We start from the raw sequence: 72,089 nt of genomic DNA on the forward strand, positions 1-72,089 counted from the left end.
AAACAAGAAGTTGAAAAAGCAAATAAGACAGTATTGTCACTGGAATCAAGAAATGAAAGCGCTGCACAGAGGGAGGACCACACAATTTTGCTCACTTAATATTTTCCATCAAAAGAGACTTGGGCCCTGCCAGCATGGCTCAGTTCATAGGAACATCAACCTATGAACCAGGAAGTCAGGGTTCAATTCCTAGTCAGGGCACATGCCCAGGTTGTGGGCTCGATACCCAGTGTGGGGCATGCAGGAGGAAGCCAATCAATGATTCTCTCTCATCATTGATGTTTCTCTCTCCCTCTCCTTTCCTCTCTGAAATCAATAAAAATATTTATTTTTTAAAGAGTCTTGGGATAGGACCCAGTCCTTGATCTATTGTGTACTTCTTAACTTTTACACACAGCAAGAGCAAATCACCACTCTAAACCCAAGATTCTCCAGATATTAAAAAAAATGGATAAGACTAGTCAACTGCAAAGCACTGGACAAATATGAGGGGCTAGTCATTCAATAAATCTTTATTGTTATTTTTATTAATAATGTGAAAATACAACTTGACTGTTGAATGTAGGATTTAAATTTCTTAATATTGGAAAATCATGAATTTGAAAGGCCATAATTCAAGAGTCTCATTAGATCTAATAGCTAGCTCCTATGAATATCTACTGTGTATGGGCACTGTTCTAAATGCTCCACATACTCATTTGATCCTCAAAAAAAATCTTATGAAATAGGTTATTAGCCTTGTTTTACAGATGAGGAAGCTAAGGCTGTGAGAAGGAAACTAACTTGCCCCTGGTCACACAGCTAGTAAGCCTCTGAGCCAGAGCACAGACTATATCCTTCCTATGCCAGAGCCTGACCTCTTACTCACTACATCAAACTTCCTCTTTAAAATATGCCTTGGAAAATTAGATCACCATATTGCAACCCTAATGATTTATGAATCTAGGCACTAAGCATAAATGGCAGCTATCATCACAAAGAGAGACACACCCTAGCCGGTTTGGCTCAGTGGATAGAGCATCACCCTGCAGATGGAAGGGTCCTTGGTTTGATTCCAGTCAAGGGGTCAAGAGCACATACCTAGGTTTCAGGTTCCTCCCCAGCCTGTGCTCTGGTCAGGGCACGTGCAGGAGGCAACCAATCAATATCTCTCACATTGATATCTCTCTCTGTCTTTTCCTCTCTCTTCCACTCTCTCTAAAAATCAATGGAAAAATATCCTCTGGTGATGATTAGAAAAAATATATATATAGTCTCCTCAGGTGAGGATTAAAAAAAGAGAGACAGACACAAGGCTCCTGAAGGAAGCACCACATGCTACCATCTTTGAAGTAATTTTGTGCCTGCTCCCTACCAAAAAATAAATTGAAACTGAATCAAACAAAGCTTTTAGATTAGGGTTAAAATTGCCAGATAAAATTCATGATGCCCAGTTAAAATTTAATTTCAGATAAACAATTTCTTTTAGTGTAAGCATATCCCATGCAATATTTAGTGTGTCCTATGCATTATATTTGGGACATGCTTAAACTAACAAAGTATTTGTTGATTATCTGAAATTCAATTTTAACTGGGCACCCTGTATTTTTATTTGCTAAATCTGGCAACCCTAGAACAGAGAAACATATTAAAGAAAACAGGATGATGAGAGAAACCAAGATGGCAGCATAGATAAACACCTAAACTGCTGCCTCGCACAACAATTTCAAAACTACAACTAAAAGACAAAAACGGACATCATCCAGAACCACAGGAAGGCTGGCTGAGTGGAAATTCTACAACTAGAAGGAAAGAGGAAAGCATGCGGAGACTCAGAGGAACTGCGGAAGGCAGAAGTAGCGAGGCGCGCGCTCGCGGATAGGGCGGGCAACTGAGTGCGCGGCTGGCTTTCTCAAGCAAGAGGGAGACAAAAGCTCCTGACTGCTCTGAACTCCAGTTCCGGGCGAGACTCTGGGAACCCAGACTCATACGGGGAGAAACTGGACTGTCTGGCAGCAGGCAGAACTCGAGGGTGGCTTTCTCTCAGAGGTGCTTGCAGCGATTACCATGGGACACTGAGACCCAGGGGCCTATTAGGGCAGGGCTGGCGGGAAACCAATGCTGTCTGCTCTGCCCTGAGACTCCTCCCCATCCAAGCTGAGCACAGAGGCTTTTGCAAGTCTTGTCTCATAAGGGTATCTCCAGCACAGAAGTTCTCCCAGCGTAGACACAGCTGATCCTCACAGCTAATTGACCTGGAGGTCAATTCCTCCCAGTGATACCAACAACAATCAAGGCTTAACTACAACAAGACTGTGCACACAGCCCACAAAGGGGTGCACCAAGAGTGTCCACCTCAGGTAACTGGGGACGCTGAGCCACTAGGCCCTATAGGACACCTAGCACACAAAGCCACTCTATCAACTCAGGGAAGCAGCCAAAATGCAGACACAAAGAAACAGATCACAAATGAAAGACATGGAGGAAAGCAAACAACTGGATATAGAGTTCAAAACCATGGTTATAAGGTTTTTCAAGAATTTTCTAGGAAAGGCCGATAAATTTAGTGAGACCCTCGAGGATATGAAAAAGGACCAACTAGAAATTAAACATACACTGACTGAAATAAAAAATATTATACAGAGATCTAACAGCAGACTAGAGGATCGCAAGAATCAAGTAAAGATTTGAAATATGAAGAAGCAAAAAACACTCAACCGGGAAAGCAAAAAGAAAAAAGAATCAAAAAATATGAAGATAGTGTAGGGAGCCTCTGGGACAACTTCAAGTGTACCAACATCAGAATTATGGGGGTGCCAGAAGAAGAGAGAGAGCAAGATACTGAAAAACTATTTGAAGAAATAATGACTGAAAACTTCCCCCACCTGGTGAAAGAAATAGACTTACAAGTCCAGGAAGCCCACAGAACCCCAAACAAAAGGAATCCAAAGGGGACCACACCAAGACACATCATAATTAAAAGGCCAAGGGCATCCTGAAGATGCTTCACAATAACCTGGGAGGGAAGTGGAAGTGACAGAGACAAACAACATTGTCTTTGAATTTACGTTAAAGCTTCCCAAAAAGTACATGTGGTTTCATTATACTTTTCTCTCTATTCCTGTATATGTTTGTAATTTCCCATAATAAAGTTTTTAAAGGAAACAATACCTAGCATGGCGCCTGACCTACTGCAAACACATAATACATATTTGTTGGCAGGTAAACGGGTTTTTTTTAAAAAAAGGAAAGCTCTCAGACAGCCATCAAATGGAAAAACATTTTTGAAACGGGATTGTAAACATAACTATGTCTGAACACACAAATGAGATTCATTTAGGGACCAAACTATACTCAAATGGAAACAATAATGAATGTGCTCAGACAAGGGAATTTGTTTGTTAAAGAACTCTAGGCAGAATAGGTACATATACCACAGATACTTAATGTTGGTAAATACAGAAGACATTTTTAACTCTCCAAAAAGATGTTATGTAGAAAACAACCCAACTTAGATTTTCTTCAATATTTATTATTCCAGTGAACTGTTGTAGAAAGCCATGTTCATTTCCCAAAGGCCTTCCCAGTGGTTTTGAAAATTTGAGCGCTCATATGCAAGTGAGTTGCCAATTACTAGATATTAATCACTTCTCATGCTGAATAATGCATGTACTTGGCAGGAGGGCTTTACCAAAAATGCAGTGTTGTCAGTTTTGAATGCAATTCTGCTTTACCTACTGGGTACATAAAGGCAACCAAACTCAAAAGTAACCCTCCCCCACAAGGTGCAGATTAGTGTGTTTAGTGAATTGTTTAATGCAGGTTACTGAAATAAGATGTTTATTTTATGCTTACTATTCCACTACATGGATGCACCATAATTAATTCAACCATTCTCTTATTGATGGATATTCCCTACTTTTGCTATTATAACAATGCATTTGCCCTATACATTAAGCCTTACATTTCGGTGCTTTAATTTCTGGGGGAGAGATCACAAGAAGTGGGTTTGCTGGGCCAAAGAGTATAAATATTCTTAATTTTAACAGACATTAATTGCATGTTATTTTTCTGTCTTATATACAGTGCATAGACTGCTCATTAGGTTATCCCAAATTTTCTGTCCCCTGAATTACTTTTCTTCTAGTTAGTCTGTTGGTTTCTTTTTTTAATTTCTTTTTTAAATTTTCCAATTAGTATACATTCAACATTATTCTGTATTAATTTCAGATGCAAAGTGGTTAAAAAATCATGTACTTTACAGAGTGGCTCCCCCACTGCTTCAAGTACCATTTGGCCCCATACATAGTTATCACGATATTATTGACTCTAGTCCCTATGTTGTAATCTACATCTCTGTGGCTATTCTGTAACTACCAATTTGTACTGCTTAATTCCTTCACCTTTTCACCCAGGCCTCCAACCCTCTCCCTCTGACAGCTATCAGTCTGTTCTCTGTATCTATGAGTCTGCTCCTACTTTGTTTATTTTTTTTTCCATTAGATTTCACATATAAGTGTAATCATATGGTATTTGTCTTTCTCTGTCTGATTTACTTCACTTAGCATAATACCTTCCAGGTCCATCCATGCTGTCACAAAAAGTAAGATTTCATTATTTAAAGGGTATTTTTACTGGTTTCTTTTCCTCTTATCCATATTGTCCCTCAAATTTTAAAGATCCCTTTATTAGCTATTCTTCAAATTCAAAAATAACAAATGCTTATTATAACCAGTGGAACAACACAATACAAGAATGTACTAGTACCGTGGTCAGCAAACTGCGGCTCGCGAGCCACATGCGGCTCTTTGGCCCCTTGAGTGTGGCTCTTCCACAAAATACCACGGCCTGGGCAAGTCTATTTTGAAGAAGTGGCGTTAGAAGAAGTTTAAGTTTTAAAAATTTGGCTCTCAAAAGAAATTTCAATCGTTGTACTGTTGATATTTGGCTCTGTTGACTAATGAGTTTGCCGACCACTGTACTAGTATAAAGACAAAACTAGTCACCCACACCTGGACTTTCTGATGTAATAAATAGTAACAGCCTGCTGAGGAGCCTCCCACAACTCTCCTTGCTCATACAGATAAAAAATATGTGTACATATATAAAATTTTGTTTGCTTTCACCAAAGTATAATCATACTATACGCATTATTCTGCAACTCGTTTCACTTAACTATGTACATATGTATATATTTATATATATGATGTGAAAATAGACAATATACATTATTTAACAAAATATAGTGAAGATACTCTGCAGACTTACCAGTACTAAAATTGGTTTTTCTATTCCTTTAAAGAACGTAACATGCCCTGACCAGTTTGGCTCAGTGGATAGAGCGTCGGCCTGCGGACTGAAAGGTCCCAAATTCGATTCCAGTCAAGGGCATGTACCTTGGTTGCAGGCACATCCCCAGTGGGCGGTGTGCAGGAGGCAGCTGATTGATGTTTCTCTCTCATCGATGTTTCTAACACTATTCCTCTCCCTTCCTCTCTGTAAAAAATCAATAAAAGATATATTTTTAAAAAGAGCATAACACCATTATAACTGTTTGTAATGAATCGTTTGTCTTTCTTCCCTGCTAAGCTGAGATCTCAAAAAGGCGGGGGGGGGGGGGTGTTAATTTTGTTCACCACCCTAACTCCAGAATTTAGGGTAGTGCTACCAGGATAGTAAATGCCTAAAATCTATTTGTCCATTGTTTCAGTGTTTCTTGAAACCTTCCAACTACATTGGATCATTGCCAATACTCAAGTATATTGTCTTTAGAAACTCAGGCCTAAATCACCATTCAATGTTATTTGGATGGAATCTACTAACAGTACATTTTAAATATTTCTAAGACTTTTTGCCTATCTGCCACAAAAATTAATTTTAAAAAGGCAGATAACATGTTTAGTGAAGAGTTCTGCACTTTTAATTAGGTGACCTGGGTTCTAGTCCCACCATTGCCTTTAATTTCTCTGTAACCTTTAGGAAGTGCCTTATCCTAGTCCTGGTTCCTCTTCTGTAGCTCTAGCATTCATTAATTCCACAAATATATATTGTCTACTGCTGGCACTAGGCTAACTACTAGTGATGCAGGGGTGAAAATAATAGCCAACATTTAACGAATGCTTACTTTATGCTTGGTCTTTTGCTGATGGAGTCATATGCACTATCTCATTTAATCTCCTATGAGATAAGCACTACCGTGATATTTTCCGTAGTTTACAAAGAAGGGGCCTGAGGCATAGCAAGGTGAAGTAACTTTCCCAGCATACCACAGCCAGTGAAGACAGGCTTGGATTCCAGACTGAGGCTTCAGATGCCATTCCAATAACCATAGCGAATCCTTGCCCTCATAATTTGATAACTATTTCTGTGCCTTGCATTTTCGTCCCAGCCCCGTAGTACCGGCTTGAGCACCCTCTGTGAATTAGCGGGTGCAATGACGACGGCAAACGTTAGAGAAAACATTAACAAATCTGACACTAGCTAGAACTGCAAGAGCAACGCTCTCGCTAGTTATCCCAAGCTCTCGCAGCTTCCACGCTGGGAAAGTGAAGAGGAAGGAGGTGTAAGCGGATCAGACGCACGCAGGTCTCTCGAGAGGTCCCATTGGGTACAGACCTGCGTGCAGGTCACGCCAGCAAGATGCGCTTCTCTGACCTCCGCAGGGGGCGGGGCAAAGGGCGTGCTGCGTGCGCGCCGCCCTTCCCACTTCTCCGCGGGCCGGCCGCCCCGCTGCCCCGCCTTCCCGGCGTCCACTTCCTGGCCCTGCCCACTGTTAGCGAAACCAACGAGAGGACACCGCCTGCGTGTAGAGCAGCCCGGCCAAGAGCATAACCGAGGGGCACGCGAACGTGAGAGAAAAGCCTTGCGCAGCTGCTCTTTCCCACCCCTGAGTCTTTCTAGACGCGGGTGAGTGCCTGGGCATCAGCCCGCACCCAGAGCGACCCCCAGAGGGGCCCGCCCACGCCCCTCTTTTCGGGGTGGCCTGGGCCCTAGCCTACTCCCAGCATGCTCTAGGCGGGGGTTCCCGGGCAGGTGCAGTGGGAGGAATAGTTGGGGGTCAGGGGAGAGATACTTAGAGCCACTTTCCTGGAGGCACTTCTTGGCCCTTCAGTGGGGTCTTAAGGTGACCATGACTTCCCTCTCACTTCTTGTCTCCATTTAATCCTCCTCCCTTTTCCATATTCCACCCCCAACTATCTTCACCTAAAAAGATGCATTTCAAAAACCACTCTGGTAAAATTTGCTTCATTTGTGCCCTGCGCCGTCTTAAGTTTCCCTCTCCTCTGCACCAAATATCCCATCATGTTAATCTCCAGTGTAATTTTTTTCTCCCTTATTGGAAAAAATATCTATTCCTTGGTGCAAGTAATACATGAGTAGAATCCCCATAGGAAGAATTCTGACATACATATGCCATTATCAAGCTGGGAGACGTGTGAATTATCACATATTGGCCAGAAGATGAAATGCCAAAATCTTATCTAAACTATAGAGTGCATCTGACAATTGTAATATTAGGTAGAATTTGTTTCCTGTCAATTCTGTTTTCCTCCTTAGAGCTGTGTTTATTTAACAAGTTCTGTGGGTGACACAAGAAACCGTCCTTCCTCTTTCCCCACCTCCCACCCCCACTAAGGAATTACATCTGCCAAGCTATCCCACACCTGTCTTTCTAGTAGAAGTTAAAGTCCATTTCCTCTGGAAGAAAATCAAGGGATGGTTTGCTTATAGCTATATAGTAATGTGTGCAAATGTCAATTGTGGTTAACAAATCCAACATTTTTTTTTCATTTGTAGGAAAACAAGGTTATTCTGTAACTTGTTTATTAAGTTATCGATAATATGGGTAGAAGCATTGTTGAGATCATTATTCTGTAATAGAAAAGAACACATTAGACTGATGTCAAGAGATCTGATTTCTACTTCAATTCTACCATTGACTAATTATGTGACTTTGGGTCAGTTACTTGAACTCTTTCGACCCTCTGTTTCCCTATCTGTAAAATGAAAAATGACATTAAGTAGCTTCTAAGACCCCTTTCAACTTTAAGAGTCAAAGGGAAAAATCTCAGTAGCTAAATAGAACCATTTCTTGTGGAGATAGAGGGGAGATTGGGAAAATCTCAATAGTTGTAATTAATGTTGGCTTTTCTTTTAATTTCTAATTGAAATAAAAATGTAGACCTCGCCCCTTTTACTGCCCCCCACAATAAGAAAATGTCTTGAGAGGAAATAAAAATGGTCATCATTGGTTCCTAGATATGCCTATATTGACTGAGTTCTTATGCAAATAATTTAACTATTTTCATTATGGGCTTTTATTGCATCAGTTAGTTGGGATACTTACTGGAAACCATTTAGTCTTAGGAACAAAAGGGTAAATATTAACACATATGGTGTCAATCTCAAGAAACTTGTTTTAAATATACTCAAAACACCTAAGGACAGCAGCCATCAGTTAAATAAAGCACGAGGTTGAGAACAAAAAATGCCAACGCAGATACCATTGGTGATTTGTCCATTGTTGGTGGTATTATCTGTTCAATTGAAAGTTTTGATATAAAAGTCTATTTATTTATATCTGCAGAGGTATTTAAATAATATAATGCAAACTTATGAAACAAAATTCCTTTAAAGGGAATTATAAACAGGTAACCTATGTAAAATTGGTTTCTCGGGTTAATGCTTTGATTTAGTACTTTGTTAATTAAGTCCCCATAGATGAAGTACCAAAATAGCCTCCTAGAAAAATTCTACTGTCTAGAGGTGTTGCTGCAAAGTTCCAGTTTATACTGAACAGTATAAATTGGAAACTCATGATTTCTAGATTCCTTGGTACTATATGCAACTAACTTATTTCAAACTTGGGAACCTTCTTTTAATGTTGGGCAAAAGATATTTGTATAAGGAATACCAAATCAAATCAGTAGACTAATATTTTTTCTGTTAAGTATCCTAAGAATGTTTTTCTTCTTTATAGGAAAAATGCTTTCTGAAAGCAGTTCATTTTTGAAGGGTATGATGCTGGGAAGCATTTTCTGTGCCTTAATCACTATGCTAGGACATATTAAGATTGGTTATGGAAACAAAATGTACCACCATGAGCATCATCACCTACAAGCTCCTAATAAAGAAGATATCTTGAAAATTTCAGAGAATGAACGCATGGAGCTCAGTAAGAGCTTTCGGGTATACTGTATCATCCTTGTAAAACCTAAAGATGTGAGTCTTTGGGCTGCAGTGAAGGAGACTTGGACCAAACACTGTGACAAAGCAGAGTTCTTCAGTTCTGAAAAGGTTAAAGTGTTTGAGTCAATTAACATGGAAACAGATGACATGTGGTTAATGATGAGAAAAGCTTACAAATACGCCTTTGATAAATATAGAGACCAATACAACTGGTTCTTCCTTGCACGCCCCTCAACATTTGCTATTATTGAAAATTTAAAGTATTTTTTGTTAAGAAAGGATCCATCACAACCTTTCTATCTAGGCCACACTGTAAAATCTGGAGACCTTGATTATGTGAATGTGGAAGGAGGAATTGTCTTAAGTATCGAATCAATGAAAATACTTAACAGACTTCTCAGGTTCCCTGAAAAGTGTCCTGAACAGGGAGGGATGATTTGGAAGATATCTGAAGATAAGCAGCTAGCAGTCTGCCTGAAATATGCGGGAGTGTTTGCAGAAAATGCAGAAGATTCTGAAGGAAAAGATATATTTAATACCAAATCTGTTGGGCTTTTTATTAAAGAGGCAATGGCTAATCAACCCAACCAGGTAGTAGAAGGATGTTGTTCAGATATGGCTGTTACTTTTAATGGACTGACTCCTAATCAGATGCATGTGATGATGTATGGAGTATACCGTCTTAGGGCATTTGGGCATATTTTCAATGATGCATTGGTTTTCTTACCTCCAAATGTTTCTGACAATGACTGAGAAATAAAATAAGAGCATGTATATGATCACTGTATAGGACATATGTTGTCATTATTTGTAGTAACAACTACATATCCAATACAGCAGTATGTTTCTTTTTATTTCTCTTTCTCCGTTTGGTGACACTGGTTTAATCACACATTAAAATTTAAATAGGGAGAGTTTTTTCCTTAAAACATATATGAAAATTTCAAACATGTTGGAAAGAAGTGTTTTACGAATAATTTTGCAAATCAAGCATATATTTATAAATATATTTATGTGATAAATTCTAAATTATGAACATTAAAATCTGTGGCACATATTTTTGCTGACTGGTTAAAAATTTAACATGTCGTTTTAACTTTTTAAGATATGTAAATGAATCTCTAGTTGTTAATTTGTGATTAAAGTAAAACTTTTAGCTATGTTTCCATTACTTCTAATGTTGGTTTATGTTCTAAGCCTCTGAAAGTGCTAATGATTTTGCTTTCTCAGAATACACAGCCAACAAAAGAAACGTTCCCAACCAATGTAAAAGTGGAAGTTGACATCTATCCTTGAGAGAAAAATTGACAATTATAGAGTTTAATAATTTTCCTGGGAGCTAATCTAGTAGCATTCCTCAGCATCCACAATTTCAATGTAACTCTCTGTACTTATCTATGCAGATACTGAAATTCGAGTGGTGACTATGAGGAATGTAATGTCATTTAACTGTGTTGTTTCCCAGTTAATCAAGCTCTCAGCTGTCTCAGATAAAACTATATCAATTGAAATTTATTTACTTTTGGTGGGCAAATGAGTTCTCTGGAAGTCTCCTTTGAAAAACTTTTGGCAATCAGGCAGTTTCACTTAACCTGAGCTGAATCTCTCCTAGTTTTGTTTACCTGTTCAAATTTTGAATTTTTTCCCCATGTTCATGGTTGCACCATATTCCAACTGATTTTGGTGTGGAAGCCTTAACCTCACCATTCACCTTGGATTACCATACAAGTTGCCTAATTTCAGTGGCTACCCAGAAGTTTTATCCAGTGGTGAAGACAATAGCTCCTGTGCTTATAAATGTGTGAAATAGTTGGAGCTGATTTGTCTTATAATTGGGCCTGCACATGCTCTATTAAATTAGATCCATAAGGCCCCATAGCGTGTGAGACCATGACATTTTAGAGATCAGTATTTCCTGTAACTGGGCTCATGAAGTTAATCTCCCACTGCTTTTGCAAACCAGAAATTTCCTCAAGAGGGCCTTGGGCTTCAAATTATTGATCATCAGAGTAGTGTGTAAAAGACCTTTTGTTTTAAATTATCTGATTTTCCTTATTAGAGATTTTTGTTGTAATGAAGGGTTATTTTGAAAAATAAAACCCCTTTATCAAGCAACCTAATATGTGGTCTCAAATGCAATTACTACAAATCAAATCATGTTCGCTGTGAGTCCAAGGATAAACAGTATCTCACTGATTATAACACCCAGTTTATGGGTGCCACCTTGCCCCTAACACTAATATATTAAATGTCTACTATATCATGTTTGGTTACATTAGTGTATCAATGTATATTTGTAATAAGTATATCAGTGAATGCATTCCATTGTTCGATTTCCTAATAGGTGCTAAGGTAACAGTTGCTTTAAACCAAATTGATGCTCTTGATTATATTTTTATACATAAGTATTTCTTTATAAAATGTTGGTTGTCTTAACATGCTGTCTCTTCTAACTTATTTGTACCCGTTCTTATAGATAAAATCTGAATCTGTCACATAGAAAATAATAGTATTGAGGTCATGGTTACAGATTTGATCACCATGCATTCACTAGCCAAAAACTGTAACTCTAACCCCACCATTATTTGGGGGGTAGAGTTGGGAAGAATGAAGTCTAATGGAAACTGATCATGATTGTGAATATCCTATATAATAAAAGGCTAATATGCAAATTGGCTGAACCGCAGAGCGACCAATCACTATGATGCGCACTGACCACCAGGGAGCAGACGCTCAACGCAGGAGCTGCCCCCTGGTGGTCAGTGCGTTCCCATAGGGGGAGTGCCACTCAGCCAGAAGCCAGGCTCATGGCTGGCTAGCACAGCGGCAGTGGCAGCGCTAAGGATGTCCGACTACCTGCTTAGGGAATGGGCCTAAGCCATCAGTCAGACATCCCCCGAGTGCTCCCAGACTGAGAGGGCACAGGCCGGGCTGAGGGACCCCCCCCCTAAGTGCACAAGTTTTGTGCACTGGGCCTCTAGTATTTTGCATATGGCTAGTGGCTACCATATTGGACAACACGGGTGTAACAAATTCCAGAAGTGTGAGACCCATTGACTGAGATATGAACGAGAAAAATTTGAAAATTCTAAAAGTTGTATTTATCTTTCTGGTTGTCTTGAATACAGTGAAAACTGCAACCTGACTTAGCAGGCCTCAGGCCATCTCCTTACACAGGTTCAATGACTAGATCTTCCTTCTCAAAATTGAAACGTTGAATTTGGAGCAATTTACTTTTTTTTTTTAGCTAAAAGATTGCTTATGTGTCAAATCTGATTTATAATGCCCAGATTTTTCTGTAATACATTTATTTTTGGTAAAATTAAAGACTTTTATTTTTAGAATGTTTAAATTGTAGAATAGACACCAGGTGGTCAAAGGTAGGGTACTCTGATAAAGCAGGACATATGAGGATTGATACCTGAGATTCACCTGGCCTGGAATTGTCACAGGCTGTTTGAGTTAGAGCAGTGATTCAAACAGATTGCTGGGCCCCACCCCCAGTTTCTGATTCAGGTCTCCAGTGTCCCATGTCTAACAATTTCCCCAGTGATGTTTATGCTTTTGGTCCAGAGACCACACTTTCAGAACCATTGCAGGGAGGGATAAAATTCCTTAAGAGAAATGTGCCACATTTTAAGATACTGTGAAGAATGGAGGTAGAGTAAACCCTTACCATGACTGTTATATATGGAATGTACACCTAACCCAAATCCATGACCTTTGAGTAAATCACCAGGGGTACTTTGCACTAAGGTCAAAGTACTATCTATAATAATAAAAGCATAATATGCTAATTAGACCAGACAGCCAAACGACCTTCTGGACATCATTCCGGACGAAGCAGTGGTGGTGGGGCCTAGGCAGAGGTGGTTAGGAGTGATCAGGCAGGCAGGCGAACGGTTAGGGGCCTTTTCTCTATAATAGAAGTGTCAGAGATGAAAGGAAATTAGTAAAATGTATATGAAAATCTCCCTCCTGTCAGAGTCTGGGGCGCGCCGAGGGACCTAGAGTCAAGTCCCTGCCCACCACCCACACACGCTTTGAAAACGCAGGAGGCCCAGACCCGGCCAGCCCCACCCCCATTGGGTGAGACCCAGACTTGGCCGGCCCCACCCCCATCAAGCCCCTCTGGGCGGGGGGCGTAGCCTCAGGTCCCCCAGGCTGGCACTGGGGCGGGGTGGGGGGAGGGCACGGCCTGAGGTCCCCCGTCAAGCCCCGCTGGGCAGGGGGTGTGGCCTGAGGTCCCTGTCAAGCCCCACTGGGTGGGGGGTACAGCCTGAAGTCCCCCGGCCCAGCGCTGGGGCAGGGGGCACAGCATGAGGTCTCCTGTCAAGCCCCGCCAGGTGGGGGCCGTGGCCTGAGGTCCCCCATCAAGCCCTGCCAGGCAGGGGGTGCGGCCTGAGGTCCCCTGTCAAGCCTTGCAGGGTGGGGGCATGGCCTGAGGTCCCTCACCCCGGCCAGGCGCCATGCAGCCTCAGGGCCCTGCTGTTTGGTCTTGACGTTACAGCATCCTGGCTAATTTGCATATTCCTCTATTATATAGATAGATGGTGGTTCTTTTGCCTTGAAAGTCTTCAGTTTGGCCCTGGCCTGTGTGGCTTAATTGGTTGGAGCATTATCCTGTACACCAAAAGGTGTCCAGTTTGATTCCTGGTCAGGGCACATACCCATGTTGTAAGTGCCATCCCTGGTCGGGAGGTAGCCAATTGATGTTTCTCTCTCACATCAATGTTTTTCTTTCTCTCCCTTCCTCTCTCTAAAATCAGTAAAGGTTGCCCTAGCCTGTTTGGTTCAGTGGATAGAGTGTCAGCCTGTGGACTGGGGGGTCCCAGGTTCTATTCTGACCAAGGGCACGTACCTCGGTTGCAGGCCCTATCCCCAGCCTTGGTCGGGGCACGTGCAGGAGACAACCAATGGATGTTTCTCTCTCACATCATGTTTCTCTCTTTTTCTCTCTCCATCTTCTCTAAAAATCAATAGGAAAAAATATCCTCGAGTGAGGATTAACAAACAAAACAAGAAAACCTATCCTCGGGTGAGGATTTTATTTTTTATTATTATTTTTTAATCCTCACCCAAGGATATTTTTCCATTGATTTTTAGAGAGAGTGGAAGAGAGAGCAGGATAGACAGAAATATCAATGTGAGAGAAACACATTGATTGGTTGCCTCCACCATGGACCCTGACGAGGGCCCAGGCCGAGGAGGAGCCTACAACTGAGGTATGTGCCCTTGGTCAGAATCAAACCTCGGACCCTTCAGTGCACAGGCCGATGCTCTATCCACTGAAACAAACTGGCTAGGGCCCTCAGGTGAGGATTTTTTAAAAAAGAATAAACTCTGCCACCATTTAAAATTATAAATTAACTAGTGGCCTGGTGCACAGATTCGTGCACATTGAAAGGAAATTAATTTGAAGGTGGCTGGCGGGGCCAGACTGGGCAGGATGGGCCGGACACACTCTGGAGCCAACCTCCCGCAGTCCCTCCCCAGCCAGCCACACCTGGGGCAGCGCCGCGGCTCAAAAGGCATCTGCAGAGTGAGCGGGGTCCCTCTGGCAGGTGGAGTCCCTCAGCCTGGCCTGCAGGGATCAAGCTGAAACTGGCTCTCCGACATCCCCCGAGGGGTCCAGGAGTGTGAGAGGGCACTTTGTAAAGTTTCTGTTGCTCGGCAGCTCCCGCATTGAGCGTCTGCCCCTGGTGGTCAGTGCGCATCATACCTACTGGCTGGTCGGACAGTCGGTCATTCGGATGGTCGCTTAGCCTTTTATATATAGAGATGAATGAATGAATGGCACTTCAGGGAATACTGCCCATTCTCCATTCCAGTGTGGTCCAATAGAAATATAATGTGAGCCATGTGTGTAGTTTTAAATTTTCTAGTAGCCACATTAAAAAAAGTAAAAAGGCACACCTTAGCCAGTTTGTTCAGTAGGTAGAGTATAGGCCTGCAACCAAAGGTCCTGGGTTCGATTCCAGTCAAGGACACATACCATAGTTGCAGGCTCCTCCCCAGCCCAGGCCCTGGCCGGGGCTCATGCAGGAGGCAACCAATTGATGTGTTTCTCTCACATCAATATTTCAGTGTTTCCCTCTCTCTTCCACTGTCCCTAGAAATCAATGGAAAAATATCCTCGGATGAGGATTAACAAAACAAAACAAAAAGTAAAAAGGCAGAGGTGAAATTACTTTCAGCATTATATTTTATTTAACGTAATATATCCAAAATATTGTTTCAACATGTAATCAAAAGAAGAAAATATAGTTAAAAAGTTTTTTATTAAGTTTTTGAAATCCAGTATGTATTTTATAGTTACAGCACAGGTCTAAACAATTCCACAAATCCTGGCTGGGTGTCTTCCTGATATGCCAAGGTTTCAGGTTCGACCTCCAGTGAGAGCATATATAAGAAGCAACCAATGAATGCATAAATAAGTGGAACTACAAATAGATGTTTCTCTCTTTCCTCTCTCTCTCTAAATAAATAAATTTTTTTTAAAAAGAACACAAACAAAATAAATAAAACAAAACAAACAAAAAAAAAGAACACAAACAATTCCATAAGTGCAAGGACCCTACCTCCACCCCTGAATGAGAGAAAACTTGGTTTCTTCTTTTTAATTGAATTTATTGGGAAACTTGGTTTCTTCTAAAAGTCCTGTTTATTTTTCTGGTTGTCTTGAGTGCTATGGAAATTGCAACCTCGCTTTTAGTAGGCTCCAGGCCATCTCCTTGCATGAGTTCAATCACTGGCTCTTCTTTATCAAAATTAAATCATTAGATCAGGAGCAAAATAAAGATTAGGCCCCTCAGCTTTTTTTCTTAGGTTACATCTGAACCAAACTGCTCCTATCATTAATTTTAATACTCACTAATCCTCCCCATCTGTCTTTTAGATATATTGATAGTCACAAAGCAGCTGCTAGTACTGTCTTTGTATATTACACTCTACACTGTCACCTCCCCACTTCTATTTTTTAAATTAAAAAAAAAGTCAGGTGACTAATAACAGAAAAGGTTCAGACCTCAGGACTAAGTCCAATTTCAAAAGTTATACCCTGCTAATTAAGAGGGAAACAGAAAAACAATCCCTCAAAAGCACAAAGACAATGTGTAAGCAACACCCCACTCTTATGCAAACACATCCCACCCATATTTCCCACTGCGGAACAGAGGTTTGGCAAATTATATTTCTCTCCAGTAACCCATAAACAAAGATGGTGATGGGACTATGGGCCGAGGTTAACATTTAACAACGAATGAGGGGAGATTATCTGAAAAAACAGGCCTTGAAATCAGGCAGACCTAGGTTCAAATCCTAATTTTGCCATTTATTAGGTATTTTCAGGAAAGTTATATAACCCCTCTATGTCTTAGTATCTTCATTTGTAAAAAGAATTAAAATCTACCTCATGGAATCATCAAGAAAATTAAGTGCTCAGGGAATGTTATTTCCCTTTCCCTCTCACAAGTTTAACTAGCACTTTATACAGTTAAATGTGTACCAGTCCTTTCTATTAAATATCTTTATGGTAAAATATTAAAATATTGATGTGAATAACAGCTGGTATTGAATATTCAAATTTACAAGGGAACTCCTTAATTAATAGTTTAAGATAACATCTGTATACTTAATATGTGCCATGTAATAAAATAGCTCTTCCTCAAACATCTTTTTTATAAGGTAAATATTTTTAAGGTGAAATTCAGAAGTTGCTTTTAAGAACATTAAATTTAGAGCATATTCCCCTTCCATAATAAATTAGACATCATTGGAGCCAAAATTGCCCAGATCAGTATGGATTCTATCTCCTCACACTTTAATCAAGATGTTTCTCTTTATACTAATGGCCCGGGGGGGGGGGGGGGGAGGGGAAGGAGTGTCCCTCAGCCCAGCCTGCACCCTCTCACAATCTGGGACTACTGACTCCTAACCACTCACCTGCCTGCCTGCCTGATCACCCCTAACCACTCTGCCTGCCAGCCTACTTGCCCCCAACTGCCCCCCTGCCGGCCTGCTCGCCCCCAACTGCCCCCCCCTGCTGACCTGATCACCCCCAACTGGCCCCCCCTGCCAGCCTGATAACCCTCAACTTCCCTCCCCTCCTGGCCTGATCGCCCTAACTGCCTCTGCCCCGCCACCATAGCTTTGTCCGGAAGGTCTACGGGTCTAATTAGCATATTACCCTTTTATTACTATAGACTGGCAAAAACTATTGGTTAAGTGAGACTCCTGCATCCCTAGTAAATGTATCTGGGCATTTAGTACTTGAGAGAGCATTGGGTTTGACAACACCCAGAAGCAAATGAGGCCATGTGCCTTCTCTCAGACCTCTGCATTTGGAAACAAGAAAGTGGACTCCTTTTAAAAATTTTACAAAACATAAAATTTTTACCTTGTAAAACAACCTAAGTACAGTACTGTATAAGTATCCAAGTTTTTACTACATTTTAGACCTATTTTTTTTAATATATTTTTATTGACTTCAGAGAGAGGGTGAGATACAAACATCAATGATGAGAGAGAATCATTGATTGGCTGCCTCCTGCATGCCCCACACTGGGAATCAAGCCCAAAGCCCTGCCACGTGCCCTGACCGGGAATTCATAGGTCCACGCTCAACCACTGAGTGACACTGGCCTGGCGCCCCTATTTTTTAAACAGAACAAAGCATTGCAGTGAAAAATATTTCTCTAGTCACGTCCTTTTTGAAAGCTATTTAAAAGATAGATATTAATTTGATGGGTTAGAGATTGCTATTAGTCCACTAAATGAAGCTGTTTCTCTATATTCAAATACATCTCAGGTTGAATTTTTAAAATATAAAATGCTTACAGAAGCAAACATTAGAACAATCTTAGTCGTGCAAAAGCATACTTTTTCCTAATCTTGGATAAATCAACTCTAAGAAAGCTGTCCAGAGCTACAGGGAAAAAGGACACCTACCCCCCTACCCCCGCCCCAGTCTTCCTCGCCTTGCTCAATTTTGTCTAATGTTTAAGTGAACAGTGAATTTTGTCTTTAAACCTGAATGGGGAAACATTAGAACTGATGAAAACAGTATCCAGACTAAGAAGTATATATAAAATCTTTCAGAAAATTTGTTAAAATGACAATATGCAGAAAAAAAATTTCAAGCCCTGTTGATAGGGAAGCAAAACTAGAAGGAAGTGTATGCTGCAGCTTTTAAAAGTTGTCTCAAATTTAAGTTAATTCAAGGACTATTAATTGTGTCAATCTAACATGCAGTTTCTTTCTTTCTTTCTTTCTTTACTTCCACAGCGGGTATAAAATAGCAAATTTATTTCAGAGTAATAAGGTGTCACTTTGCCTATGGTCACAAGATGACAAAGACTCTCCACACCTTCTCCAGCAGCCCCCTCTATAATGAGCGCTATATCTAACATATTTACCATTTTTCCTTCTTCTTCAATTCAGTCATACTCTGTTTTGTTATTACTGGTCAGATATTACCAGTATTTTGGCATAAAATAGTATAATATCCAGAAACAAATTTACCACTAATCATTAGAAAATTCTATTCCATAAAGTATATACAGATTTTTCTACTAACTTATACTAAAAGGCAAAGGGTAATTCCAAACAGATGATTGTGAGATTATATATATATATATATATATATATATATATATATATATATATTTCATGTTCACCTTCTCCTTTTTTTTTTTTTTTTTTTTGTTTAATCTAACATGCAGTTTCATCACAAAATCATCTTATTGGTTTGCAAGTTCCCAGCCTCACGGCTTCATCATGCATCAGCATAGGACAACCCAGCATTTAGGGACAAAGATAGGAAGTGTCCCCTTTTGAAACAGAAGTTGGTAAGAATAAAAATAGATCACCTGACTGCAAAAGTCTCCCCAATATGGGAACTGAATTAGATTTGTTTTCAAGGCACATGTTTAGAGAAATGGCACTTTCTCCAATTAACTGCTTAGTTAAAACAACTGATTGATGCTTAAAATCCAGTCTTTTGCTCTTATGTTTATGAAAATCAGAAGAAATTACTAATTTCACCATAGATTAAAGTTAATAGCTATAGTTGATAATCAAGACTTATGATAAAAAGTCAAATAAAATTAGAAGGAAAGAAAAGTATATCTTTGTACCTTTTAAATTTATGAATATGGTACATTTCTGTGAACACTCACAATGAACTTGAAAAGAGTGGGGTAAATTATTATGCCTTAGAAGTCCACTATATTCACATACTTTCTGAAATTAAAGTATATTAGAATTGGCAAATGAAACAAGAAAAGCAACAAAATTATGACTTGGAAATTATAATTTGTTTTTCTTTTAAAATGCAATTTTTAAGTGTATAAGACATCTAAATAACATTGCACAATAGTGAAACATGTCATTCTCTGTAACAACTAGAGTTTTAAGTAGAAATTATTCACAAATTGATGTTTTATTTCTCAAAGTGTTTAAGGATAAAATATGGCATTTTTTTATTTTTTCACTAATTTAAAGTGAACTAATTTAATAATATTAATTAGCTTATATTTTTTAATCAATGTTTCTTCCCTATGACCTGTCCTAATGAACATATTAAAAGAAATTCCAGTGAGTCATCTCCCATATTTCTTTCCATACGTAAATTATATTCTCCAAGAGGGCCAGCCTCTTCAACCAACCAACCAGCCTACCTAGTAGTCTCAGCAGATTTAAAAACTGGTTCTCAATCTTGTTCATTCATTCCTGTTCTAATGGAGTTAATAGTCCTTTACAAGTCATTAATTAGATTAAATATAATAGCAAACAAATCAGTGTTATGGTTCATTATATCTACTCTTTTACCTGCCATAAAAAGTATAACAAAATATACATACAAAGTGTAAAAACATATAATACAAAGTATACATTTACATGTGTCAGTCTGCATGGTGACAGGCATGATTTCATTAGGAATTATTGTTGAGAGACTCAGATATTAAGAATACAATTTATTTAGTCTAATTTTTACTGCCTTAATACAATTACACACTAAACATTAAGTGTTCTGGAGGGCTTTCAAAATATATTTTAACTAGAGGCCTGGTGCATGACATTTGTGCACTGGGGAGGGGGTGGTCCCTCAGGCTGGCCTGCGCCCTCTCACAGTCTGAGACCCCTCGGGGGATGTCCCCCTGTGGGAGCACACTGACCACCAGGGGGCAGCTCCTGCATTGAGCGTCTGCCCCCTGGTAGTCACTGCACATCATAGCGACTGGTCATTCCGCCTTTCGGTCTATTTGCATATTAGCCTATTATTATATAGGATGACCTAATTCGTACAAGTTACCTAATAACTTAAATAAGTTTCTGATTGCTGAGATCTCAGAAGTGATGGTTATATTGACATAGGATGCATACACATTTTCCTCTTTCGTTATAAATCAGTTTCAATGGATACTCTTTTAGAAATTGGAACATTTAAATCCTCAACAAAATATTAGAAAACTGGATCCAACAATACATAAAAAAGATAAGTGGGATTTATTCCGGGGATGCATGGCTGGTACAATATCTGCAAATCAATAAACGGGATATACCACATAAACAAAATGAAGTATAAACTACATGATCATATCAATAGATGCAGAAATGGCACTTGATAAAATCCAGCACCCACTTATGATAAAACTCTCAGCAGAGTGGGAATAGAGGGAACATACCTCAATGTAATAAAAGCCATATATGGCAAACCCTCAGCCAACATCATACTCCATGGGCAAAAACTACAAGTGTTTCCCTTTAGATCAGGAACAAGACAGGGATATTGCTTTCACCACTCGTATTCTACAGAGTACTAGAAGTCCTAGCCACAGCAATCAGACAAGAAGAAATAAAAGTCCTCCAAATTGGAAAGAAAGAAGTAAAACTCATTATTTGCAGATGACATGATACTGTATACAGAGAACCCTAAAGTTTCCACCAGAGACTACTAAACTCATAAATTAATTCAGTAAAGTAGCAGGATACAAAATAAATATCCAGAAATCAGTTGCATTTTATACACCAATAATGAACAATCAGAAAGGAAAACTAAGAAAACAATCCCATTCATAATTGCTTCAAAAGAATAAAATACCGAGATTTATTGCAGCCAGCACCGCAGCCGGGGCCATGAGCTCGTGGGCGCCGCGGCAGCTGCTGTGGCGGCGACCGCGGACTTGGCGCAGCGGCTCTCGGTGAAGGAAGAGACCATCTTTCTGCAAGACGGGCTCACCCGTGTCACCGACCTGGCCCAGCTCCCCACTGAGATCCTCGGGGCCCCGGAGACCGCCAACACCGACTTAGAGGATTCTTAAGACTTCCTGTCTTACACTCAAGTCCTCTAGCCATTTTGAGAGAGGAGGACCAAGAAGGCAGCAGAATCAAACAAAGGAACTTCGCACACAGCAATTTCAAAGTTAAACAAAGGAACTTCGCCGCGCACAGAGCGCCTGCCACCCAGAACCACAGGAGAGCTGGCTGAATGATGGATTTACAGCTAAGAGAGAAGAGGAAAGAGCGAACTCTGGAGAAGCTGAGGTGCGGAGGCGCGTGGGTCGGGGGAAGGGACTTGTGGCTTTTGTTCCAACCCTAGGGGAGATTAGCTCCCCAGACGCCTGCGGGAAGAGGCTGGACTCTCGGCCTTCCTGTCGGAGAGTGGGAGTGACTTCCTTGTGGAGGTGCGCCCAGCAATCAGTGTTTGCTGCGCTGGAGTGCGGAATGAGGGGGCTTGGAAACGTGGAAAACAGAAAAAGCAGACTTACAGCCAGAGCGGTTCGCCTCGCCATGGCCTGGTGGCGCCCTGAGGCCCCGCCCCGCCCTGAGACCCGCCCCGCCCTGGGACCCGCCCCGCTCGTTTTGCAGACCCGCCCCGCACGTCTTGCAGGCACACCTGGGCTCCAAGCAACGGCTTTTGCATGTGGGTGGCCTGCCCTATGGCAGCTTGACCAGATAAACTGCGGTTCTAGTCGGACTGTTCTAGGGACGCTCAGACAGGAGGAGGAAACTGCAGTTTCTGCCGTAAGTCCTGCTGAGTGGTCTCAGGCAGTAGCTGACCTACACACCATTGGAGACCCAGAAACGAGGGCATCTAGTGGTCAGTGTGAGATGACACCAGACTTCAACCACTCGCATAAAGGACACATTCCAGAGGCAGAATCAATGAGCGCCAAAGCCTTGCTGCACCAAGACCCGGCCCATAAATCTGTCTCCTACACAGCAACTCTTCCTTTATAGACACAGAGGATCTGCACGGCCAATTGGCCTGGAGGACAATTCCTCCCAGCGACACCAACAACAATCAAGACTTAACTATACAAAGGAAAACCAAGATGGAGGCATAGGGCGGAAGCCTGATTGCTGCCCACCACAACAATTTTGAGTCTACGACAGGAGAGCGGAGCAGACACCATCCAGAACCACCGGAGGGCTGACTGAGCAGACGCTCTACAACTAGAATAAAAGAGAGGGGTACTCGGGATGATGCTGACGCCGGCGACCCAAAGATCACACTTTAAGAACTACGGCTCAGACGACACAGTGGCGGCCTGGAACGTGCTCGGCGCAGTTCCCCCAGCGGTCTCCGGCTGAGGGGAAGGCCCCACTCGCTGCCGAGCACGGACAGACGAGCCCCTAGGAGTCATGGGGTGGGAGACTCCGCGCTTGCTGACCTCCGAGTCCTTCAAGAATCTCAACGCCCCGGAAGCGGCCAGGTGCGCACGCTCGGTGACTGGCCACCGCTGCAGACCCAAGGGCCGACGCAGCCACCCCGGACCAGCCCGCTGCCGCGCACCGGGCACACCGGAGCTTCGCCGAGCCCGCCGCCCAACGAGTTCTGTGGCGGCTGCCCTGGAGCTCTGAGAAAATGGCCGAAGGAATTACTGAGATGGAATTGACCAACAGGAAATGGGATCAAGAAGACGAAACCCCGCTGGGTCCTGAATCCGGGTGAAGCCGCGTGCCCCTGGGTCTGGGTGAGGCTGGGAACTGGGTCAGGGTGAGGCTGGGCCCCGGGTCCGGGTGAGGCCACGTGCCCCTGGGTCCGGGCGAGGCCATGCGCCCCTGGGTCCGGGTGAGGCTGAATCCTGGGTCTGGGTGAGGCCGTGCGCCCCTGGGTCCGGGTGAGGCTGAATTTTGGGTCTGGGCGAGGCCGTGCGCCCCTGGATCCGGGTGAGCCCTGGGCCCTGGCCCCTGGAGCCGGGTGAGCCCTGGGCCCCGGGTCCGGGCGAGGCCGCGGGCCCCTGGAGCCGGGTGAGCCCTGGGCCCCGGGTCCGGGCGAGGCCGCGGGCCCCTGGAGCCGGGTGAGCCCTGGGCCCCGGGTCCGGGCGAGGCCGCGGGCCCCTGGAGCCGGGTGAGCCCTGGGCCCCGGGTCCGGGCGAGGCCGCGGGCCCCTGGAGCCGGGTGAGCCCTGGGCCCCGGGTCCGGGCGAGGCCGCGGGCCCCTGGAGCCGGGTGAGCCCTGGGCCCCGGGTCCGGGCGAGGCCGCGGGCCCCTGGAGCCGGGTGAGCCCTGGGCCCCGGGTCCGGGCGAGGCCGCGGGCCCCTGGATCCGGGTGAGCCTGGGCCCCGGGTCCGGGCGAGGCCGCGGGCCCCTGGATCCGGGTGAAGCAGTGCCCCTGGGTCCAGGTGAGGCCGTGGGCCCCTGGATCCGGGTGAAGCAGTGCCCCTGGGTCCAGCCGAGACCAAACCAGAGGGAGTCGGACCTTCATTACCACCATTTGTCCACCATCCAGAGCTGAGGGGTCAGTGCCGACATGTACTCATAGGGAACCGGTTGACATTGATATTGGGTCTCAAAAGAACTGTTGGTCCAGAAAGAAACTCACTACAGACTGATTCATTTGCCTGTCAGCATAACTATTATTGCTCGTCGCACATTCAATTCTTATAAGTATATCTATAGTGACACATGATTTCGCTCATCTAGGGGAAATGATGAACAACATAGACTGATGAACAAGAACAGAACCAGAAACAAGGAGGCATCGATCGGACTATCGGGCCTCAGAGGGAGGATAGGGGAGGGTGGGGGGAGGGGGGAGAGATCAACCAAAGGTCTTGTGTGCATGCATATGAGCCTAACCAATGCTTAAGTTCAACAGAGGGTTGGGGCATCCAAGGGGAGGGGTGTGGGATGGGAATGGGGGGATGAGGACAAATATGTGACACCTTAATCAATAAAGAAATTAAAAAAAAAAAAAGAATAAAATACCTAGGAATAAATTTAATCAAGGATGTAAAAAACCTGTAGTCAAAAATTATAAGACACTGAAGAAAGAAATTAAAAAATACAAATAAGTGGAAGTATATACCATCTTCATGGACAGGAAGAATTGACATCATTAAAATATCCATATTACCCAAAGCAATCTATAGATTCAATGCCAAGATACCAATGGCATATTTCAGAGAACTAGAACAAATATTCCAAAAATTTATATGGAACTACAAAAGACCCCAAATAGCCACAGGAATCTTGAAGGAAAAAAAAAAGAACAAAGTTGACCCTGGCTGGTTTGGCTCAGTAGATAGACCATCAGCCTGAGGACCAAAGGGTCCTGGACACAATTCTAGTAAAGGGCACGTACCTAGGTTGCAGGCTTCTCTCTGGCCTGAGCCTTGGTCGGGTCTCAGGCAAGAGGCAAACAATCAATGTGTTTCTCTCACATCGATCTTTCTCTCAGTCTTTCACTCTCTCTTCCACTCTCTGTAAAACAAAAAGTTAATGGAAAAATATCATCCTCAGCCCTAACTGGTTTGGCTCAGTGGATAGAGCGTCGGCCTGTGGACTGAAAGGTCCCAAGTTCGATTCTGGTCAAGGGCATGTACCTTGGTTGCGGGCACATCCCCAGTAGGGGGTGTGCAGGGGGCAGCTGATCGATGTTTCTCTCTCACTGATGTTTATACTTCTCTATTCCTCTCCCTTCCTCTCTGTAAAAAAATCAACAAAATATATTGTTTTTTAAAAAGAAAAATATCATCCTCCGGTGAGGAAATTAAATAAATAAATGGAAGGAATCACACTACCTGATATCAAACTGTACAATAAGGTCATAGTCATCAAAACAGCATGGTACTGACATAAAAGCATATATCTAGATCAATGGAGCAGAATAGAGAGCCCAGAAATAAATCCATGCCTTTATAGTCAATTAATATTTGACAAAGGAGGCAAAAACATACAATGGACTAAAGGTAGTCAGACTTGAAACCACAAAAATCCTAGTAGAAAACATAGGCAGTAAAATTTTGATATTTCTCCTGGCAATATATTTCCTAATATATCGCCTTGGGTGAGAGAAACTAAAGAAAAATTAAACAAATGGGATTATATCAAACTAAAAAGTGTTTTCACAGCAAAGGAAACCATGAAAAAAATTAAAAGACAACCTACTGAATGGCAGAACATATTTGCCAATGTTAACTCTGATAGGGGTTAATATCCAAAATTTATAAAGATCTTAAAAAAACCCTCAACACTTAAAAAAAATCTAATTAAGAAATTAGCACAAAACCTAAATACTGTAGATACTTCTCCAAAGAGGATATAGAGATGACCAATAGACTTATGAAAAGATGCTCAACATCACTAATCATCAGAGAAATGCAAATTAAAACCACAATGAGATATCACCTCACACCTGTCGGAATGGCTGTCATCAATAAATAAAAAAATAACAAGTGCTGATGAGGATGTGAAGAAAATGGATCACTAGTGCACTGTTGGTAGGAATGCAGATTGGTGCAGTCACTGTGGAAAGCAGTATGGAGTTACCTCCAAAAATTAAAATTGGTGCTGACTTTATGACCCAGTGATTTCACTTCTAGTACCGTATTTTCCGGCGTATAAGACGACGGGGCGTATAGAAAATTTACCTGGGTTAAAAAGTCGTCTTATACGCCGGAAAATATGGTAATTTATCCGAAGAAACCCAGAACACTAATTTGAAAGAATATATGCATCCATATGTTCATTGCAGCATATTTACAATAGCCAATATATGGAAGCAGCCCAAGTGTCCATCAGTAGTTGAGTGAATAAAAAAGGTGTGATAGCCCTAACCAGTTTGGCTCAGTGGACAGAGCGTTGTTGGCCTGCAGACTGAAAGGTCCCAGGTTCAATTCCGGTCAAGGGCATGTACCTTGGTTGTGGGCACATCCCCAGTAGGAGGTGTGCAGGAGGCAGCTGATCGATGTTTCTCTCTCATCAATGTTTCTAACTCTCTATCCCTCTCCCTTCCTCTCTGTAAAAAAAAATCAATAAAAATATATTTTAAAAAATAAAAAGGTGCCCTGACCGGTTTGGCTCAGTGGATAGAGCGTCGGCCTGCGGACTGAAGGGTCCCGGGTTCGATTCCGGTCAAGGGCATGTACCTTGGTTGCAGGCACATCCTCAGTAGGAGGTGTGCAGGAGGCAGCTGATCGATGATTCTCTCTCATCGATGTTTCTAACTCTCTATCCCTCTCTCTTCCTCTCTGTAAAAAATCAATAAAATATATTTAAAAAAATAAAAAAATAAAATAAATAAAAAATAAAAAGGTGTGATACATTTACAGAATGGAATACTGCTCAGCCCTTAAAAAAAAGGAAACCTTACCCTTTGCAACAGCATGGATGGGCCTGGAGAGCATTATGCTAAGTGAAATAAGTCAGTCAGAGAAAGACAAATATGTGACTTTACTCATATGTGAAATCTAATGAATAAAATGAACTAACAAGCAAAATAGAGACAGAGTCATAGAGAGTAGGCTGATAGCTGTTGGGGTGGGGGAGTGCTGGTTTGGGGCTGGGAGTGTGGAGGAATAGAGCAAAAAAGAAATAAAAGAGAAAACTCATGGACAGAAACAAGTGTGGTAATTGCTTGGGGGAGGGACTTGGGAGAAGGTGGAGGAGGGCATAGAGGTGATAAATGGTGATAGACAGAGACTTGACTTGGGGGGTGAACACACAATATAGTGTGCAGATGATATGTTGTGCACCTGAAACCTGTATAATTTTGTTAACCAGTGTCACCCCAATAAATTCAATATATAGGGGAAAAATTGGAACATTTTGAGTTTCCTGAAGAGCCTGGAGAAATATATTCTCAAAATTAAGGAACTTAGATAAAAAAGTTAAAACATTTACATTTTGTTTGGACATACATTCATTTCATATTCCCGTTAAAATTTTTATGAACAACAAAAAAGTAAAATATTTATTAAATACTACTGCAAATTTAGTTATTTGCCATTCTTATATAGTTTTTTGAAATACTATGCTTAGAAATACTATACCCTAAGTAGCTGATTTGTATACAGAGAGGGAAGTTGGCTGGATATCATTATTATTTGACAAATGCCATATGACCTTCTGTTTGGGGACTATCAAATACCTTGACCTGAAATGTTCATGACTACCCCTGGGATAAATCCAGCTGCTTGTTTTAGATCCAGAACATTAAAAAAAAAGTAGCTGCCAACAGAATACCACAAAACCAGTATAACAGTCTGCTAAACAAGGGTTGATCAGGCCTTTACATTACTGCACAATGGGACAGTTGGAATTGTGAATTGTCCAAACTCCAAGACATCTAAATTTCTTTAACCTTCTTACACTGGATACAATAGAAAGAATATTCTTAAATTTGGTTCATGTGTAATTTGCAAATTTTGATGGCTGAAATTGGAAAAGCATTAGTAACTTCCTACTGGCCTGTCACCATTGTGCAGATTTTTTTCAAATTTAAATTTACTCACTAAACTGGAAGATCCGTAAGTGCAAGGGCCACTTGTGTATTATTCAACTTTGTGCCACATCACCTAGAACCTAGGAGATATTCAATAAATGTCCATTGAGCTGAACTGTGACCTTGCCTGAGTAAACGTGTGTCAGATATACATAAATGTAGGCTAACTTGACAGAAAATTAATTTTGAAACTGAAGGTATTGCCTAAGAGAAAACAGGCTCTTCCAGTATTTCTACTCTCAGGAATGTGGGTAAACTAGGTTTCCTTTAAGCATAGTGCCTAAAGAAGCTGACATGTGTTAGTTTAACCTCTTTGAATTGGGTTCCCTGCATGACCTAATGTTTAGAAACTGATAAAGTTCCCTTGATTAACACCAACGACCTGAGGCCTCAGACCCAGGGGAAGCAGGAAACAATAGTATTCAGTCCACATCACCAAGGCAACGAAGTCAATGTACCTCAGCAGAGTAGAAAAACAAGCACAGATGCTGATGTTGAATATTTAAAAAGTATTCCCTATACCCACCGTAACAGTGGTTAGAAAAAAGGATAACTTATTTCAGAAACCAAGACAATAAAAGATTTTAATTTCTGTACTATGTGTGCTTTGTTTTTCATTACTAATATTCCATAGGCAATCTTGGTCAATTAACATTACCTTAGCATAAGGTGACCAGATTTTAACATTGGTAAAGCGGGACACCATTGACCTAAAAATTTGGTCTATATGGAGCAACAAAAATTTTCATAGAACGCAAAAATAGTATTGTAATATATTTTTTAAAATTTCAACATAAGTACAATTTACAAATATAATAAATAAAAAATTATGTATAGTATTATTTTATTCTTTGGCATATTTCTCATTTGAGTGAATTTTTTTTAGTAGATTGCTGTCGTTGTTTAAAAGGTCATGAATTTGCCATAACGTAAGTAGTAAGTGTCACTTTCAAGGCCGGCGCTAGACTTTTTGCCGCCACTATAAAATATAAATAATAGGAGTACTGTCTGCTAAATTCAAGAAAATTTATGTATTTATGAAATAAATAAATAAATTACTTACCTAAATTATCTGAATAGCTGATTTGTAATGACATCACTTGTTTAACTAGCTTACTAGCACGCAGTACGACGTGTATCATCTGAGAGACAGTTACAAAATGTTTTCGTCGTCGCCAATCCCAAAAAATGCCATTGTTCATTAAGTCCAAACAATGGTGGTCGAATTCTAACAACTGATCAACAATGCGAACTTTGATAAACAGTTCTTTTTTAAAAAATATATATTTTATTGATTTTTTACAGAGAGGAAGAGAGAGGGATAGTTAGAAACATCGATCAGCTGCCTCTTGCACACCCCCTACTGGGGATGTGCCCGCAACCAAGGTACATGCCCTTGACAGGAATCGAACCTGGGACCCTTGAGTCCGCAGGCCGACGCTCTATCCACTGAGCCAAACCGGTTTCGGCGATAAGCAGTTCTTGATAATCAGTTCTCAACAATTACTTATTATTAAAGTTTAACATTATAAAATTAACAAAAATAATATAAAACTCATATCCTGGCTAAATAGCCACATGGCCGCCAAAAACCGTATATTCCCTTCCCATTCTCCCGCCGTTCCCTAGCTTGTCGTGCATTCTTTCCAAAAATCGGGACTTTTTTTTTTTTAAATAAATTTTTATTGATTTTTTACAGAGAGGAAGAGAGAGGGATAGAGAGTCAGAAACATCGATCAGCTGCCTCCTGCACACCCCCCACTGGGGATGTGCCCGCAACCAAGGTACATGCCCTTGACCGGAATCAAACCCGGGACCCTACAGTCCGCAGGCCGACGCTCTATCCACTGAGCCAAACCGGCTTTGGCAAAATCGGGACTTTATTAAAACACTGTGGGACGCGGGACAAATTGTTAAAAATTGGGACTGTCCCGTCAAAAGCGGGACGTCGGTCACCTTACCTTAGCACCAAAAGTAAAGGATTAAAGTTTAGTGTTTGTTTTGCTTTTACTGCTTTTCAAAGAAGGAAAAAACGTATGCTTACTTTTCCATTTCAAAGTTTAGTTTTGACACTGACTCAGATATTCTCTTTTTAAGAATACTATAAGGAGCTATATAGGCCTCAAATAGGGTCCCTCCTCCCCCAGATAGGCAGAAATCTGAATTTGAAACTGGTAAATCAGCATAAAATGAAACATCTTTTGAGGAAACCTACTCTGAAAGATGATTTATAAATGTGGTACTAATGAGATTATTTACACTTTTATCCACCAGGAATAAATAATAAAATATAACAATATGGTAGACTGTAGAATATAACTGTCATAACACAGGAAAACATTCTATGTATAACTTAAAAAGGAAGCAGGAAGTAAAATATCAGGGTGCCTGTACAGGCTCAGAAACAAAGATGGCAGACATAAGCATTCTAATTAATGATGAAGCAGAAAAACCTCTCTAAGCCTTGCTCCAGCCCAGATGAAATACTCCCCCAAATTATTAACCTTCCTTTGCTCTTTGCCATGTTCACCAAGAAACTTCCAGTTTACTAATTGTTTACCCTAAGCAAACTTACCACTATAAATACATCTATATTCTAACATAGGAATCTCCAAGTCCTACAAGTTTCATTAGTGGGAAATCATTTCTCAATCTCAGGGTCAGACCTTGGATCTATTACCTTCACCTATGTCATATTTTGAGAGGCCCAGCTGTAACAGCCAGCCAAATGGTCTCTCTCTTTTACTGTCCCTCACCTTTCTCACCAACTTCTAACTGTAATGTAACACAGGCCACCACAAGCTTGTAAATGTCTGTATCCATCTGAAAAGTAAAATCACGTCACATACTTGTAAACAACCAAATAAAGATGGCTGCGACACTAAAATAACAGCAAGGTTATTAGGAAGAAAGGCCCATCATCACTATATAAGTTCGTAACAGCTCATGTAACTCCCAAAACTACTTACTGATCTTACTGAAGTAGGTCCACTTATGATAGAAGATGCACATTGTTTGAGGAATACAGTGGAGACCCAAATCTGAAGTTCTGGCACCTATATAGTTTCACGAGAGGACACTAAGTAAATGGAACCTGAATCTAATTACTCTTAACTGTTTACAGGCTAGACAGGGGGCATAAAAACAAGTGAAATTACTTTACAGCAATATAATCATCGAAAATCCAGAATGTGGGAAGAAACTCTATAAGACAAACAACTATTTTTATTAAATAAAGAGGAAAAGAAAGAGGGGGGACTTACAGATTAAGTGAGATTTCAATAAATAACAACCAAATGCAATAAATGGACGTTGTCTGGTTTCTGTTTCAAGCAAACCAACAGTTTAAAAAAATTTAAAAAGAGAAGCAATCAAGTCAATTTGTCACATATTTGGACACTGTCCAGATATTTGATTGTATTAAGAAACAGTTACATTTTTAGGTGTGATAACTACAGTGTGGTTATGTTTGTGTTTTTAAAAAGAAAACCATTTATCTTTTAAAAGATACATATTAAAGTAATTATGGATAAAATTATATATCTGAGATTTGCTTCAAAATAATCAGGGACTGGGGTGGGAAGGAATAAGTGAGATATAGATGAAATAAGACTGGATAGGAATTGAAGCTAGGTGATGGATATAGAAAAGGTCCATTATACTATTCTCCCCATACTTTTGTGTAGGTTTGGAATTTTCCATAGTGAAAAGTTTAAAAACAACAATGAACAAACAACACACAAAAAGAGAAGGGGCACTTCTAGGTGTCCTGGGATAATGGGATAAAATTCCCAATCTAGTTTCCAGCCCCATGAAGTTGTTAGATTCTTGGGGCGGGGGGGGGGGGGGGGGGGGGCACGCGCGGGTGGTCAACCGTATACTGGCAAGTTCATTTATCAAGTCCTGCCCTTCGTCTTACCAGTACATCATTAGCCTAAGAAAGGACATGAAGTTGTCTGAGTTTGGTTACTTACCAGATACCTTTTATTTATTTATTTTTAAATATATTTTATTGATTTTTTACAGAGAGGAAAGGAGAGGGATAGAGAGTTAGAAACATCGATGAGAGAGAAACATCAATTCAGTTGCCTCCTGCACACTCCCTACTGGGGATGTGCCCGCAGCCAAAGTACATGCCCTTGACCGGAATCGAACCTGGGACCCTTCAGTCCACAGGCCGACGCTCTATCCACCGAGCCAAACCGGCCAGAGCTTACCAGATACCTTTTAATGTCCAAGTTTGTTACTACCCAATTTTAACTGGAGTTTAAGAAAAACTAAAATAATTTTTAAAGCTAACAAAATTTTAGCATCTTTTGAATTTATTCAGCACAACTACAGAGGTATTGTCTTCATGCTGTCACACACAGACACAAACATAGATATAGCACAATATCCGTATTTAGCCTAAGTGCATTCCTTCTGAGGCTCATTTATATGTCTTCATATGCCACAGCCCATCATTTAAATAATGGATATTTTCAATGCCAATTCCTTTGTTGACTTTCTCACTGTAGAAGGAAAAAAGCACATAAACATATTGTTGTGCATTTTTATAGGCTTAGTCATGGTACATATAATTCAAAGTGCAATGCTATTTTGCAATTATTGAGTTACATGTAGAGAATTTATATTACACTGGCATTACTGTCTACATTAAACTATATTACTCTGGGGCAATTCATGTCTTACAGTGATTCTAGTGATCTACTGGGTGTATAGAAACAGAGTAATAATGCGTCAACATATCAGGAGAAAATCAAAGTTTTACAATTAACCCTGAAATGAAATTAATAGCAATAATGTATTCTTCAAATGACTTGCAAAGTTCTTAACTATCTTGACTACATTTTGATAATATATATTTAATATTTCCTTACTATTCTATACCACCAGGTCAAAATATACTAAACTAGTAAGACAAATACTGTGTGGTGCCAAACTGTCACTGTTTTAAAAATTAGTAGCAAAACATCTTTCCTTCCACCTAATTTAAATCATACTAAATAAAAAATTCCTAAAATGCCACATACATACATACATACATATAAAACAGTTACATTGGCACATGGGTTCTTTTCAGAGTACTTAAAAAAGAATGCAATCCCGGAGACAAAATATGTTTCACTGGCTTTCTAAGTGTTAGGAAAAATCAGAAATGAGGCTTCTGTGCTTACATATTTGTAAGATGTGGTATGAATGAGAGCAAATTTCCCCTGTCATTCTGATGCTTCCTGCATAGGTTACCCATATCTCAAAAGCTAAGGGGGCCTAACGTGAGACTTACATATCTTCTGCAGACATCTTCATGACCCCAACACACAGAGCATGCTGTTTTCCTTCTGCCATGATGGCCTGGAAACACACAGCTAAGAACTATTTATCAAAATGCCTTGGAGAGGTGGTGTCAAATAATGATCACATTTCTAGTTAAGCCACATTGAACCCATCTCATATCCTTGCCTACACCATTAACTTCTTCAGGGCAGGGACTGATCAGAGTCTCTGGGCACACTGTGAATAAATACTCAATAAATGCTATATTAATGAATCTAATAATCATTCTTGGTTTTCAAGTCGGATGTTAATACTATAACCTAATGCCAACAAAACCAGAATAAGTCATGCAAAAAAGGAAATTTTTTGCACCTAAATATTAAAAACTGAAAGAAATAAATATCAATTGTTTTAGTGTTTTAATCATTGAATGGTGGTTTTATGTAAAGGACACAGTAAAACAATAATTCTATCTCTAGTCTATCTTTAAGAGCCCAATGTAAGCGTCAACCTAGAACAAACAGAGCATTTTTGGTTATCATTTGAAGCATCTAGAATGTTAAACACTGCAGTACATATTTTTAAAAGTAATGGTTCAAGGATACACAGTACCCTTTGTACTAGCTTTGCAACTTTCTAAAAGTCTACAATTATTTCAAAATAAAAATTATTTTTATTTTATTTTATTTTATTTTATTTTATTGTTTAAAGGATTACACATAGTAGTCCATATATCTCCTTTTTTCAAAATAAAAATTATTTTAAAAGTAAAGTCTAAGTACTAGGAAAATTTCCCATTTAAAGGAACTCCAGGCCCTAGCCTGTTTTTCTCAGTGATTAGAGTGTCGCCCGGAAGACTGAAGGGTCCAGGGGTGGATTTTCCCAGTCAAACCTCGGTTGCAGGCTAGACCCAGGCCCTGGTTGGGGCACTTGCAGGAGGCAACCAATCAATGTGTCTCTCTCATACCAATGTTTCTCTCTGTCTCTCCCCCTCCCTTCCACTCTCTCTAAAAATCAATGGAAATAATATCCTTTGGTGAGGATTAACAACAAAAAAGGAACTCTAGAACTCTAAACTTGCAACACTTAGAAAAATCATAAACATAAAAAGGTAACCTATCTTTACAGAATACTTTTCTCCACCAATTTTCAATTCATTCATTCAATGTTCCACAAATATTTAAGCACCTATTATGTGACCAGTATCTATGTCAATACAAACTATTCCTAAGATATAAACATACAACTTATACTACCCCTTAGATATAACTTCCACAACAGAGGACAGCATCCTTTTGAGCACAAGACACATTCTTAAACCCATTCCAATAGCCTTCCCACTCCACAGTGATTTCCCCATTCCCACCAAGTATGGTTCCTTCTCTCAACTTGAGGCAAATGGCCACTTTATAACAAAGTTGGCAAAAACCTATTTAATCTAGAATATAGCTGACACAGCACGATATAAATGGAAATAATACAGAATTACTCAGCTCTGAGTTGAATAGATCCTTAAGGACTATCTGGGACTTTAACATTTCTCTTTGAGAAATCATGTTCTGAGGCCCAAACAACCAACTTAAAATGAACTTTAAAAGTTGGGAATTGCCAGCATTTTCTACTACCCACTCTACCTACTTTTAGCACTCTACCCTTTTGAGTCCTTTTATTCCAATGTCAAACATAACAGCAGCAAGCTGATGTCCAAAGAAGTGTTCCAATCATATTAGATACTAGAGGCCTGGTGCACGGATTCGTGCACCTGTGTGGTCCCTTGGCCTGGCCTGCAGGGATCGGGCCAAAACCGGCTCTCCGACATCCCCCGAGGGGTCCCAGATTGCAAGAGGGCAGTTCTCGAATGACGCACCCTGGAATCAGGCTCCCTCCTCTCTAGTTCTATGAGCATCACCTGAGAACCGCAGCTGCCAAGTCACCGCAGCTTGGCAGCTCCTGCATTGAGTGTCTGCCCCCTGGTGGTCAGTGTGCGTCATAGTTACTGGCTGGTCAGCCGGCCGCTTAGGCTTTTATATATGTAGTTATCTTCTTCATTAATAACCAAGAGTTTTATACTGTTTCCTGAATCTCATAACATTTGGGCACTATCTAGGCTGAAATTCAGCTGGGACTCTTTTATTACCTGTTCTCTTTTAATTTCTAAATTGGGTCACAATTTAATCTCAAGAAATAATGTTACTTCCCACATTTTCAAATGTAACCAGAAAGGCATGAGATAATAGTTAACAGTCACCTCCAAAAAAAGTACATCTTATGTTCCCTTGGATGATAGATCTTTCAGTAATGACATAAATATATTTTTTCAATAGTTAGATCCTGAGAAGGATACAACAATCGTATCTACTGCAGCAGGGTAAAGTTTAGCTCCAGGAGAAGTTAAGCCTGGACACATGATATTTGCTCCACTGAGTACAAATTTGATGGCTCCTTTATCAACCTGTTGGTGTGGCAAGATAAAGGGATCTAGAAGAAAATAAATACATTACACAACTTAATAAGAGTAATGACTCATCAGAAAAAAAAGGCAAAGGACATAAACAAATATTTCCCAAAATTATAGTACTCTGACAGATGCAAAATAAAACTGAAATACCATCCTTCACTTAGCAAATTAGTAAATATTTCTTATCAATATTTTTTAATCTTTATTTTTAAAAGTATTACATATGTCCCCTTTTTTCCCTCTTTGACTCTTTCAGCCCACCCCTGCCCCCACTTCAGGCCTTCATCACTCTATTGTCTGTATCCATGGGTTATGCATATATGCATACAAGTTCATTGGTTGATCTCTTCCCACCCACCCACCCTTCCCTTAAGAATGGACCTGGAGGGCATTATGCTAAGTGAAATAAGCCAGTCAGAGAAAGATAAATATCACATGATCTCACTCATATGTGGAATCTAATGAATAACATAAACTAATGAACAAAAATAGATCCAGAGAAATTAGAAAATATTTTTAAGAAAAGTAATTTTCAGTACTAGCAAGAGTGTAGGTAAACTGGCATTCCCATATACTGCTAGAAGGCTTATAAATTACTACAACCTTTTTTCAGGACTACTTGGCAACATGTATCAACATCCTTAAAAAGATTCAAACTATCTTGATTTAGTAATTCTACTTCTAAGATTTTATTCTAAGAAGAAATGAAAGATGTACAATATATTTAGTTAGAAAGATATTCATTGCCACATTAATATTTATAATAGAAATAAACTGGAATCAACTTAAATGTCCAAAAATAAAGAGATATATGACTTAAAGTGTATATACAACATCTATAAAATAGAGCCATGTTTTTGAAGAATACATAATACCCTGGGAAGTGTTCATAATATAATGTTAAAAGGGAAAAGCAGAATAAAAAAACTACCAAAAATATCAGTGGTTGCTAGGGGAGAGGCAGGAGAGAGGGATGAATAGGTGAAGCATAGAGGATGTTTAGGGAAGTGAAACTATTCTATATGATACTTTAACAGTGACCATTATTCATTTGGCAAAACCCACAGAATGTACACGACAAAAAATGAACCCTGATGTAAACTATGGATTTTGGTTATCAATAATATATCAATATTGGTTCATCATTTGTAAAAAATATATCACATCAATGCAACATATTAATAACAAGAGAAGGGTGGGTACTCCCTGCTTTCTGCTTAGTTTTCCTGTAAACCTAAAACTGTTTTAAAAAATAAGTCTATTAATTTTTTAAAAACTATATAACAGAGAGCCCAACTTAAAAAGGAAAAATATACACATTTACACATACACACAAACACATACACAACACAGGAAATAACTGGATGGAAGTACACCAATATGATAACAATGATTATCTCTAGGTCACGGGAATACAGGTAATTTTATTTTTATATTTTCCTGATATCTAGAATGAACAAATATTCATTTTGTAATCTTAAAAAAATATTTTTGTATGTGTATATGTGTCTACAAATAACTCATAACCTAACAATTAAAGGGTCCCTGGAAGATTTAAAACAATGCCTGGGGGGAAACGTTTTAGGAATAACAATAATAATTGGTAAAATTTACTCACTTTAATGTTTTACCACTAGCCATCCCAGTTGCCTGAGCACTGAAAGGTCTTGGGTTCGATTCCAGTCAAGGGTACATACCTGGGTTGCAAGTTCGATTCCCTGCCCCCCAGGTCAGGGCGCATGAGGGAGGCAACCAGTTGATGTGTAGCTCCAACATCGATGTTTCTCTCTCTCCCCCTCTCCCCTTTTCCTCTCACTGAAAATCAATGGAAAAAATACTCTCATGTGAGGATTTAAAATTAAAAAAATACATCCCGGCCAGCAAGGCTCAGTGCTTGAGTGTTGACCTAAGAACCAGGAGGATATGGTTCGATTCCAGATCAGAGCACATGCCTGGGTTGTGGGCTCAATTGCCAGTGTGGGGTGTGCAGGAGGCAGCCAATCAATGATTCTCTCTAATTGATGTTTCTCTCTCTCTCTTCCGCTCCCTTCCACTCTGAAAATAAATAAAAAATATATTTTAAAAAATAATGCCTAGAATGGAAATGAAAAAAAAGCTGGGGTAGCAATACTTATATCTGACAAATTAGATCTCAAAGTGAAGGACATAACAAGAGATAAGGAAGGCCACTTCACAATACTAAAGGGATAAATCAAACAAGAAGAAATAACTCTGGTAAATATATATGCACCCAATACAGGAACACCCAAATACATAAAAAAACTTCTGGAGGATATCAAGGGAGAGATTGACAGCAATACAATCATAGTGGGGGACTTTAATACCCCACTATAACCATTGGACAAATCCTCTAAACAAAAAATCAGCAAAGAAACATCAATCCTAAATGACTCACTAGACCAGATGGAATTAATTGACATCTTCAAAACATTTCACCCCAAAGCCACAGAATATACATTCTTCTTAAGTGCACATAAGAAGATAGACCATATATTGGATCACAGGCAAAGTCTCTTCAAATTCAAGAAGATAGAAATCATATCAAGCATCTTCTCAGATCACAATGGCATTAAACTAGAAATCAACTACAATAAAAACAATTAAAAAAATCAAACACCTGGAGACTAAATAGCATGCTATTAAACAATGACTGGGTTACCAAAGAGATCAAAGAAGAAATAAAAAGCATCATGGCAACAAATGACAATGAAAACACAACAATCCAAAATCTATGGGACACAGCGAAAGTAGTCTTGAGAGGGAAGTTCATAGCTCTACAAGCCTACTGCAAAAAACAAGAAACAATGGTAATAAATTACCTAATACTACAACTCAAAGAGTTAGAAAGAGAGCAACAAGAAAAGCCCAGTGTAAGCAGAAGGAAGGAAATAATAAAGATCAGAGCGGAGATAAACCACATAGAGACAAAAAAAAAAAATACAATACAAAAGATCAACAAAACAAAGAGCTGATTCTTTGAAAGGAAAAAACAAGATTGATGAACCTTAGCCAGGCTCATCAAGAAGCAAAGAGAGAGGACCAAATAAACAAAATCAGAAATAAAAGAGTAGATATAACAACAGACCCCACTGAAATACAAAGGATTGTTAAAAAATACTATGAACAACTCTATTCTAAAATATTAGACAATCTGGAGGAAATGGACTATTCCTAGAAAAATACAACCTTCCAAAACTCAATCAGGAAGATTCTAAAAATCTCAATAGGCCAATAACTATGGAAGAAATTGAAGCAGTCATCAAAAAGCTTCCAGCAAACAAAAGCCCAAGGCCAGACGGCTTCACAGGGGAGTTTTACCAAACATTCCAGGAAAAATGAAAACCTATCCTCCTCAGACTATTCAAAAAAATTCAAGAGGAAGGAGCACTTCCAAACTCCTTCTAAGAAGCCAGCATCACTCTAATACCAAAACCAGATAAAGATAACACAATGAAAGAGAATTATAGGCCAATATCCCTCATGAACATAGATGCCAAAATCCTCAACAAAATTCTAGCAAATCGGATCTAGCAGTACATCAGAAAGATCACACACCATGACCAAGTAGGATTTATCCCAGGGATGCAAGGATGGTACAATATCCGCAAATCAATAAACGTAATACATCACATAAACAAACTGAGAGATAAAAACCACATAGTCATATCAATTGATACAGAAAAAGCATTTGACAAAATCCAACACCCATTTTTGATAAAACTCTCAGCAAGGTGGGAATAGAAGGCTCATACCTCAACATAATAAAAACCATATATGACAAACCCACAGCCAACATCATACTCAATGGGCAAAAACTAAAACCATTTCCCCTAAGAACAGAAACAAGACAGGAATGCCCACTCTCACCACTCCTGTTCGACATAGTACTGGAAGTATTAGCCATTGCAATTAGACAAGAAGAAGAAATAAAAGGCATCCAAATTGGAAAAGAACAAGTAAAGCTGTCTTTATTTGCAGATGACATGATATTGTACATAAAAAATCCAAAAGACTCTGTCAAAAAACTATTAGACTTAAATGGATTTGGCAATGTAGCAAGATACAAAATTAATGCCAAGAAATCTATGGCATTTCTATACACCAACAATGAACTTATAGAAAGAGAGACTAAAAAAGCAATCCCATTTACCATCGCACCAAAAAAAATTAAGATACCTAGGAATAAACTTAACTAAGGAGGTAAAAGACCTCTACTCAGAAAACTACAGGACATTGAAAAAAGAGATAGAGGAAGACATAAACAGATGGAAGAACATACCATGTTCATGGATTGGTAGAATCAACATCATTAAAATGTCCATACTACCCAAAGCAATCTCTAGATTCAATGCACTCCCCCATTAAAATACCAACGACATATTTCACAGACCTAGAAAGAACTCTCCAAAAATTCATCTGGAATAAAAAAAGACCCCGAATAGCCGCAGCAATCCTGAGAAAGAAGAACAAAGTAGGTGGGATCTCAATATGATATCAAGCTGTATTACAAAGCCACTGTTCTCAAAACAGCCTGGTACTGGCACAAGAACAGACATATAGACCAAAGAAATAGAATAGAGAACCCAGATATCGACCCAAACCACTATGCTCAATTAATATTTGACAAAGGAGGCATGAACATACAATGGAGTCAAGACAGTCTCTTCAATAAATGGTGCTGGGAAAATTGGACAGATACAAGAAAAAAAATTAAACTAGATCACCAACTTACACCATACACAAAAATAAACTCAAAATGAATAAAGCACTTATACATAAGATGGAAAACCATAAAAATACTAGAGGAATCCACAGGCAGAGAAATCTCAGACATATGCCAAGCAAGTTCTTCACCGATACTGCTCCTAGGGCAATGGAAGCTAAAGAGAAAATAAACAAATGGGACTACATCAAAATAAAAAGCTTTTGAACAGCAAAAGAAATCATCATCAAAACAACAAGAAAGCCCAGTGTATGGGAGAACATATTTGCAAATGTTATCACCAATAAAGCTTTAATCTCCAACATCTACAGGGAACTTATACAACTTAATAAAAGGAAGATCAATGATCAAAAAAAAAAATTCTCAACTGACCTAAATAAATACTTTTCAAAAGAAGATAGAAGGAAGGCCAAGAGACATATGAAAACATGCTCAAAGTCACTAATTATCTGAGAGATGCAAATCAAAATGACAATGTGGTACCATCTCACACCTGTCAGAATGGCAATCATCAACAGATCAACAAATGACAAGTGCTGGCGAGGATGCGGAGAAAAAGGAACCCTCGTGCACTGCTGGTGGGAATGCAGACTGGTGCAGCCACTGTGGAGAACGGTATGGAGTTTCCTAAAAAAACTAAAAATGGAACTCCCATTTGACCCAGTAATTCCACTTCTAGGAATATATCCCAAGAAACTAGAAACACCAATCAGAAAGGATATATGCACCCCTATGTTCATAGCAGCACAATTCACCATAGCTAAGATTTGGAAACAGCCTAAATGCCCATCAGCAGATGAGTGGATTAGAAAACTATGGTACATCTATACAATGGAATACTACACTGCTATAAAAAAGAAGAAATTTTCACCATTTGCAGCAGCATGGATGGATCTGGAGAGCATTATGTTAGGTGAAATAAGCCAGGCAATGAAAGAAAAATACCACATGATCTCACTCATTTATGGAAAATAAAGAACGTTATAACCTCATGAATAAAAAAGATAGATACAGAGGCAGTAAAACACTGAACAGACTGTCAAATTACAATGGGACGGCTGGGAAGTGTTGGGGAGGAGGGGAAATATATCAACCAAAGGACTTGTATGCATGCATATAAGCACAACCAATGGACACAAGGCACTGGGGAGGGTGGGATGAGGGCATGCAACAGGGGGTAGGGGAGGCTGGGGGAAAGTCAATGGGGGGGGAGAAAGGAGATATATGTACTACTATACGTAATACTAAACAATAAAAAAATATATATACGATACATTTAGCTTATATACTTAAGATTAAACAGTTATTATTTTAGTAGGAATATACAAACGTTGAGAAATAACACAGAGCAAAGGTATTATTCTTTGGAGCAGAAGACATAATGGCAGAATTCTTAGAGATGAGCAGTGTTACAGCTCAAAGTCAGTAATGAGACAAGATGATAGAAAACATAGGGAACCGATTTATAAATAAGTTTATCAGCTTTATAGTGGTTTCACATCATCATTTTGCTTATCTTATTTGTTTTAAGGATTTTTCTTGGGGGCTATAAAATTATAAAAATATTTCAAGTTTTATTTTATGGCATATTAGTTAATTTGTATGACTGAGCCTGTATAAGTATTTTTAATTTATAAAATACTACATGTTCTGTTTCCTTTCAAAATTATACTTTTCATTAAAACAATAAAGAATCCCATTTTATCAGATAATAATAATAATAATAATAATAATAATAATAATGCCTAGCTCCTAAGGCTTAAAAGAAAGGAATGTGAATGAATACATTTATTATTCATAAGCCATAATTTATTTTCCAGATCTCCATCCTCATTAACAGCTGAACAGCTACCCTTTAATAATAATGATGATGATGATAATTAGTGCTAGTGGACACTGTTTAAACAATTACTAAATCATTATAATGGTTACCATTTATGAGTACTTACTACATTCTAGACCAGTGATGGGCAACCTTTTGAGCTTGGTGTGTCAAACTTCGCCAAAAAACTGAGCATAACTCGGGTAGTGTGTCACTTTGAGGAAAAAACATTATTTCGCAAATGTTTCATCCTCAGGAGCAGCAAATGTTTCGTCCTCGGCATGCGGCCGCCTCAGCAGCCACGTGTCATCAGAAATGGCTAGGCGTGTCAGTGCTGACACACGTGTCATAGGTTCGCCATCACTGTTCTAGACATTGTATTAGGTAGATTACATATACTATCTCATTTAATCCTCACAACCCATAATATATGTCCATCTTAAAAACCACTATGTCCATATTTAAAAATAAAGAAATAAGATTTAAACCGGTTGAGTGACCTGACAAAAGAAATGCACTGGAAATTGAACCCAGGTCTGCCTAACTCCAAGTTCATGCTTTTAACCACCGTAGTATCCTGCTTCTTGCACAAAAATAACTTTAAGACGCTCTAAAAGGTTGGCTCCCAGAAAAAAATACTACTAAATAGGAACATCTTTTTCTTCAGCTTATTAGGACTTTTCCTTAACATATGGAAAAACTGGAAGAATAGCTCAATGAACACCTGGACACTATCCACTTAGGTTGAACAATTGGGTGCTCTCCTTCTAGGAAGCATGCCCATGCCATTCCCTTCCCCCTCTACTAGCCTCACAGGCACATATCCCCTAAACTCTATGGGACCCCATGAGACTTGCAACCAGGGGAGCAATGGGCAGTGACAGCTTGTCCCAGGCTAACCCCCTGAACCTGTCTGCAAGGCCCCCTTTTTTCTGACTTCCCAGTGAGCCAAAGCAGCCCAGCCTAGCCTCTCCTGTTGCTTCTTCTATGCCCTTCCTTGTTTCACTGTACTAAGTATAATTTTGCTGCTGCAGTCAATAAATTCTTGTTTGCTTATCTAAAAGAAAAAAAATTCAACAATTGTTCATTAACACTTTGCTATATTTGCTTTATCTCTTTCTGTTTAAACAGACATATTTTTCCTCTATTTTAAATTTCAGACATAATGCTTCACCAAAATGAGCACACACCACCTAAGAATAAAGTCATTCTCCTACATAACCACAACACTATTATCATACCTGAAAATTTAACAGTTCTGCAATATCATCTTATAAACAAACCATATGCAATTTTATCCCAATAGTCCCAAGAAAGTCTTTTATATCTATTTTTGGAGGAGGAGGAGGGCTTGAATTTGGTTTGTTTTTCAAACGAATCTAGATTCATGCAATATATTTGATTATTTTGTTCTATTCTCTTTTAGTTAAGGAGGAATTACTATCATTAAAATGTCTTAATATCACCAAAATATTTTTATTTTAAGCTTTTCCCCATTGCATCAGGACTCAATTTCTGTCCATCATAGTTTTTTAACTTGATGAAATCAATCCTTAATCCAATAATTGTAAATATTCCTTTATAAATATTAAAATGCTTCATCTATAACCAATGAATGCATGGATGGGTGGAACAACAAATTGATGTTTTTCTTTCTCTCTCCCTTCCTCCTTCCTCCCACACCGCTGTCCCTCCATATCTCTCTTCCTCTATTTAAAATTCATACATAGCCTGGCCAGTGTGGCTCAGTGATTGAACGTGGACCCATGGACCAAGAGGTCTCAGGTTCGGTTTCTAGTCAGGGCACATGCCTGGTTTGCGGGTTTGATCCCCAGTAGGGGGCTTGCAGGAGGCAAACTGATGGATGTTTCTTTCTCATCCATGTTTCTATCTCTCTATCCCTCTCTCTTCCTCTCTCTCTAAAAAAAAAAATCAATAAAAACATATTTTTTAATTAAAAATAAATTAAAAATTTAAAAAAATAAATTAAATTAAATGCTTCACCTTTTTAAAAAATTGCCTAACAGCTTTACTGCTCTGGACCCCTGCTTCACCAAGTAATGAAAAATTTATCTCCTCTTACCAAAAATCAAATTCATTAATTAAATCACAAATACCACCTACAGAACCCTCCAGTCACTCCCTTCCTTTCTGCCTCTTGGCTAGAAGGCCAGATATGCATACTAGTTTGAAAAGCAGGAAATTTTCTTCACATTTAAAACTTCTTGGGCACTGGGATTATATCTTCCTCTGGATTTTTTTTTGTAATATACTCAATCTAATATGCAAAAGTGGGTAGATAATAAACATTATTTTGTTTCATAACACCTGAACTTGGCACTCAACTAACAATAACTGACTCCAACAATTATACAATGCTTTCCCTTATAGAGAATTATCTCTATGAGGCAAATTTAGATATAAATTTAAAAGGAAATGCTTAGAGTACTTATCACAGTTTGTGAATATATGCTTGTGTAATTATGTAAGTGTTGTCTATTCTCCCAAATAGACTGTTAGTTTCATAGGGACAGGGATCAAGTCTGGAACATAGTAAGTTCAATAAATATTTGTTGAATGAATGAATGAATGAATGAATGTTCTTTCTTGGTCTTTCTGGAACACATAATGAGAGAAATCTGCATTTTTCAGATTTACCACAAGATGGAAATTCATTTTACTTTTATATTCCTTAATACCTAGTACTAATAAATAAGTTAACACCAGAAGTCACTTTCAGCTCCTTTTGTGTCTTTCAATATCCCCAAATACATATTTTCTAATAAGACTTACATTTGTGAAGTAATCTTAGGGTTGGATAAAAAGGTCCTTCTCTTTGTCTAAAAAATAGTAACTCTCCATTTACTGTAAGGATTTCTATATGTTCATGGCTGTAAGACAAATGTCACAAAGTACAAGTTAGATATTTTCTTTCTAAAATGAATATGCCAAATAGCCTTTAAATAATGTATAATATGAAACATGTATATACAGATACAGTAAGCTTTTTAAAAAAATTTCAATAAAGATCCAAGCAAAAAAAAAATTGTTTATCTGCTTTACCTATCATACCAGTCCAGTGTAGAGAAAAAATGAGCTGCTACACTCAATTTTATTTCACATATTATTATTAATTTCATTGTTATGTAATTCAATAAAACAAATCTCTAAAGTACAAATGAAATAAATTAAATCCAACTGTAAATATTTAACTGATAAAAAAATCAGTACATGTGTTCATATAGAAAAACACTTGAAAATATAAATATTGCTTAGAGTTATTCTATTTATGTACTCCCATAATCTATCAATAATTAATGTGAAAATAATTTTATTTATTATGGGTACAATCTAATCATACAATATTCAACTACTTAGGCCTGAGCTTCACATAGAGAAAAATAAAGACTTACCATCGCACTATTTTGACAGGATCTTTCTTAGGCATGATTTGATTAAGCCATGGTTCAATACCTGGAAATTGCTCTATCAATTGGTTCTTAATGCCCTTTATAACTGAGGTTTTCAACTGGATGCAATTGGACACATTTTCTTTTTCATCAAATCTGCCAAATGATTTTTGAAAGGAAAAAAAAGGTATTTCTAAGTAAACATATCAGAACAGCTAAAGGTAGTGTTTTAATTAGTCATATATTCCCAAGCAAGTATTTAGATGCCTAAAATAATAATGAAATAAGTTGATTTTTAAAATAATATTTACCTTTTATTCTGTCCAGCACAACCAACGTCTTATTACATTAAAATAAGCTGTCATACATACACAATTAGCTGGGGAGGGGAGGGGAGGATATGAGGCATATTTCACATTATAACCTGTAATCAGCTACACAAATGCCTCTTTTAGAAAATCTTACTGGTCTCTACCCAGGAAGAAACACAGATTTCCACCTATAACAAACCTGTGGGGGGGAACAAAAGAAGCAAACCAAAACAAAAGAGCCCTCAAGCATTGAGATACAGAAGACCAACGCCAAGTATAACAGAAAATCGGTCCCTGCTAAATTACGCAATCTACTGAGATATTTTTTTAAAGTCATGATAATAATGATGACTTCTAAGATCCCTGTTTATTTTTGCTCAAAATGTCATAAATAAAACCCACCTTCCTTTGCCCATGTTTCCCCTTGGCTTTTTGCGTCTACGGAAAAGATAGGTTCCCAAGGAATTTTTGTCTTCCTTACACTGAATAGCCTAAGGGGCAATCACGCTGTTTTCAAGACAAGGTTAATCTGGCAGCTAAGCAATAGGCATGACAGCCCGCTTGCTTCCTGTCACCCAGACTCCTTCACTCCCATGACCCAGGAAGTCAAGCCTTCCCTTATTCAGTTCATAACTAATAAACAGACGGCAGTGAATGCATGGCTCTCCTCTTAGCTAAAGAGGATATACCCTTAAATCACAGTGCAAGGATGTGAGTGGTAGAACCTGGAAATGGAGATAGTATTGGGAAAGGGAGCAAAAGAGAAAGAGGGGTGGTAAGGATAAAGAAAATAAAGGTGGGAGAACCGAAACCCGACTGGGGATTAGGGATGGAAAGCTTAAAGAAGTGTTGTAAGTTGTGAGTGAGAGCATAGCACTATAGAAAACCTTAGGGAGTAAGGATGGCAGGGGCAGGGGAGAGAGAAAGAGGATCTTTGCTCTCGCCCTCTTCCCCACCTCCCACCCCCACCACCTTTGTGAGCAGCGGACGGAGGCCACACCATGTCCTTACTTCTTGAACATGATCCAAGGTGAAGGGGGCGACGATGGGGAAGGGCCTGGAATGGGGGGAAAATTGAATTAGCACGGGTCCGGCGGATCCCCTTACAGGAGGAAGGCCGGCACTGACAGGCGGAGCTGTCTTCCTTCTCCGGAAAGGGAGAGAGCCAGCAGCACTTTCCGGTTCTCAGCGAAATTTGACTACTTCCGCTCCTCAGAACACCTCGCCCACTTTTGCCGGCCCTTTTCGGGCAGCCGATTGCTATCCCGAGCGGGTAGCTGAAAGGGCGGGACTTGAGAAGGAAGGAAAAATAGAGAAACCATTCTAGTCGCTGAGAGAAGAATAGAGGGGGCGGGGAACTCAATCAAAGCAGCACTTATGGAAGTTGCGTCCTTACGGGTTCCTCAAAGGATCAAAATTCTTCCGTGTCGGCGCAACCTACTGTTAACCTAACAATTTTTTTTTTACTAGGAAAGGATTTTTGTTCCCCGAGGCAACCGAATGGATTGGTGTTCACCCAAGAGCATAAACTCAGGTTAGCCTTATAGTCTCCTGTAGATGTATTCGTGGACTTGCCAAGTTTAGCAAATAAAAATACAGGACATTGGTTAAATTTCAATTTTACATAAACAATGAATGTTGTTTAAAGTATAAATATACCTCATGTAATATTTGGGCATGCTTAGGCTAAAAAAATGTGTTATCTGAATTTAATTTGGCATCCCGTATTTTAATCTGGCAACCATATTCACTGGCCAAAACGAAGTATCCCCATAGAATTATTCACAAGGTTGCCATCCCCTGCCTCACCCCCAAACCTATGAGGTGAGGTATAAATCAATAAAGGCAATTTCCTTGAGTGATAAAACGGCCTGTAGGCGAGCAATAGAAGATTAATCTGATGGAAGAGATAACTAAAAAACACGTTTTACTTATGTAATTTTAAAAGTAGAGTGAATCAAGGGTTTTGATCAGCATAGAAAAATACAAAATCTAAACAGGCACTACCCCCAGGCGTTGGGGTAGATGTACACTGACCTGTAAAGCAAATACACCAGTCCCTCCAGGAAGTATATACTCAAGTCTCTATTGGGAAGATGGACGCTTGGAGCAATCATATGTATTTGAATTATACAACTAACTCCCTTTGCGTTGATTCTATGGTAGCAACAATCTTCTGATTATAATTTAGCTTCCCATAAAGATCTGCCTGGAAACAATTTTCTATTTTCAAATCAAGTACCATGAACAATTGTTTGTCTTTGTAAATTAATAATTGGCATTCTGGTTTACACATGGGGCTCTTGTGAACATCCTTATCATGACTTCGCATTCCCAGCATCAATCAATTTGAGACCTTTAGAATATTGAGTTTATGAACATGCAAAACTGAAAAACAGACCCTTAGTTGTGGTTAGTACTACAGTGTCAGGTTTGTTGCCAAACAGCTTTCCTCCCCTGGCAACTCTCACATCATCCTGGGAGCCTGCCATGTAACAATATGCATTGTAACAGCAATAAGCAGTTACTATCAAGAAGTTTAATAAAATAGATAATTTGTATTTGGTCTATATATAACACAATATAATAACTATATATTCCACTAGAAACAAAATTTAACTTGATGGACCCCAAAATTAATAATACCTAGATGGACTTCCTAGTCTCTTGAACTTTTGGCTTGAGAAACCTACTAATTTTAGACCTTCTAGAAAGTATTATGCTGAATATTTGCAGTGTTAGAAATGATAGTTAACTTTTAATTCTATAAAAATGAGACACTATCTAAATTATGACAAATCCCACATGCCTGGGGATAGACATACAGCTACATATACATACATATTTTTAATTTGTCAATTACAGTTTACATTCAATTATATATTAATTTCAGGTGGTATACATATATATTTTAATCCATTTTCATACACTCTAATAATCACAGAAACTGAATCTGAGTTATGACAAATGCCAAGTTAGATCATTAGTATTAATGAGGTATTGAGTTCTCTATGTGTGCATCAATACCTTCATTCATAACCCACCTACACAGATACATAAGCAGAGCCCACTTGTCACTACAATGTGTTTCTGGTTTTGTGTTGTAAACAGTATAATCATAAATCTTGGACTCTGTTTTTCCAAGATTACAACTGTTTCTGGTTTTATGTTGTAAACAGTATAATCATAAATCTTGGACTCTGTTTTTCCAAGATTACAACTGGGGTTTGCTCCTGCCAAAGGACTCATCTTCAAATAAATTATCACTACAACAAATAATATGTCATAAAAGAAGAAATACCTCAAAATAAACCTCTTCAAAAATTAAAATAATAAAAAGGACATGTAAGGATTTAATCCCTTTCATTGTGTAGAGGGCCTCCTGGGAAGGCACCTGAGCATTCTATATTGGTCCCTCTTACCCTTTAGGCCAAGAGGGACCCTCTTCTCACAATTCAATTGCTCACAGCTGTTGCATGAGCTCTCTGTTCATGTCGAGGTTGAAGTCTCGTGATGACTGGTGCCATGGATCTGTCTCTCACCCAGTGGGGCAAACTGAGCCCTCCCTGGAGAAGAAACCTGGGTTCCCCAAGATATGTGATCAGTGCTGGGGCCCCACCAGCAGGCAAGGGGATCCCAAGGCAGGTGCTGGGCATGGAGGCCACGGGGGCATAGGCTACCAAGGAGACAGAACTGAACCTCACATCACCCTGCTTGGCCCCGGAGGATGGCTGGTTAGCCAGAGACGGGTAAGATTCCTCAGGGAAGGAACAACCTAAGACAGGCACAGTCGCAAAGGGGCCATCAGGAGCGAACTTGGGGGTCAACAGAGGTGGGGCACAGAACCTCACCCCCCCAACATTGCAGGGGCCTGAACCCTAGCCCCTTCTGAGGGAGGTCTCCTGCCCCCATGGCTGCTTCGTGCTTCCCATGCCCAGCTCAGATCAGGACCCAGGTGACCAACAGAGACTTGGCCGACAGCAGCTGCCCTCTCACTCCAACAAGAATTGTTTGAGTTGTCTTGTACCCATGGTGTGGGGAAGTGGGTTTACGATATCTAAATCCAGCCTACCCAGGAATGCTCAGGACCTACTCAAGAAGGCAAATAATCCTTTCCACTAATATTTACAGGGTAAAATAAGATTGTTGTTAAGAGTAATAAATTTGACAGTAAAATAGTAGTCAAGTTTTCAGGCAAACTTAAATTGGCTAGTTGAAACAAGCGAATATTCTAGAAAAATTAATTGTACTGGACAAAAAGGTGTTCCTAAAGTGTTAACTAAAATTTTTATTGGTAGTTCATCTCATGATAAAATTGCGCACAATGTAATGAACCTAAAACAGTAATATTATGGTGCAAAAAATTAAAATTTAAAAGCCATCAAGACTACATTATAAAATTTTCAAAAGCCTCCTAATATTTAAATCAAGAAAGGGGGGGATAGTAGAAGAATATCATGTAAGGAAAAATATCCTCTAAGTAAATTACATCTAGAAAATTAATACTTTAGAAAATTAATTGTAAGGCTAAAAGCAAGACACACATGAAAAACACACAAGGTGTCAAAACAAACCAGAGGAAAATCATTTGGGCAAAAAATGAAATAGGATCCCAAGTCAAATTGATAGAAAATATTCCTTTATTAACTTTTGGTCGAGAATATGATTGTATATTTTCAGAAAACAACTCCGAGACCATGTGGATTCCAGCAACAGAGAGGAATCGACAGGACTACTCCAGCCATGAAGACAGGAGAGAAGCAGTCCAGAGATGGAAGACACCGACGTGGCCTTGCCATACTAGCAGTTAGCAGCTGTGCATCACTGCAGGTTGCCCAGGACCAAACCAGAGAGAGTCGGACCTGCATTACCACCATTTGTCCATCATCCAGAACTGAAATGTCAGTGCTGACATGTACACATAAGGAACTGTTTGACATTGAAATTGGGTCTCAAAAGAACTGTTGGCCCAGAAAGAAACTCACTACAGACATTCATTTGCCTGTCAGCATAACCATTATTGCTTTTCTCATTTTCAGTTCTTGTAAGTGTATTTCTAATAGCACATGATCTCACTCATCTAGGGGAAATAATGAACAACATAGACTGATGAACAATAACAGACCCAGAAACAAGGAGGCATGGATCAGACTGTCGGGCCTCAGAGGGAGGGTAGGGGAGGGTGGGGGTAAAGGGGAGAGATCAACCAAAGGACTTGTGTGCATGCATATTAGCCTAACCAGTGGTTAAGGACAACAGGGGGGTGGGGGCATGCGTAGGGAGGGGTGTGGGATGGGAATGGGGGGATGAGGACAAATATGTGATACCTTAATCAATAAAGAAATTAAAAAAAAAATAATGAAGTTCATTTATTCATGCAATAGTTACTATAATGGATTTTAATGCTTTATACATACATGCTCTGTACTGTAATTTGTGCATACCTGGTAAGTATTCTGTGCACATTTTATTTAATTTATTTTACAAGGGTCCTCAATGTACATGCAGCACAGAACATAGAAAACCCAAGTCTATCAAACATTTTACTAAAATAAGTAACTTAGCTATAACAAGCATTAAATGTTTAATTATTGTGTTTGCCTTACAATTTGGAAATTATTTTATAGAATCATCTTGACATGAAGCTATAAAATTCTACCCAAAGGAGTTTTGTAGAAAGACCTCCTTTGCTTCTTTGTAAGCTTCCTTGAGCAATAAGCATGGCACCAAAACCCTTCAGGGTGTCCAGTAAAGAAAAGTTTCTTTAGGAGCTGGGCCACAGCTTTGTACACTGAAAAAACTGCTTTTGCTGCAAGAAAGAATTGGGCCACTGTCAGAATCCTGCTGGGCCTCACATCTCTAAGAATCTATAGCTGTGGAGTCTTCCATTAGGGTCACTTTTCCCACAAACTGCCTCTCAGCCTCACACCTTAGAGCCCCCTGCAACTGGCTTTATATCCCCCACAAGAACAAGACATACCTAAGAATTACAGCACTATCCCCACCACCAATGAACTCTGGTGCGAAAATACATTGGCTCAACCCCTGTCCATACTGAGCAACATAAGGAACACCAACAAAACAGCAGCTCCTGTCTGCAGTCCCAAATACTAGTAGAGCTAAATTTGGAGAAATCTGAAAGCCCCCTATTTATCAGAAGATTGTCAGGACTAACCATCTTGCCAAACTTGTGATAAGCCAAACCCACATCCCTGTTTTCCTTTGTCATTACCCAATATGTAAGCACCCAGTTCACCTTATTTGCTATGTGCTCTTGGGCAAGTCAATTAATTCTGTGACTGTCTTCCATCCTATCTAATAAAGAGGGAATATGCTAATTGACTGCCCGCCCTCAAAGATGGTCGCACCCACAGCCAATAAGGAGGGAATATGCATCATAAGGTCAAACTTAATTATGCTAAGAGGGCTGTGCCCTCTAACCTGGGACTTGTTTGTGGCTTTGCCAACAGGTCAGTCTGAGGGTTAACCCTATAGCCGCTCCCTACAGTTAAGTAACTTGCCCAAGATTACCAAGCTATGAAGTACTAGAATCTGGATTTGAACCCAAGTAATCAAACTCTGCCCTCTAAATCACAATACTTAAAGACTCCCTTCTGTGCCCTGACCTATCCTCCCCTCTTCAGATCTTCCCTCCCTTCCTTCCCCATAGTTAATAACTGGTAATAGTTGTGTGTGCATCCTTCCAGAAATTTTATTGGCATATTTACATATATATTGTACATACGCATAAGAAACATAAATGGAATCATACTGAACATGCTATTTTGCTTTTGGTTTTTCACTTTATAGGAGAAATATATGCTGGAGATTTTTCCATGTCAGATCATATAGATAGCTAGATACACAGAATAACTCCACTGCTTTTTAAAAATATATATATTTTATTGATTTTTTTACAGAGAGGAAGGGAGACGGACAGAGAGCTAGAAACATCAATAAGAGAGAAACATCAATCAGCCGCCTCCCGCACACCCCCCACTGGGGATGTGCCTGTAACCAAGGTACATGCCCTTGACCGGAATCGAACCTGGGACCCTTCAGTCCGCAGGCCGACGCTCTATCCACTGAACCAAACCAGCCAGGGCTTCACTGCTTTTGATGGCTATAGGGCATTTCATAGTATGTATATACCATAATTTATTTAACCAGTCCTCTTCTGATAGTCATTTAGGCACCTGCAAGAAGATTGAAAGGTAGAATGAGTCACAGAACCCCAATGTTCCTCAGACCTTCTACTGGCCTGCCACTATCAGGGATCAGAGCCCTATGCTCTAACACCTATCTTAACCTCAACAAAAGTCCACAACTGCATCAATGGGAGGTCAATGGGGACCCCATACACAGGCCTGCCCCTGGCAGAAATCAAGAATAAACTTATATACTGGGACTAAAACCACACCATCCTCAAGGTTTTTACCCACTTTCAACAATGATTAAGAGGGGCCCAGGCATATCCTTGGCCTTCTCTTTGTCCATACTCCCTCCCTTGATACCTAGTCTCAAAGCTTTGAATATGCCAGTGATATCCACATTTATATTTGCAGCCTATACTTCTCCTTTGAACTCCAGACTCTATATCCAACTGCCTACTTGACTTCTCTGCTTGGATATCTAACGGATATCTCAAATTCATGTTCAAAACTGTACTTCTAGATTCTCTCCATTCCACCCCATGCCCAACACATCAAGTCCCCAAACCTATTTTACCCATAGTCTTCAGTTATTGACAACTCGATCCTTTCATGTTCTCAGACCCAAAATTGTGGGAATTTTCTTAATTCCTCTCTTTCACATTCCACATCCAAGGCATTGACAAATCCTATTGACTCTTCAAAATATATTTTAAAATTCGACCACGTCTAATGACCTTCACAGCTACCTTCCTGGTTCAAGTCATCATCATCATATCTCTCTTTTTTTATTTAAATTCTTTATTGTTTAAAGTATTACACATGTCTCCTTCCCCCCCCCCCATTGACCTCTCCCCAGCCGCTCCCACCCCCAAGCACATTCCCTCACCCCCCTACTGTCTGTGTCCATTGGTTATGCTTATATGCATGCATACAAGTCCTTTGGTTGATCGCTTACCCGCCCCCCCCCCCACTCACCTTCTCTCTGAGGTTGGTCGGTCTGTTCGATGCTCCTATGTCTCTGGATCTATTTTTTTAAATATATTTTATTGATTTTTTACAGAGAGGAAGAGAGAGGGATAGAGAGTCAGAAACATCGATGAGAGAGAAACATCGATCAGCTGCCTCTTGCACACCCCCCACTGGGGATGTGCCCGCAACCAAGGTACATGCCCTTGACCGGAATCGAACCTGGGACCCTTGAGTCCACAGGCCGACGCTCTATCCACCAAGCCAAACCGGTTTCGGCTGTATCTATTTTTTGTTCATCAGTTTATGTTGTTCATTATATTCCACAAATGAGTGAGATCATGTGATATTTATCTTTCTCTGACTGGCTTATTTTGCTTAGCATAATGCTCTCTGGGTCCATCCATGCTGTTGCAAATGTTAAGAGTTCTTTGTTTTTTACAGCAGTGTAGTATTCCATTGTGTAGATGTAATCATCATCATCTCTTGCCTGGATTATTTTAATAGCCTCCAAGCTGGTCTTTTACTTCTTCCTTACACCACAATTTACTCTTGACACATGCCAGGTTTTCTTATTAAAAATGCAAGTCAAATTAAAGTATCTTCTCTGCTCAAACCTTTCCAATGGCTCTCCATCTCAATCTGTAAAATAGCTTATATGGTCTTTAATTGAATTCCTGTTATCTCTTTGACTCTCCTCTCCCTCCTCCTCCTCCTCCTCCTCCTCCTCCTCCTCCTCCTCCTCCTCCTCCTCCTCGCCTTCCTTGCCTTTTCTTAGTCTTCTCCAGTCACAGTGACCTCCTTGCTCTTTTTCTAACACCTTGGGCATACACACACCTTAGGATTGTTACACTGGTTGTTCCTTCTACCTGGAAAGCTCTACCCCAAATCTCCACATAACTACTTCCTTCACCTCCTTCAGGCCTCTGTTCAAATGGTACCTTTTCAATAAAGTATTTCTCTACTCTCCCCGTTGAAAAATGCCATCTCCCCCCCATACCTTTACTCAATTCAAATTTTCCACAGCATACTATAAAATTTGTTTAGAAAGACAAATGTATGTATTAGAGAGGATGTGGGACACTGGAACCCTCATACTTTGCTGGTTGGAAAATAAAATGATACAACCTCTTTGAAAAACAGTTTGGTACTTCTACATAATGTCAAACATAGAGTTACCATATGATCCAGCAATTCCACTCCTCAATATATACTCAAGAAAAATGAAAATATATGCCCATGAATGTGCATAACATCATTATTCATAATTGCTAAAAAGTAGAAATAACCCAAATATCCTTAAACTGGTGAATTGATAAACAAATGTGGCGTATTCATACAATGGAATATTATTTGGCCATAAAAAGGAATTAAATACTAATACATGTTACAACATGGATGAGCCTTGAAAATATTAGGTAAGGTAAAGCAGCCACACAAAAAAAACCCATATTGAGTGGGTCCATTTATATGGAACTAGAGGCCCGGTGCACAAAAATTGTGCACTGGGGGGGGGGGGAGTCCCTCAGGCCAGCCTGTGCCCTCTTGCAGTCCGGAAGTCCTTGGGGGATGTCCCTGATGGCTTGGGCCCTCTCCCCCTGGGGAGCAGGCCTAAGCTGGCAGTCAGACATTCTTAGCGCTCCCATCACCACCACTGCACTCACCAGCCGTGAGCCCGGCTTCTGGCTGAGCAGTGCTCCCCCTGTGGGAGTGCACTGACCATCAGGGGGCAGCTCCTGCATTGAGCGTCTGCCCCCTGGTGGTCAGTGCGCTTCATAGTGACCAGTTGTTCTGCCGTTGGGTCGATTTGTATATTAGCCTTTTATTATATAGGATTTCCAGAATGGGTAAACACATAGAGACAGAAAGTAGATTAGTGGTTTCCAGGGTATGGGAAAAGGAGAGTATGGGATATGACAGCTAAGGAATAAAGTGTCTCTTTTGTGGATGATAAAAATGTTCTAAAATTAGAAAGAGGCAATGGTTGCACAACTCTGTGAATGTACTAAAACCATTGTATTGTATGCTTTCAAAGGGTGAATTTCACAGTATGCAAATTACTATCTAAAGAAAATAATTTATGTAAATTATATCTGAAGAAGCTGTTATCTAAGAGAATTTAACGGGAAAAAATATTGTGTTGCTATTTTTGGCTCTTTTTCTGTTGTTAATTTCTCATGTTATTACTTGTATGATTTCTGCATTTGCAAAAAAATACATTCTATGGTTGTACAGGGTAATTTATCATATATAATCAACCTTATTAAGTAGTGTTATGTGTTATGAACTTTTCTACATCCTTACTTATTCACCTAATCTGTTGATTTATGAGAGAAATATTTTACCTCGAATATGCCCAAAAGTCTACCAGCAATCCTAATACTTATCTCTTGTCAAGTCCTTCCGAACTGTTTCAAACCCTTCCCACTTTCCTAAACTTCCACCACCCTCTCCTGTTCCATCACATCCTACTTTATACATAAAATACCAGGGCACTCCACCTGACTTTTGAAGAGAAGATAGGATTGCTCTTATCTGCCTGCTACCAAACATACACCTTAAAACAGTCTACCCCATTTCATTCCATTTAACTTTTCTCATTTGTGTAGCTCTCCCTCTTTCTGAGACTAATCTCTCCACCTGACCTTTTTTTAAAAACCTCACCCGAGGATATGCTCTTTAAATTGATTTTATCTAGATAGAGTGGAAGGGAGAGAGAGAGAGAGAGAGAGAGAGAGAGAGAGAGAGAGAGAGAAACACCAATGCAAGAGAGAAACATCTATTGGTTACGTCCTAAACCCACCCCACCAAGGGATCAAACCTGCAACCTGGGCATGTGTCCACACCAGGAATCAAACCCACAACCTTTCCATGCATGGGATGAGCACACTGGCCAGGGCACTCCACCTGACTTTTGAATTCCATACCTTTCCACTTTCTCAGAAGCCTGGCCTTATCAATTTTCCCTTTTCTCTCTTAACTTATTTCTCTCTCCTCTCTCTCTCTCTCTCTCTCTCTCTCTCTCTCTCTCTCTCTCTCTCTCTTCTCTCTCTTTCCCACCTCCCCCCTCGCCAGCCCTCCCCTTCTCTATCTATATGTCTCTCAAGAGGTGAAGTTAAATTCCCCTCTCCTTGAAACTGGGCTGGTCTTAGTGCCTTGCAACTTCCACCTGGGCCTCTTAGAACACTCACTCTTAGACTTTTGAGATGCCATGTAACAAGTCTGCCTACCCAAAGTCTATCTTTCTGTGAGAAGACCCAAACTAGCCAGGAGGAGATACTATCTAGAGAGAAAGATGCCCAACTATTCTAGTTCCTAGCCATTCAGGTCACCCTAACTGAGGGGCCCAGACGTCATGAAGCATAAGTGAGCTGTCCTTGATATTCCTTATCTGAATTTCTGACCCAAATTACCATGAGACATGATGATGATGATTATAACTGTTTTAAGTCACTAAATTTTGGGATTGTGTGTTATACAGAAATAAATAATTGGAAGTTAAAAATGGCCTCATGTTGCTAAATGTAATAGACATGTTTGCATCCCTATTTATTTGACCTGTTAGCAGCTCTTGTCACAATTAATCATTCTCTCTTCTTTTAATATGTTTTTTAATTGATTTCAGAGAGAGGATGAAAGATGAATAAAGATATCAATGATGACAGAAAATCATTGATTGGGTGCCTCCTGCATGCCCCCTACTGAGGATTGAGTCTGCAATCTGGGCATGTGCCCTGACCAGGAATGGAAGAATAACCTAGTTCATAGGTCAACACTCCAACCACACTGGCCAGGGCTGGAGAGGTTTCATTTGCTCAGGGAACCTTCCTTGACCACTCCTACAGAGCACTCATTACAGTTGTAATTTTTTGTGTATTTTTTTTTCAATTTTTTTATTAAGGTATTATATGTGTACATATCTTACCATTGCCCTCCCCACACCCCACTCCCATATAAGCTCCCACCCCCAGAGTTTTGCATCCATTGGTTATGCTTATATGCATGCATACAAGTCCTTTGATTGATCTCTTATCTCCCCCACCTCTCCCTAACCTTCCCCTTGTAATTTGACAGTCTGTTTGATGCTTTACTGTCTCTGTATCTATCTTTTTGTTCAAGTATATAATGTTCTTTATTATCCATAAATGAGTGAGATCATGTGGTATTTTTCTTTCATTGACTGACTTATTTCACTTAACATAATGTTCTCCAATTCCTCCCAGGTTGCTGCAAATGATGAGAATTCCTTCTTTTTTATGGCAGCATAGTATTCCATTGTGTAGATGTACCACAGTTTTCTGATCCAGTCATCTGCTGACGGGCACCTAGGCTGTTTCCAAATCTTTGCTATGGTGAATTGTGCTGCTATGAACATAGGGGTGCATATATCCTTTCTAATTGGTGTTTCTACTTTCTTCGGATATATTCCCAGGAGTGGGATTACTGGGTCAAATGGGAGTTCCATTTTCAGTTTTTTGAGGAAACTCCATACTGTTCTCCACAGTGGCTGCACCAGTCTGCATTCCCACCAGCAGTGCACGAGGGTTCCTTTTTCTCCGCATCCTCGCCATCACTTGTCGTTTGTTGATTTGTTGATGATAGACATTCTGACAGGTGTGAGATGGTACCGCATTGTTGTTTTGATTTGCATCTCTCGGATAATTAGTGACGTTGAGCATGTTTTCATGTGTCTCTTGGCCTTCCTTCTGTCTTCTTTTGAAAAGATTCTATTTAGGTCTGTTACCCATTTTTTTATTGGATCATTTATCTTCCTTTTATTAAGTTGTATAAGCTGCCTGTAGATGTTGGAGATTAAACCTTTATCAGTGATGCCATTTGCAAATATGTTCTCCCATGCAGTGGGCCTTCTTGTTGTTTTGCTGATGGTTTCTTTTGCTGTGAAAAAGCTTTTTATTTTGATGTAGTCCCATTTGTTAATTTTCTCTTTAGCTTCCATTGCCCTAGGGGCAGTGTCAGTGAAGAATTTCTTTTGGCATATGTCTGACATTTTGCTGCCTGTGGACTGCTCTAGTATTTTTATGGTTTCCCGTCTTATGTTTAAGTCCTGTATCCATTTTGAGTTTATTTTTGTGTATGGTGTAAGTTGGTGATCAAGCTTCATTTTTTTGCATGTATCTGTCCAATTTCCCCAACACCATTTATTGAAGAGACTGTCTTTATTCCATTGTATGTTCATGCCTCCTTTGTCAAATATTAATTGAGCATAGTGGTTTGGGTCAATATCTGGATTCTCTATTCTGTTCCATTGATCTATATGTCTGTTCTTGTGCCAGTACCAGGCTGTTTTGAGAACAGTGGCTTTGTAATACAGCTTGAAATCTGGTATTGAGATCCCTCCTACTTTATTCTTCTTTCTCAGGATTGCGGTGGCTATTCGGGGTCTTTTTTTATTCCAGATGAATTTTTGGAGAGTTCTTTCAAGGTCTGTGAAATATGCCGTTGGTATTTTAATGGGGAGTGCATTTAATCTATAGATTGCTTTGGGTAGTATGGACATTTTAATGATGTTGATTCTACCAATCCATGAACATGGTATGTTCTTCCATCTGTTTACGTCTTCCTCTATCTCTTTTTTCAGTGTCCTGTAGTTTTCCGTGTATAGGTCTTTTACCTCCTTATTTAAGTTTATTCCTAGGTATCTTAATTTTTTTGGTGCGATGGTAAATGGGATTGCCTTTTTAGTCTCTCTGTCTGTAAGTTCACTATTGGTGTATAGAAAGGCCATAGATTTCTTGGCGTTAATTTTGTATCCTGCTACATTGCCGAATTCATTTATTAAGTCTATTAGTTTTTTGACTGAGTCTTTCGGATTTTTTATGTACAATATCATGTCGTCTGCAAATAAAGACAGCTTTACTTGTTCTTTTCCAATTTGGATGCCTTTTATTTCTTCTTCTTGTCTAATTGCAATGGCTAATACTTCCAGTACTATGTCAAACAGGAGTGGTGAGAGTGGGCATCCCTGTCTTGTTCCTGTTCTTAGGGGAAATGTTTTTAGTTTTTGTCCATTGAGTATGATGTTTGCTGTGGGTTTATCATATATAGCTTTTATTATGTTGAGGTATGAGCCATCTATTCCCACCTTGTTGAGAGCTTTTATCAAGAAAGGGTGTTGGATTTTGTCAAATGCTTTTTCTGCATCAATTGATATGACTATGTGATTTTTATCTTTCAATTTGTTTATGTGATGTATCACGTTTATTGATTTGCGGATATTGTACCATCCTTGCATTCCTGGGATAAATCCTACTTGGTCATGGTGTATGATCTTTCTGATGTACTGCTGGAGCCGATTTGCTAGAATTTTGTTGAGGATTTTGGCATCTATGTTCATGAGGGATATTGGTCTGTAATTCTCTTTCATTGTGTTGTCTTTATCTGGTTTTGGTATTAGGGTGATGCTGGCTTCATATAAGGAGCTTGGAAGTGTTCCTTCCACTTGAATTTTTTGGAATAGTCTGAGGAGGATAGGTTTTAGTTCTTCCTTGAATATTTGGTAAAACTCCCCTGTGAAGCCGTCTGGCCCCGGGCTTTTGTTTGCTGGAAGCTTTTTGATGACTGCTTCAATTTCGTCCATAGTTATTGGCCTATTGAGCTGTTTAGATTCTTCGTGATTGATTTTTGGAAGGTTATATTTTTCTAGGAATATGTCCATTTCCTCCAGATTGTCCAGTTTGTTGGAATAGAGTTGTTCGTAATATTTTGTAACAATCCTTTGTATCTCAGCGGGGTCTGTTGTTATTTCACCTCTTTCATTTCTGATTTTGTTTATTTGGGTCCTCTCTCTTTGCTTCTTGGTGAGCCTGGCTAGAGGTCCATCAATCTTGTTTATCCTTTCAAAGAACCAGCTCTTGGTTTTGTTGATCTTATGTATTGTTTCTTTGGTCTCTATGTCATTTATCTCCGCTCTGATCTTTGTTATTTCCTTCCTTCTGGTTACACTGGGCTTTTCTTGCTGCTCTTTTTCTAGCTCTTTGAGTTGTAGGGTTAAGTAATTTATTACCATTGTTTCTTGTTTTTTGCAATAGGCCTGTAGAGCTATGAACTTCCCTCTCAAGACTGCTTTCGCTGTGTCCCATGGATTTTGGATTGTTGTGTTTTCATTGTCATTTGTTGCCATGATGTTTTTTATTTCTTCCTTGATCTCTCTGGTGACCCAGTCCTTGTTTAATAGCATGCTGTTTAGTCTCCATGTGTTTGATTTCTTTGGATTGTATTTATTGTAGTTGATTTCCAGTTTTATGCCACTGTGATCTGAGAAGATGCTTGATATAATTTCTATCTTCTTGAATTTGAAGAGACTTTGCCTGTGACCCAGCATATGGTCTATATTTGAAAATGACCCATGTGCACTTGAGAAGAATGTATATTCTGTGGCTTTGGGGTGAAATGTTCTGAAGATGTCAATTAATTCCATCTGGTCTAGTGAGTCATTTAGGATTGCTGTTTCTTTGCTGATTTTTTGTTTAGAGGATTTGTCCAGTGGTGATAGTGGGGTATTAAAGTCTCCTACTATGATTGTATTGCTATTAATCTCTCCCTTGATATCCTCCAGGAGTTTTTTTATGTATTTGGGTGCTCCTATATTGGGAGCGTATATGTTTACCAGAATTATTTCTTCTTGTTGGATTTCTCCCTTTAGTATTATGAAGTGGCCTTCCTTATCTCTTGTTATGGCATTTACTTTGAGGTCTATTTTGTCAGATATAAGTATTGCTACCCCAGCTTTTTTTTCATTTCCATTTGCCTGAAAGATATTTTTCCATCCCTTCACTTTCAATCTGTGTGAGTCTCTTGTTCTGAGGTGGGTCTCTTGTAGACAGCATATATATGGGTCGTGTTTTTTTATCCATTCAGCTACTCGATGTCTTTTGATTGGAGCATTTAGTCCGTTTACATTTAAAGTTATTACTGAAAGGTATTTGTTTGCAGTCATATCTATTTTTGTGTCTGTATTCCTTCTTACCTGTTTATTTCTTCTTTTTACAGTATTCCCTTTAGCCATTCTTGCATTGCTGGTTTGGTGGTGATAAACTCCCTGAGGCTTTTTTTGTCTGCAAAGCTCCTGATTTCCCCTTCAATTTTGATTGATAGTCTTGCTGGATATAGTATTCTTGGATTCAGTCCTTTGCTTTGCAACACTTTGTATACCTCCTTCCATTCACTTCTAGCTTGTTGTGTTTCTGATGAGTAATCATTTGACAATCTGATGGGTGTTCCTTTGTAGGTAACTCTCTATCTCTCTCTTGCCGCCTTTAGGATTCTCTCTTTATCATTTATATTTGCCATTGAAATTATGACATGTCTTGGTGTGGGTCTTTTGGGGTTGATCCTGCTTGGGACTCTCTTTACTTGCGTAACTTTTATCTTTCCCATATCCGGGAAGTTTTCTGTCATTATTTCTTCAAATAGATTTTCTAATCCCTGCTGCTCTTCTTGTCCTTCTGGCAGCCCTATTATACGCATGTTACTTCGTTTCATGTTGTCCCGAAGCTCCCTTAGGCTTTCCTCCTGCTTTTTAATTTTTTTCTCCAATTGCTGTTCAGCTTGAGCTTGTTTCTGTACCTGATCTTCTAACTCACTAATTCGGTCCTCTGCTTCTTGTAGTCTACTGTTGAAACTTTCCATGGTGTTTTTGATTGTAGCTATATCACTTTTCATTTCTTCCTGATTCTTGCATAAGTTGTTGATTTTCTCATCCATCCGATGTATAAATTCCATGACCATTACTCTGAACTCCTTTTCGGTCATGTTGCAAGCTTCAGTTTCACTAATTTCCTTTCTTGGCGACTCCACATTTTCTTTCCTCTGTGAGTTATTTCGTTTCCCCATTCTGGCTATTACCAGAAAGCTCAAGCTTCCGTTTGCGTGGACCTGGGCCGTGTGCTGTGGGGACTTCGCTCCACCCTAGTTTCACTGAAGTGCTCTGACACTAGGACGTGTGGCTGTCTTTGGTTGGTGGGAACCAGACTTGCCCAGGATCAGTGTCCCCAGTGTTCCGTGTGGTCTCGTGTGCACATTTAGAATCAGGGGCCCTGTCTGCACCACACTGTTGGTATGTGCCGAGAATGAGATCCTTAGCATGTGCCAGGAGTCAGAGTTTCCCTGTGTCTGCACCAAGACTCGAGTGTCAAAGTCTCTGTTGCCTTGTGCTGTTTCTCGTTGAGAATCAGGGTCCCTGTGTGTGCACGCACCAACAATTGGGGTCGCTGGCTCTTAGTGTGAATGCGCTGTGAGTCAGGGATCCCAGGCAGCTGTGTCCGGCGTGCCAAATTCCCTGAAGTGGAGCTGCGTCCTGTGTGTGCTCTCTCTACTGAGCCAAACCGGCTAGAGCGCACATTCTTAAAAACCTGAAGGTGAGCCGGCTCAGTGCACTCTCCCAATGTCCCAGAAGGGGGGCGGAGTCCGTCCTGCGCGCCAAATTCCCCAAAGGGAAGCCCCTCTGTGCATGCTCTTAAGAATCTCCGAAGGGGGAGCTGTGACCCGCGAGCCAAATTCCCCGAAGGGGAGCCCTCTGTGCGCACTGACAGATTTCCCCGACGGGGAGCTGCTTCTGTCCCGTGCACGAGCGTGCGCCAAATTCCCTAAGAGGGAGCGTGTCCCTGCGCAAAGCTCGGCAGCTTGGGCCAGGGGCGGGTCTATCAGTTACTATGGCGCTGTCCGTGCGCCTGTGGGCGCTCAGCAGCTTGGGGGAGGGGCGGGTCTATCAGTTACTATGGCGCTATCAGCGAGCCTGCGAGGAGGGGGATAGGCTCTTTGACTCACGGAAATCTGCCGGGAAGTCTGGATTCTTGTTGTTTGTTTGTCTGAAGCTGTGATAGCAGTTCTCTGTCCCCAGTGGCTGCAGGGTCCTGGTTTGTGTCAGAAGCCAGGATCCGAGTCTCAGGCAGCTCTGTTTCTCAAGATGGCGTGGTCTCTGCGTCCGCACCAGCCGCCGAGAAGTGTCCGCTTTGTGCGCGGGGCTCCGCTGTCTAGGGCTGCCCTGTTCGGGAGCCCCTTGGAAGACCTGCAGAATCTAACTGACCCTATCTCATACACACACACACACCACACACATCTACACTCTCCTCTATGGGTTCCTCACACTCTCTCTCTCCCTACCTTCCTGCCGGTCGCCATCTTTCATTTTTTGTGTATTTGAATAAATATTTTAATGTTTGTCTCCCTGATTAGACTATAAGATTCAGGCTGCAGGCATCAAGGTTGGTTTGCTTGTTACTGTACTCACAGTACCTAACTCAATGTGTGGCACATATTACGTGCTAAGCATATATTTTTGGAGGAAAGTAGGGAAGAAGGAAGGAAAGGGAGGAGAGAAGGGAGGAAGGAGAAAAGGGGGAGTAGGAGGGGGTACTCTCCCTCTCCCATGATTGGTTATTTGTAAATTTTTACTCTCTTTGTATTTCTAATAGACTTTGCTTTGTAAATCTCTAATTCATATTGTTATGTGCATAAAGGTCCATGATTGTCACATATTCTTAGTTGAGTGCACCTTTTATCAATATTAAATATCCCTTTGTCTCTTTTAATATTTTAGCTCTGAATTCTTTGTTTGATTCAAATGGTGCTCTTTTTTGCTAGCATTTAGACAACTCAGAATTTTACTGTTACTTTGCTCACACTATTTCTTATATTCTATAAGTTCTTTTCAAGATTCATTTTTTATTTTGTTATAAACCTACCTGACTAATTCACAATGGTTCTGAATTTGTCTGCAATGTGCTCCGAATATGTAGAAAAATTAAAATCTAAAAATCAGAGTTTTGTTCTGTGTATTATTTCCAACTCAGGGCCAATTATTCTATTTATTCATTTTGGTTCTTTTCTTTTATATTATAGATTTTCTCCAAATATTTGTTGATCCTTTGGTGTCTATGCATGTTAGTGAATAAGGAACAAACACATCTGCAAAGATAACTTGCCTGAGTTTACTCTGCAGTTATGTGTCCCTAGATAGCCCATCTCCTGAGCTGGAGGGCCTTGTGTAAGTAGGTTGCATGTGTTGACTTATCAGGCTTCACTTGGAAGTGGGTATGAAGGAGACAGGGACTGTTCCCCCTACTTCCTGCAAATTGCCAAAACAATTTTACTGTGGCAGTGGAGGACTCCAGTGTATTTCTTCCTGGCCAATTCTTCAATCGACCAGAGGGGGCTCCCACTACACCCGCTCTTTGTCTTTATTCATTCTGAGATTTGATTTTCTCTAATAATTTTCTCTTGCAGGCTTTGGACTTGACTATTCCTCCTATCTTATCAATATGATCATATATGATTTCTATTCTCAAGGAATTCATCTCAATTTCTGAACTACTGATGGTACATTTTCCTTTATTATACCACTCTTGCTTTTTGTGTGTGTTTTTTGTTGTTGTTTTGTTTTTTGTTTTTTCTACTCTGATGCTTTAAGGGACTTGGGGAAGAGAAGATGGGAACAAAATTACAAGCATTTATGTTGCCATCTTGATCTAATCTGACCAAAGTCATTTTCTTATGTCAATTTGCCTGAGGCAAGGAGAGTGGCCAGGGCTCACTCTGAGAGGCAAGGGAAAAGGGCATCTTCTAGTGATAGCTTCTGATCACTCAGGACTTCCAATAGAGGCCCATTAGGATTTATAAATCTAGTATTTGCATAGCAATGCTTCTGAGAAAGCCAAGGCACCAACGAGCAGGCACCACCCTGGAGCAGAAAAATTGTGAAAGAAAAAGTACCCCCTTGAGGTGAATTAATTAGAAAAAGGCATCCCTTTGGGTCGTCCAAGTATAAAAATTCTAGCTTTCCTCTGCTGACAGTGGCATCCTGGCATTAGCAATCAAGGCTTGTAGACTAGCAGAATACAGGATAGATTTAATCCTACCTCCAACACACACACACACACACACACACACACAGAGAGAGAGAGAGAGGGGGGGGTTCACTTTGAAGTGGGTATGAAGGAGACAGAGATTGTTCCCCCTGCTCCCTGCAAATTGCCAAATATTCTACAGAACCATATATAGTAAACAATAGCCTCTGTCAGTGCCAATTACAATGTCCAGAGATAAGGCCTCCATACTCTGGGGCTTCTCCCAATTCCACACAAGCCTGAGAGGTCAGGTTCAAGCTCAGAAAAACTTTCCTTAAGTGAGCCTCCTATAAAAGCAGCTTTTGCTCCCTGCTATTCACCACCCCAAGAAATAGGCCTCTGACCTCCCTGAGCCCTTGCACAGCCAACATTACAGAGCAGCCCAGAGAACTCTGATTTTACAAACTAGGCCTTCCTCACTTCTAGTAGAGCCACTCTCAGCACCAAGAGGAAAGGTCTTTAATGCAAATGCCACCAATAGGCTGCTCAGAGACCATTAAACACCACTAGGTCACTCCAAGAGTTGTGCATAGGAACTAGGGACAAGGACTTTACCGACCTTCCTCTCCTGCCCCCACAATCTACCCCCACTCACCCAACCTGGGGCATCAGCATATCTACCAGATGTAATTCTCTTGGCAAATCTACAGGAGATGATACACATAGATATACATATACATATACATATATAGATGTAGATATAGAAATATATGTGCCCTTCTCTAATACCATCTCCCAAAAATTAGCTATATCAATGGTTTGCTGCATTGTGTTCTTGACTTGTTGCTATGCTTACTATGAAATGTCAGATGGAAAAGGACAAAAACCATATGATTTCACTCATACCCAGAATATAAAACAAAAAAGTAACAAATGAACAAATGTAACAAAACAAAAACAAGCTCATAGATACAAACAGAATGGTGGTTACCAGAGGGAAGGGGGAGGAGAGTGAAATGTGTAAAGGGGATCAAATTTATATTAATGGATGGAAACTAGACTTTTGGTGGTAAGCATACAATAGAGCATATAGGTACTGAATTATAATGTGATATACCTGAAATTTGTTATAACTAATGTTACCTCAATGAAAATTATTAATTAATAAAATCAGCAGCCGTTCCTTATAAAACTCAATGGAATAGAAGAGAACTTTCTAAAGAGTATCAAAAAGCCATGAGCAAGCATCATAATCAAGTCACTTCCCATGAAATTCACAAATAAGACACGGATGTCCTCCATAGTGTTCTGAAGGTTCTGAAATATAATGAACCAAAAAAATGAAATAAGCTGTATAAATCTAAAAGGAAGAAAGACAAAAAGGGAGAAAAAGAATAATTGTTTGCAGATGATATGATTATATGCATTGAGAATCCAAGAAATGCAATTTAAAAACTATTAAAACTGAGAAGTCTATGTAGTGAACATCTACTGTTTTGGTTTGCCCAGCATTCCTTTCTCCCTGCTTCTGATAATAGAACTCTTCTTCCTTTGGAGGTCTATCCCTTACTCACTGTCCTGGTATGATGGGCTATGAGACTGCCCTACTCCATTCCTCGTATACACACATGCCTGGCTGGGCCCCTAACCCTGGATGAGCTACCCATAAAATCAAATTCTGCTGGACACAGTGGCAGCTCCAAGGGAAAGGCATGTGACCCAGGCCAGAGATATAAGACCTTTCTTAGAATATTCCAAATCAGAGGTAAAGAAGTAGCTTTCTCTTTTCTTTGGATCTTGAATCCTAAGAGCAGTTGGTAGCCCTGTCTCTACTATTTAGAAGAATCTTAGAGAATGAGGCAATGCAAAAAAGAGAGAAGCTGAAAATAGAAATGAAGAGATGAGTGAGAGCCTAATACCATTTGAGTCTCTGGCCTGTCTGAGATCTGCCCTATCCTTCCCAGTTAAAAAAAAAAAATGAATGAACTCCATTTTCTTCTTAAGCTTATTCAAGTTGGATATCTGTCACCTGCAAACAAAGAGTCTTAACTGATACAAGCTGGGTGTAAGATAAATATACCAAATCCCATAGCTTTCTTTTTCTAAGTATTATAAAGGAGCTCCCTTTTGTTTTACTATTTTCCAACTTTTATTATAATAATTTTCAGACAGAAAAGTTTAAAGAATTTTACCATGAACACCAATATACCCACCACTTAGATTTTACAATTAACATTTTATTATTATATACCAATAGCTTTCTTTTATTTTAGCAATAACAGAAATAGAAACGGGAAAAAACGTATCCCATTCACAATTGTGGAAAAAGATATGTGTGGAACACTAACCAGCACAAACAACTAAAGCTCTCATAAAATTCTGCTCTCGCTAGACAAAGGATCAGGAAAGGAGCAACCTAGCAAGACAGAAATTTTTAGATAACTGATTTACTCTAGTCACCCGCAATGGAAAAAAATGCAGCCCCAGCTTCACCCACGCCAGGAATAGCCAAGTGGGAACCTAGACTCCAACCTTGGCAGGCTCCCATCCGCACCCCCACCCCCTAGTTCCCTCTCCCCTCCCCCTTCTGTGGAGACTAGGTGGGGAGTCTGAAACCCCGCCCCCTCCCCACTGTTGTGGTATCACAAAGGCAGGAGGGAATCCCCAGCGGTGTCAGGTAGGAATTGGGCCCGTCTTTGTACAGAATAACTCAGACTTGGGGAAATGTATCTATTTCAGATCATTTGAGGGTTTTTTTTGTTTTTGGTTTTTTTTTTGCTTTTGGTGCCAACCAGGTCCCTGCTGGGCTATTAGGATTTCCCCTGAAGGGATTGGTCAAATCTGCTGTCAATCATCCTTGAAATCATTAAATATACATAAAATCCATGGGTAGAACTTCACGTGAAGAAAGAGCACAAACGTTGCTATGGTGATTACTGTTTACTAAAACTCTTCTTAGCCCTCTGGTTTCAGATCCGACTAGATATAGAACAGGACAACAACAAATCCTATTGATTCTCCTGGGACGGTGAGTTAACCCCCCCCCCCCCATTGGAGATGGTAAAATTCAGGGAGGGTATTCGTTAGGAACTTTTTATCTGCTTTTGACCAAGAGTCTAAGTGATGTCACATCTTTGGGCAATTTTAAATTATTCTTTATGTTACACTTCCTTTCATTATACCCAAAAATGTAGAAAAAAGCATATTAGAAGTAACAGCCTTTACTCACCTGTGATATGGAGAATTTAGAGAAAAACATGTTAGAGCCATAGTTATCTGACCACAAGAGGACCCTCAACAGCCACAGCACTATAGCCTGTTGAAAAGACCAAAATAAAAGATAATGAGAGACTTGATTCAGATCACAAGTAAGATTATACTTTGGAAAACCCTCCAAATTAGCTGGAGGACACTTTGAAGGGAGACTATTTCTTACCATTCAAGCCAGCAGGGACTTAAGCCATCATAATATTTAAAAGGACATGTTATACTTCCAGTTTAAGATGTTAGTCTGAACAAATGTGCTTTTCTCCCCAAATTAGCTTTAAATGAAAGAAGAAAAAATATAAAAATAGAGCCATAACCACAAGGGATAACAGGGAAGGGTGTGATTAACAGGCCAAAATTGTGATTTTCTTGAATATATGAAACAAATAGGATAAAATTGATTGAGAAACTACAGTCAATGAATCCATGACACCATAATGATATGGGAGAGGGCTACTGTAAAAGTGAATTCTCTGTTTTCTAACATAGAGTCCCAAAGATAGACAATGTCACAGTCACCTGGATCAGGGGATGAGAATGATGATGAGGCCATCTCAGAAGATAATGGTGAGTCAATGAACTAATAAAACTTAGAGTTAAGTCCAAATAATTTTTAAGAATATGTCTAGGAAGCTTGAGTTAATTATTAAGAAGTTATTCCTAAGAAGATGAAGCATAATGAAACCATCAATAGAAAATTAATAGCAAGGTGGAAATAAATTTCCCGAGATTGTTATTAGGTGATGATGCTCAAGAGGGCATTTCTGCTTTTGCTTTCCTGTGGTTGTTTTATAGTGAGAATGAATTTGTGTAATATTTTGGCAAAAAAAAAAACACCTTTAAATTTTGATAGTATTGCCGAAACCAGTTTGGCTCAGTGGATAGAGCGTCGGCCTGCGGACTCAAGGGTCCCAGGTTCGATTCCGGTCAAGGGCATGTACCTTGGTTGCGGGCACATCCCCAGTAGGGGGTGTGCAAGAGGCAGCTGATCGATGTTTCTAACTCTCTCATCGATGTTTCTAACTCTCTATCCCTCTCTCTTCCTCTCTGTAAAAAATCAATAAAATATATTTAAATAAATAAGTGCTTTGCCCATTAAAAAAAAAAAGACTTTAAGGCTATTAAACCAATATTCAATACAGTTACCAATCTGGATGATAGGTTACAAGTAAGATTAAATTTGAAGTCATTCTGTATTTGGCAATGGATAGGTAATTTTTTTAGAAAAAAATAAAATAAAATAAAGTTTGATAGTATTAAGTGTTGCTAATGGTGGGGGCAATCAGCAGTCATTCTGAAAGTGGGAGTGTATGCACAACATTTCTGAAGAGTAACATGGCAATCTATCAAAAGTTTAAATATACCTTCCCCTTGATACAATACTACTTCTCCAAATAAATCCTCAAAGCTACTTGTACACATTCACAAATATCTATGTTACAGGATATTCACTGCTACATGATTGTCATAGCAAAAAATAAAATAAAATAAAATAAAATAAAATAAAAATAACCAAATATACAAAAACTAGAGGCCCGGTGCATGAAATTCATGCATGGGTAGGGTCCCTAGGCCTGCCTAGTGATCAGGGCCAATTGGGGCCTCCCTTCCCCGGCTGCTGGACAGAGCCTTCCTTCATTCCGCACCACCCCCTAGTGATCAGCACACGTCATAGCAAGCGATCAAACTTCCAGTCTCCTGGTCGAACTCCCGAGGGGACACTTTGCATATTAGCCTTTTATATATATAGATATGGGAGTGGTTTAAAAATCTAGTATGTTTACTACAAAATAGTATGCATCCCTTAAACAGAATGATATAGATCTCTATGCACTGTCATAGAAAGATCTCTCCAAAGTATATTAAGGGTTTTTCTTCAAAGTACTTTCATTAAGTTTAAAAAGAAAATTGTAATCCAAGAGTAAGTAGAAGGAATGAAATAATAAAGATCAGAGTGGAAACAATGACATAGGAACTAAAAATAATAATAACAATACAAAAGATCAATGAAACCAAGAGCTGGTTCTTTTAAAAGTTAACAAGATTGATAAATCTTTAGCCAGACTCATCAAGAAAAAAAGACAGAGGACCCAAATAAATAAATCAGAAATGAAAGAGGAAAAGTAACAACTGACATCACAGAAATACAAAGATTGTAAAAGAATATTATTAAAAAGTATAGGCCAACAAATTGGACAACCTGGGCAAAATGGACAAATTCCTAGAAACATACAATCTTCTAAAACTCAATTAGGAAGAATAAGAAAACTGAATAGACTGATAACTAATTAAATTGAAGCAGTAGTCTAAAAACAAAACAAAACAAAAAAAACAACTCCCAGCAAACAAAAGTCCTAGACCAGGTAGCTTCGCAGACGAGTTTTACCAAACATTCAAAGAACTACCACCTACCCTCCTCAAACTATCCAAAAAAATTCAAGAAGAAGGAAGACTTTCAAGCTCTTTTTATGAGGCCAGCATTTTATTTTAGCATTTCAAAACTAAATAAACTACAACAAAAGAAAATTATAGGCCAATATCCCTGATGAACATAGGTACTAAAATACTCAACAAAATATTAGCAAATCTGATCCAGCAATACATTAAAAAGATCATGCACCATGACCAAATGGGATTTATTCTAGGGATGCAAGGCTGGTACATTATTCACAAATCAAAATATGTGATACATCACATAAACAAAGTGAAGAATAAAAATCACATGATCATATCAACAGACACAAGAGAATTCAACAAAATCCAGAACCCATTTGTGACAAAAACTCTTAGCAAAGTGGGAATAGGAATCAGACCTCTACATAATAAAGGGCATATATGACAAACCTACAGCCAACATCATACTCAGTGGGCAAAAACTAAAAGCGTTTCCCTTAAGATCAGGAACATGACAGGGATGCCCACTTTCACCACTCTTATTCAACATGGCACTGGAAGTCCTAGCCACAGCAGACAAGA

At 39.7% G+C, this 72,089-nt stretch overlaps 2 protein-coding genes across 4 annotated transcripts; one reads left to right on the top strand and one right to left on the bottom strand.

The window, feature by feature from the left end:
• The first annotated feature begins 6,733 nt into the window (after positions 1 to 6,733).
• C1GALT1C1 (C1GALT1 specific chaperone 1) lies at positions 6,734 to 10,330 on the top strand. Its single transcript, XM_079764377.1, has 2 exons — positions 6,734 to 6,885; positions 8,960 to 10,330. The coding sequence occupies exon 2, from the start codon at positions 8,965 to 8,967 to the stop codon at positions 9,919 to 9,921; it is 957 nt and encodes a 318-aa protein (XP_079620503.1). The 5' UTR covers positions 6,734 to 6,885; positions 8,960 to 8,964; the 3' UTR covers positions 9,922 to 10,330.
• A 21,884-nt stretch (positions 10,331 to 32,214) lies between these two features.
• Positions 32,215 to 47,112, bottom strand: MCTS1 (MCTS1 re-initiation and release factor). 3 transcript variants are annotated; one of them, XM_079764799.1, is made up of 6 exons: positions 47,030 to 47,112; positions 45,615 to 45,767; positions 44,995 to 45,092; positions 35,522 to 35,655; positions 33,188 to 33,255; positions 32,215 to 32,411 (listed from the first exon to the last, which is right to left on the bottom strand). In XM_079764799.1, exons 2-6 carry the CDS (start codon positions 45,647 to 45,649, stop codon positions 32,330 to 32,332), a joined length of 417 nt encoding a protein of 138 aa, XP_079620925.1. In that variant the 5' UTR covers positions 45,650 to 45,767; positions 47,030 to 47,112; the 3' UTR covers positions 32,215 to 32,329. The 3 variants fall into 3 exon arrangements, with proteins under 3 accessions (XP_079620925.1, XP_079620924.1, XP_079620923.1); XM_079764798.1 differs by having other exon boundaries at positions 46,934 to 47,098; XM_079764797.1 differs by lacking the exon at positions 47,030 to 47,112 and adding an exon at positions 46,325 to 46,911.
• Between the last annotated feature and the right edge of the window lie 24,977 nt (positions 47,113 to 72,089).

The sequence above is a fragment of the Cnephaeus nilssonii genome (assembly GCF_951640355.1).
Source record: "Cnephaeus nilssonii genome assembly, chromosome: X".
Lineage (NCBI taxonomy): Eukaryota > Metazoa > Chordata > Mammalia > Chiroptera > Vespertilionidae > Cnephaeus > Cnephaeus nilssonii.

What these genes read in the sequence shown, in the direction of transcription:
- MCTS1 (XM_079764797.1), bottom strand. An exon ending in CCTGTCAAAATAGTGCGATG is followed by an intron (nt 45,093 to 45,614) that starts GTAAGTCTTTAT and finishes TTTGTCTTACAG; the next exon opens with CCATGAACATATAGAAATCC. An exon ending in CTGCAGTAGATACGATTGTT is followed by an intron (nt 33,256 to 35,521) that starts GTATCCTTCTCA and finishes GTGTGTTTCCAG; the next exon opens with GCCATCATGGCAGAAGGAAA.
- C1GALT1C1 (XM_079764377.1), top strand. Translation starts at nt 8,965, where the DNA reads ATGCTTTCTGAAAGCAGTTCATTTTTGAAGGGTATGATGCTGGGAAGC.